At 40.9% G+C, this 72,089-nt stretch overlaps 1 protein-coding gene across 1 annotated transcript; it reads right to left on the bottom strand.

The window, feature by feature from the left end:
- Positions 1-13,845: 13,845 nt before the first annotated feature.
- On the bottom strand, positions 13,846-50,580 carry rnf144ab (ring finger protein 144ab). Its single transcript, XM_056240123.1, has 8 exons — positions 50,304-50,580; positions 19,381-19,534; positions 17,944-18,048; positions 17,751-17,811; positions 16,964-17,174; positions 16,008-16,155; positions 15,658-15,747; positions 13,846-14,230 (listed from the first exon to the last, which is right to left on the bottom strand). The coding sequence occupies exons 2-8, from the start codon at positions 19,513-19,515 to the stop codon at positions 14,099-14,101; spliced, it is 882 nt and encodes a 293-aa protein (XP_056096098.1). The 5' UTR covers positions 19,516-19,534; positions 50,304-50,580; the 3' UTR covers positions 13,846-14,098.
- Positions 50,581-72,089: the final 21,509 nt, after the last annotated feature.

Here is a 72,089-nt window from a genome sequence, read left to right as displayed (position 1 = left end):
GTAACTAATAAAGTGGCCAGTGAGTGTACGTCACAACAAGGAAAAAATGACAATCTCAACTTCCGTTTCATGCCGACTTTAATCTATAACTCTCCTGACTAGCTTTGTCGGACACAAATGGCGGATTCGGCGGATTATGATTGGTCAGATCGCCTGTCAATCAAACTCCCTGCGAAGGGTCAATTATAATAAATAACTAACTACAAAGTTTTAATAATCATTCTGACTCTATAAGAAGAGTCGTCCACAACTATAGTAACAACACAGAGGAAAGATATCACTGGAATCACTTTCAGATTTTTTTCCAGCTGATTAATGTTTAAAAACATTGACAGCCAATCAGGATCCACATGACCCCGAAGAGCTCAGCAGAAGACATGACAGCAGCGCACTTATAATAAACATAACGGTACTGTTCGTTTGTGTGGATGCCAATATAGTTATTTTCCTTTTTGGTGTGAACAGGACTTTACATGCTAATGCTTGCATGCTAATGCAAAAACAATATGTGGTGTGGTATCAATACACAATTTTGTGACATGGTAGTGTACTTTTTGTATTTCTATACACTCAAAAATTACAGACTTTCCCATCAGCAATATAAGAGTTTTAGTGTCCAAGAATTGGGATGCAGCCCTGAATTTTGGATCCAGGGATTGAATGAACATGCAGACAGTGAGAAGTGAATAACTACCTGCTAGTCATAGGATGATAAATCCTCAATGCGTCAGATGGGATAAGGTTGCAGTAAAACTGGAAAAACCTTGTGCTGGATGAAGCAGCAGGACCGGGCAGTTGATGTAGTTTGGTCAGTGAAAGTCAGTTGGTCATTAAAGACAGATCTCATGCTTTCTAAATGCACCATGAGCTGATGACTGCATGACCTTCAACAGAAACTGGAAGTATGGAGTGGGGAGTGCTTAGCTTGGAGGAAAATAAGCTCAAACAAGACATTTTAGGATGCCTTAAAATGGTAACCTTTCTCTGGTGGAGACAAATGTCTAAAGCAGGGGTCTCAAACTCAACTTAACTGGGGTCAGCTGGAGGTAGAGTCTGAGTCAGGCTGGGCCGCATCAAGTATTCCACAAAAAAATAGTATTCAAGTATTCCAAAAAAGGAGCACAACTGATCCAATCTTCTCAATCTTTATTATTAACGTTTCTTCTGAACTGTTCCTCTGAATTAGAACATTCCTTTCTGTACATGATTGGTTCTTCATGAGCTGTCCCAGAGACTAAAAGGACTTTGGCTGTCCTTCTGACAGATTTTTTCCCCTAATTTTAAACATAAATTATAGCCAGCCATCCAACATTACAGTGTAATTGAAAGCCAAAAAATTTACATTTTGTTAGGCTTCAAAAAATATATAACAACTTTTAATTTACGTGAACTTAAAACAATCATCAGATAAACCCATAATAAAAATCATATTTACTTTTGCCCTTTCAGTCTAACAGGATGTATAGACGTATAAACTAGCGTCACTTCACATCTGCTGCTGTAGCGGCATGTGTCCCCAACAGTAACGTTAGGCGTAAAAAGGTTTGTCATTTTTGGCAGCGTTGCCAAATAAGCCTATATCGGCGTCTTTGGTCTTTTTTTCTTTTATTTGAGCCGCTTGGGTAACTTCGTTTCATTTTCGCGTTTAGACTCGTCTTGCTTCGTTGTGTACTTCCCACTCCCAGTCCTCCTGTCATGTTTATCTTTCGCGGTTTCGCGCCGTGCACAATTACGGACTAGTCCATTTTATTGCGAAAGTAGGGGGTGTTATGTGTAGGGACAGATAACCATGAACTGGACATTTTAACTACTACTTCAACATTTCAACGTATTTCTTAAGAATATTAATAACATTTACTATGCTTTTGAAGCATTCATGATGATAAGGGGCTTTTTCTTTTCTTTTATATATATATATTTTTTGAGGTTGGTTGGGGGGCCCCCCTACTACGACCGCTGGTAGGGGGCCCCAAGCAGCCATCAAGCGAATGGTGCGAATTGAGCGTCTGGCGCGTTAAGACCGCCAAAGCATGTATAGTGTCTCAGGCAAATTACTTGTTGTGTTTACTGAACTGACGCAAACATTACATTTGTTCACCCTTGCCGTAAATCACTGCCGTAAGCTTTAAAGGCACCGTAACCTGTCACTCGCAGTGCATAACAATACCGAGTCCAACCGGAAACAATACTGAACGTTTTCAGACATAACATTTTCTCCCCCCCCCTGGAAACTAAAACATAACCTTCAGCCCCCATTTCCCAGTGTCACAATCACCCTGTCACATAGTCCCCATGCCAGACGGGCGGGACCCTCATTCTCTGAGGGCGTGCTGGCCGTTAAGCTGCGTCGGGCGGTGCTGGTGGATTACCCCCCAATCGGTTAGCTCTTGGCCTGGGCTGCCAACCTAGAGCCACTGCTGGGGACGGAGGTGATACAGGTGCTGTGGGGGCTGCAACTCTGTGCAGGCGGTTTGAGTGCCAACGAGTCCCATTCTCCAGTCTGTAAGTGGCAGGACCCAACTGCTTAGTCACCCGCAGGGGCTCTGACCAGTATGACTGCAGCTTATTTTGGCGGTGGAGGTGTTTGATCCTGACCCAAACCCCTGCAGAAAGTGAGGGGTTTTGCACTCTGTGCGAGACATCAAACCTCGCTTTCATCCGAGCCTGCGAACCTTTCACCTGAGCTCTGGCTTTCTGGAGCCCTGGGCTTCCACGTGTAGGAGCTGGCTCAGCTCTCAAACAGTCCAGTGGTTGCTTTAGTTCGCGCCCAATCATGAGCAATGCAGGTGACACTCCAGTGGTGGAATGTTTGGATGCCCGGATGGTCAGGAGAGTTTGGTCGAGTGCGTTGCTGAAGGTTTTCCCTTCCTCCAGACAAGCTCGGATTCCATTTTTAAGAGTTTTATTCAATCTTTCCACCCCCCCATTACTCTCCGGGTGATACACTGCCGTCCTGATGTGCTTGATGGACCGTATCGTTAGAAACTCAGTGAACTCTGCTGACGCAAATTGGGGCCCGTTATCCGTTGTGACAACACTGGGGAGGCCCCAGCGCCCAAACAGGTTGTCCAGGCGGTCGATGATGGAGTGTGCAGTGATGGAGCTCAGCTGGAAAACCTCTGGCCATTTTGAATGAAGATCGTGCACAACCAGCAGGTAGCGAGCGTGAGCAGGTGCCCCGTGAAGTTCTCCACAGAGGTCGACCTGAATATGTTCCCAGGGCGAAGACGGCCAAGGGGTCGGGGTGAGAGGGGCTGTGGCAGGCTGACCAGTTTTCCCACTCAGGAGGCAGCAGGCGCAGTTACGTACCAGATCCTCAACATCAGAGTCTATGTGGGGCCACCACACTGTGTCACGGCAGCGCTGCTTCACCTTGACCACCCCCAGGTGCCCCTCATGCGCCATGTTTAGTACTCTGGACCTGAGAATCTCCGGAACGACCGCACGGTGGCCACGGGCCAGACACACTGCCCCCCAGCAGGAGAGCTCGTTACGGAAGCGGTAATAGGGAAGCAGCCTGTCATCCACTTTGGCCGGCCAGCCGTCCTGGACGTAGTTACGGAGAGTTGTGAGGGCCTCGTCTGTAGCTGAGGCCTGCTGCAGCTCCGCCAGAGTGACTACTGAACTGAGGGGGCCGTGCAGGATGTGGACCCAGTCTTCGTCGCTCTCTGCGTCTGGTGTCCCCTCGCCCGTCTCCTTCGTCACAGACACAGCTCTAGACAGGAGATCGGCAACCGTGTTGGCCCGCCCAGGCATAAACTCCAGACTGAAGTTATACTGGTTCAGCCTGTCAGCCCACCGCAGCAGTCTCATGGGCCTGTGCCCCGAGCCTTTAGTTGCCAGCAGTGCCGTCAGCGCTTGGTGGTCTGTGCGGATGGTGAAAGGCCTCCCGTATAGGTAAACATGCCAGCGTTCGCACGCCCACAGGCAGGCCAGGGCTTCCCTCTCCCCCACCGAATACTTCTGTTCTGCTGGAGTAAGTGCCCGTGAGGCGAAAGCCACTGGGCGTTCCACCCCCTCTTGAATCTGTGAAAGCACAGCGAGTGACATTATCTTCTGAAAACAGCTCGGGGCTGATGAAAGTCCAAATGCCATACGTTTAAACCGGAAAGCCCCCATGTGCGTGACAAACGCCGTAAGATCCATGCTGGCCGGTGCCAGAGGGACCTGGAGGTAGCCGTTTCGTAAGTCCATCTTACTGAAAACAGTGGAGCCGTGGAAATGGCTAGTGAGCTCCTCAGCCGTAGGTAGGGGATACTTATCAGGGATGATGGCTTTGTTGACATCTGTGAGGTCGACGGGTTTACAGTGGGCTGGTGTACAAAACCAGTCATGCGGCCCAGCCCGTTGAACAGTTGTGGGTAGCGGTCAGGCCAGGAGGTGGCAACTTGCAGGACATGCAGGCCCCTAGCATCACTCACACTAAAACCCAGGGCAAGGAACAAGTCTAGGCCCATAATGTTAGCTCCCTTCCGGGTGATGCAGAACTTGGTGGCAGGCGCACATTGTTGATCATACCTGACGGGCAGGCGGGCCACACCCAGAGTGGAGATGGGAGAATGGCCGTAGCCTAACAGGGGTTTAGCCGCTGCTTCCAGAGGCACGCGACTGAAAAAGCGATCATATGTGCATTTGTTTAGAATTGACACTTTCGCCCCTGTGTCCATGAGGAGTGGAATGAGAGCTGTGCCCACACGGCATGTGCAGAGCTTGAACGAAGGCTGTGAGGTCTGTACAGTGTTTATGGGGACAGCCGCAGTATCATGGCAAGCAGGGGAAGAGCGACAGCAGCGTGCAAAATGGTTCAACTTGTTGCAGTTACGACAACGTTTCCCCTGGGCAGGGCATGACTGATCTCTGGTTGCATGTTTAGGGGAGCCACAGTTGCTACAGCTCTTGTGCCCACTCTCCCTGGGCCCCCTGTCCACTCTCTGTACATCCAAACGGTCACTCACCCAGTCAGCCGCATCTGCAGTCTCTGTGTGCTGAACTGATGGTGGTGATGATGTCACAGGCTCGTGCGCAGCGCGGCCGAACTTGCGCGCCTCCATTAGGGCCGTTTCCAACTGTTTTCCGATTACTAAAGCATCCGCTAGTGTCGTGGAGTCTGGCTCTAGTAAAAGTCTCTCCCTCAGTTGGTTACATGACGTTTTCTCTATTAACTGGTCAACTATAAGTCCATCCTCCAAAGCCCCAAAATCACAAAGTCTAGCCAGCTCACGTAATGCTGATACATAGTGGACAACGGTCTCACCCGGCTTTTGCGTTCTCTGACGGAACTCACAACGGTGCATCCGCCGGCTTCTTCCGGAGCTGAAGTGGGCCTTCAAGGCGGTCGTCGCTGTGACGTACTTATCATCCGATAAGGTGAGCGTGGCGAAGATTCGCTGTCCCTCCTGCCCGAGACAATGGCGCAGGAGCGCGCACTTCCTCGCCTCCGCTAGGTCCGAGTGTCCCAAAGCTAGCAGATAATCCTCAAACGACGTCAGCCAGCGATCCCAAGGAACAGCTGGATCACCGGGAACAGGTAGGAAAGGTGGCGGTGGTGGTAAGACGAGTTCAGACATCCTCGTTCGCCAAATGTTGTGTTTACTGAACTGACGCAAACATTACATTTGTTCACCCTTGCCGTAAATCACTGCCGTAAGCCTTAAAGGCACCGTAACCTGTCACTCGCAGTGCATAACAATACCGAGTCCAACCGGAAACAATACTGAACGTTTTCAGACATAACATTACTGACTTTGCACAAATCAAAGCAAAACTTCTTATCAACCTGTTGGACACATTACAAGCTCAAAATGATTATTCTCACATTGTTTAGAGCAGGGGTCTCCAACACGTCGCTCGCGAGCTATCAGTAGCTCGTGGCCTGATTGGTGGTAGCTTGATCGGTTGGATATCGTGCTCACATATTTTGCGCTCAAGTTCGTTATTTCAAATGTAGGCGCGCGGCAAGCGCGCTCATAATTAAACATTAAACTTTAATGTCAAGTAGGGGGCCACAAAATATCACCCCGCGGGCCGCGAGTTTAAAACCACTGGTCTAAAGAGAAGAGAAGAAGAAACCCCAAAGTACCGATGACAGTGTTACATTAGTGTTATTTTTTTATAGTAGCCTATGTATTAATATTTTGAATTACCTTTTAGTTTTATATTTTCAGTTTTCATTTTAGTTTGACTTTTTTAAAGTTTATTTCTATTTACCTTTATTTTTTATTTCAGCATTAGTTTGAGTAAATTTAGTAGTTACAACTTACACTTAAAAAACATTGAAATTCGAAATGTTGCCTATACTGAACTACAGTAGAGTCAACATTTGAAGTGGATTAAAACCATTCATCAAAGTTATACATGAATTTTGAACAATACCCGTTCTTGTCTTAGGGCAACTTTGATTAACTTTTTTGATCCACTTCAAATGTTGACTACCTGAAACAAATTTCATTTAATATCAACATTTTATTTTATTACAACTTTATTTCAATTAACGAATACAATGTTTAATATTTTTTTTTTGTTTTACTGAATGAAGAGGATGTAACTTCTTGTAGATTAATACAAAAGCAAAACAAATTTGTCTACCACAATGTCATCCTATTTCAAATAGATCAGTTAAGAAAATAGCAACACTATAGATTTATGTCAGTTAATACTTCAAGATAAACTTTTTAACTTGAGTTTTGCATTTTAGACATGTGACAACAAATCAGGTAAAACAAAAAAAAGTGCACAAATGAAATGCAAACCAAGCTGACTGAAAGTGGATTGAATGTCTGATTGAAAAACTTGATTTATATCTATCTGTCAATTTATCAGCAAATAGTGAATATCTGCAGGGCTGCCAACTTTTGAGTTTAGTTTGTAGTGTGAATGATGGCGGGGATGGGGTGCGGGCGGGATTGGTGGGATGTAAAAAAACAACAACCTTGCATCACAATAAGTGTAGGCTAGGCCATTGTGATTGTCAAAACAATTGGTAGCCTAACTAAACAATTTTATTAAGTTTAGTGACAGCATGGTGCAATAGCCTATAGGCTACTGCTTGTATTATTGTTTGATACAAATTTTACAATTTCAATTTAATTCTTGTGGTTTTATTCCGATCTTGATTCAATTTGGATACATATTAGGTACAGTAGATGCTAATTTTACTCAAGTAAGAAAATCTCACCTAATGCTGTAAACAGGCTACAGAGAGCCCTGTCAGCTGATATTATTAAAGTTTCTACTATTAAATCTACACAGTATTTAATCTGCAGGAAGCTCACAGACACTTTAGCAGTTGGTGAAGTGTGTGGTGGTTTGTCCTAGCAGCAGGCCTGTTTAGGCTTTTCAGGGCAGACTGCGGAGGTTGGTGAAGGCCACAGAGGATACAGGGACCATCGCGCCTGCTTGTCTCCATCTGTAGCTGAAGCTGGTAATTATAGTTGGGAGAGGCGCCCGCAGCTTGATGCCATCTGCCAGCGGGACGGCAGAGCCAGGCTGAAGCGGGCACAAAGGCCCAGTGAAGTTCCCTTAGCTGCGGCCGACAGGAGGACCAACACCTGCCAGCGGGCCACTGGGCCTCATCTGCTCGGATGGGGCACGCGACGGAAGAAAAGCGAGCTCTGGTCAGATATTGTAAAAGCAGTGGGTCACATGCAGAAAACCAAGACCAGCACGCTGTTTTGCATTATTATAAGTGTGTGCCGTGGCTCTAGACTGATAACTTCACAGGAAGAACCTGGTGAAAAAAAAGTGAGTCAATCACACCATCTTGTGGCTAAATACATGTAGTGCAACTGAAAAAAGCACAAGAAGCGTGAATAACTTGAAACTTATAAACTATAGCGTACCGAACACATGCTCACAACTCCAATTTAACATCCAAGCGAATGTAGTGACAGGAAGACAGCTGTGCTCATGTCTCTCTCTTTCATTCGTGTTGGCACAGCGTTGCGCACCGCAGTCTGCTCTAGCGTGGCCATGCCCTTCCCCTGCTCTGCCCGTCCTGCGTGTCACCAGAGCTCGCGTGGACACAGATGGTGCGGGGGGAGCAGCGCATGAATATATGATGCTGGAGGGTGAAGTGTAGCGGGTCGAGGCAGATGCCCACTGGCCCCGCGAGAGCCCCTCTGCCCGGTCAGCCACGGCCCTTCGGCTTCCCACCAGATGCTGCAAAAGAACCCCAGCTAAACCTCTCACGCTTTTCAAAAGATTGACGTCCACATGTTTAATAGATTATTTAAGATATTTGGAAAACTATGGATTTATCTTAAAATTTGCAATCATTTGAGAAGTGGCAACACATAAGGGCTTTTCACACTGCGCTCTTAACCCGGATAAAGGAATGTTTCTCTCTTGTTATTTAGAAGCGGGGTTAGCACCACTTTTAATATCAATATCCGGGAGCAGCACTTGCCACCGCGTTTGCCGTGTTTCCCTCTGCATTGGTGCCAAACTTGTTCAGTGTGAAACGATGCAGTGTTAGAATGTTATGGCTGGAAGCTTAGCAAAGGACAGCCGTGTGCCTCATATTCACATGCAAAGTGCCTTGAAACACACAGCATTATTCAATGTGCCGACTGCTGACTGAAACGGGAAGACAGGGCGGGACATATCGAACAGCTCCTCCCCTTTTTTAAAATAGCCAATAGAGTTTAGTTAAAGGGCATATTGCAGGTTATGCCGAGTTGGCACGACGAATCGAGAAAATGCACGACTTTAGCCCCGATTTTGGCTCGCCGACAGGTTTTGAGAAATCGCCGACAAATGCCCGAAATCACAGGCAAATCGGTGCTCGTTCACGCGAGTGACAATCACGCAGTGTGAATGAGCAAAGACGCGATCTGAGAGAATCGCCGACGAGTCGCCGACGCCCGTGAGATATTTGGCATGCTAAATATCTGGACCTGTCGGCGATTCACAATCCTGCTGTGTGAATGTGTTCTGACTAAAAACTACATCGGCGATGACCGACAGCCAATGAGAGAGCAAGATACAGGGAGGAGGAGGAGTTATAGACCAGAATATCAGTATTTTAATAGATAGGCTTATATTTACAATTATATCAAACATAAACAAAGCACAAACATTTGCATGACCAGCAGCAACAGCAGGACATTTGCAAAATTATTTATTTACCCCCAACTCTATTTGCAAAACACAGTCCTTGCTCCGCTCGTCTTCCCAACCATTTCCTGCATAAACTGTTTATATATATTTTTTTCATTTTCGCTACAAATCAGTGCACAGACAATTTGTAGGCTATCATTTTTAATAACAAATTCAGTGTCGCGCGAGAACTCTGGTCTCACGCACGCGTGATCTTCCGTTATTTCCTATCACTTCTCGCGTTTGTTTGCTTGTGAAACGTAGTTTGCGGACCAGGCAGAAGTTGTCGGCGATTCTTTCTTTTGTAAAGTCATGCAGTGTGAAACCTCCTGTCGCCGATCCATCGTGCAGTGTGAACACAGCAGCAACTGAATGTTACCCCAGATAGTCATGCAGTGTGAAAACAACAGTGACCCGATTATTTTGAAAATCGTGCAGTCTGACCTCGGCATTAGAGGACCCAACGAGTCAATGTATAGAAAAACAATGTAGTAATTAGATTTTCGTTAAAATATACTTAGGCCCTGTCCCAAATGGAACCCTAAGCACTCGCGGTCTTCCTCTGAGTCCGCACTTTCGCGACGTAACGCCGCTTTGAATGTCGGGAAGAAGTCTGCTGTGGAGTCCGCATCAGCGCGGGCTCGGCAAAAGTGCGCATCAAGGGCGCAAATCGACCGCAGAGGGGGCGCTCGCGAGCACCCTTCTGAGATCTAAAAATGACAAATGGGACACACTGCGGTCTCACGGACTTAACGGACACGCGCACGCGGCAGCCATTGTAAGTCCACAAGACCGAAAGTGCACATGAAGTGTGCCATTTGGGATTGGGCCATATAAATACGTTACATTGGCTTCTGGAGTCGTTTTTGTGAGAGATTTTTACTTTCGCATCTGAAAATGGGCGTGACGGGCGTGACATAACTGGCGGGAGAGCGGTCGATTCAAACCATTCAAACAACAGGAAAACAATGGATCGCAATGACATTTCGGACTTACTCGTATGACAGACCACGGACGACAGCCTTACAATTATGAGCCTGCTATGCTGCCGAGAGAGCATGGACAGGCCAGGATTAATGTTAGACAGAACAACGGTCAGAGGAGACACATTATTGCAAAAGTATTATATAAAAACTTGTGTGGAGTGAGTTTGCGCAGCCGCAGTTTATTGCATCACTTAATCGCGCATATTTTTGATTAGCCTAGCTGTCAGATACTGAGTAAACATTAAAAGAACAGGCCTATTTAATCTTCCCTGGATGTTTTTTTTAACGAAGAAATGAAATAATAGCAATCAGGAGAATGGAAGCAGCAATAAAAAAATGAGGACTGTAGTGTTGTCGGCAAAACATTATACCACTGCATTAAAAACTGCACTGCAACAAAAAGGTAAGGCATATGTGTTTTTATATTTAATGCTGTTCACTGTGAGTTTTAATTAATAGTGTAATAGTTAATAGTGCATCGATCATTCTGTTTGGTGAAATGTGAGGTGTATATCGATTATTACCATCGTATATCAGTTAATAGCAAAGCTATTATTGGTCATCTAGTATTGGAATTTACCAATAACAGAATAAACTATTGATCAGACGCGTATGTCATGTTCATTAATATCCGTCCAGACTAACGTTACGTGATATAACTTAGCGGTTTCTCATCGAGAGACAGATAGATATTTTTATTCCTGATATACACGTTTTTGTTCCTCAGATCTGGTTTACGCTACACACGATCGCGTTTTTCGAAGCCGATGCGGAAGAGAAATCCTGTCTTTACAGCTGCACAAACCGCACACAGGCACAAAAGATATACAGCACCGTCCCTTTTCTTGTTATGAAACCTGACTCGATGTCCTGACAGGCCGGAGTTTTTGCAACCTCCACAAACACAATAATTTACCATGATGACGATGATAAATTAAAATACAAAAACTACCGAAAACACTGATTCACGACCGCTCTTACTGACTTTTTTTTTTAATTCGATGCCACAAGAACAAGAGGTTTTACATATTCACAATATCACATTAACATTAGCTGCCAGGAAATAAAAAATACAAAAAAAGTTTTGAATAAAATCCAGTGCTTTCAAAGCATTACATGTTTTCATTGCTTTTTTATTTTTGTTTGTTCCAAAAGATGTACATATAATGTGAAGTCATTTATAAAACGTGAAAAAAAGCCCAATTCTTTTTATGTATATGGTATTTTCCTAATAAAACAAATAACTGTATAATATGTTGTTCTTTACATTCCAAATTGTCATTCTGAGTATAAAAAAGCAAATTTACCCGTTTGTACTGAATACAAACCTATCTGCGCTGCTGATGCTCCCTCCCTCTGGTGACGTAAAATGACGCGATGTTGAAAAAAAAAACGTTTTTTACGAGCAGTCACTTTATCTACTAAATTTGTGCCCTTATGTCGTTTTAAAACATTTTAAATCCTGCATTACCTTTTCATATGGTATTTTCATACAAGGTTATATTAATTTAGAATTTTTTTTTTAACCTGCAATATGCTCTTTAAATCACAGCTCGGCCAGAACCGTTGAGCACGATAAAGCCGCAGTTTCCTCCTAATCTCCTCCATATCGCTTTAAAATATAGCATTTTGTGTAGAATTCAAATGGGTCAGATATGTTTTCTGGTCTGCGCTGACTTGCGCATATTATCCGCTCTGTCTATCGTGTCTCTGGACCGGAGCATTGTCTGAATCGTTCTCCATCCCCTATATTGTGCACTATGTGCCATTCACCATGTAAAAAAAATAGTAAATGTGTGAACAAGTGACTGATTGTAGCTACAGCTTCAGTGTCCATTTATAGTGTAGGGGGCGGGGCGCTTTAGATTCTAGAGCATTTGACTGACAGAAGCTGAGGTGCAGCGAGACATCAAACTCATTTTTTGATTTCATGGGGACTTTAAGGGGAAATTTTGCAAATGGTGACAGAAAACTCGCTTATGAGTTAACTCTTTTTTCTTACCTTTATAGTCTTAAAAAGGGGCAATATAATATAAATCGAGCATGAGCAATGCTAGAGACTCTAGTCCACTTTTTGCATTTGTCCAATCAATGACAATGCAAATATGCAAATTAATTGTTAACCCCATGTAAAGTATGAGCAGTGAGAAATGTGAAACAAGATAACAGGATTCCATTTTAGCCGTGGTTTAGAATATTATAATAGTGTTAACTAGGCTATTACAAATTTGAAAAGCTCTCAACATGAAAATTAAATTTTTTGAGAAGCCAATGCCTATGACATGCTCATTCCTCAAACTAAAAAAAACACACAAAAAAAAAACGTGTGCTACATATGGATTCCACCACCACAAATGTTCTTGATGAATCAGTTAACTATTGTTGTTCTCACTTAACTAACATTGCAGTATGGAGATGAGCCAAAATATTAAAATTATATTACAAAAATAAATGGAAGAAATTGGACTGTCTAACATGGCTTTAGTAGCAGATAATGTACAATTATGACAGAATATTTAACTATTCAGATTACAGCATCTTCATGTATTGAACTAAAAAAGCAGGAGGACTTTAACATAATTTGTAACAAATTAGTTATAAGTACTAGTTATAAGTTAGTTGGGTATTAAATGAGATTCAACATTCAAATTTTTTTTTTTTTTAAGTACAGCATTCAAAAGGTACAACTTTATGTTGTTCTGCCTAAAGGTAAGTTTAACTGTTCTATTGTGAAAGAAAAGCCAACCAAGTGCACTGCAGCATAATATATTTAAACATGAAAAACATATGAATACACAGTATATACAGTTAGCTACAAAAAGTGTTTTAACACTTTAAAAAAAAAAGTTTACAAAACATAGAAAAAAATTAAAGGCATATTTAACTGAACAAGAACAAAAACAACAGTAGGTGTTCCCTAGTAATCAACCAATCATTAATGTGCTAGACAGTGAACACATGGGCTTACACATCACATTTGGCAAATTGTTCCCAATAGTATTACTCCAAAAAAATTAATTAATTAAATCCGCAACTCTAGAGTGACCTGAAAAGTAAGAAGTTAAGCCTCACTGGCCTGATTACTTTGACCTAAATTGGCAGGCACATGGTAATGCAGGGTGTATTTGGATCTTCAACAGGTTGTGGATAAGACCCTTCTGGGTTAAGCCAAAATATGTCATAATCAACAAAATGCATGTAGATAACATAATAATATTAGCTTGCTTTAATGATACGTTTGTGATAGCTCGGTTATAAACAGTGATTGATATTTGCCCAACTCTCCGATACCAGGAGGATAAGAAATATTTCAGCAACACCCAAGCCTACAAGCTTTGAGAAGGCATCAGGTGGCACGTCTGCTACGTCTGGGGTGTGTGTGTGCAGTATCTGAGTAAACTCAAATGGAAGAACGAGGTTTTGCTGTCCTAAGAAAGAGTGTACAGGAAGCAGACAGAAGCAAGTGGCAGGCTGAGGCTCATTAGAGCTTCTGCAGGAAGTAGCATCCTCTGCCTCCAGCATGCTTTTGCAAATAGACTAGAAAAACTGGCAGAAATAGAGGTTATGTGACTATGCTATAAGAATGAAAGCAGTGCTAAGAAGTGTATTCCTGTCAAGTCTGTAATCAACAGAATTTGTCTTTTGTTATATCCCGGGTTAAACAACATCATAAAAAAGCTTAGTTAACCATAATACCACATAAAGTGAAGAAACGATAGAGTACACGACCGTGTGAAACAAAAGAACAGCTGTATGTCATACAGGAAACAAAAGTGCTTGCTTCCAAACATTACAGATGTGTTTAACTCCGATGGCTTATCCAATCACCTTCTCTGCTCCTCCATTACACCTTTCAATGCAAGTCAACATTTGAATGCAACTGAGATGTGCAGTCTCACGGACAGACAAGTCTTTCACCAATGCCCCTGCAAAGTGTGCTCAGGAGAATCAGGTGAGACGGGATCACAGTTGATCCAAACGAGATGCAAGTCGCCTCCTGAAGCCGAAACTGAGCTCTAGGTAGGAAGAGGGTCGTCGTCGCCACGTTTACACTTGCATTTGCAGCAGAGGACGAATGGAGTAGCCAGCAAAAGGAAAGGGGAGGCCACTAGCAAGAGCAGACCGAAGCCAGCAAAGATCCCAACAACCTGATCACAGAAGTGAAAAGATCACAATGAAAAAAAAAAGGAGGAAAAAAATAAATAAAATAATGTGTGCACATTCCTGTTGATTATAAACTGAAACAGATATTGGACCGTGATGCTCTTACATGTCAAACCAGAAGGCAATCTGCCACGGGAGGGCAGTAATGGCTCTTGGTAATCATATCTTGGTGTTTATTCTATGTTACTGGCACTGATCTAGTTTTTTTCCTGAAAAAAGCTTCTATTTAATTTTGGGAGCATCAAGAAAGTAAAAACGTTCCAGTTCTGAAAACGTTAAAGAACTGTCTAAATAAAATGGAATATCAACAAGCAAACATGCAAAAAACTTGGCTTTTTAAAAAAAAAACGTATTGATATTGTGTCCTCAAACAAAACAAAAGTATATAATTTATTGATATATTAATACTTTAAGCAAGGATGCTTTAAAATTGATTGGAAGTGACCATGGGGCATTAATAATGTTACAGAGGATATCTTTTTTAAATTACTGCTATAAATTCTATTAATCAAAGAAGAATCCTGAAAAGTGAAAAAAAGAAAAAAAAAAAAAAACGGTTTGCACAAAAATATTTAGCAGCACAACTGTTTTTAATATTGATAATAATAATAAATGTTTCTTGAGCACCAAATCAATATATTAGAATGATTTCTGACGGATCATGTGACACTAAAGACTGAAGTAATGAGGCTGAAAATTCAGTTTTGCCATCACAGGAATAAATTACATTTAAAATATATACTGTATAAAATTGAAAACTTATTTTAAATAATAATAATACTACACAATATTATTTTGTACAGTATTTTAATACTTAAAACAGCATAAAATACTTCTTTCAGAAAAAAACTAACTAACTGATCCCAAACATTTAATCAGTATACATTGTATATATAAAACAATGACCTAAGTCTAAAATGTACCTATTTTTAATTGATGGAATAGCCCATTAGTTTTGAGATAAGTGCTGAATTATCAAACTGATGATTTGAGTTGACAAAGTATTAAGAGACAATGTGGTTCCCTCTACATCAAATGTCTGAAATATTAACTTACAGCATTAGATGAGGGGGAGTCCCTTTTAAACATCTACTGCTAGATAAAGAGACGCATCATATGCATACACACATTTAGGCAGGTTTAAATAGGCATTACTGACTCCTGTTGTGCATTTGAGAATCACCCACCTCTCACTTTCTCCATTTCAAATACAAGAAAGTATCTCTAATCTCTCCTTGCACAGTAAAGACATAAGCCACTCTTAAAAAAAAATGAACACATCCTACTACAGACTGATAGATCATGCTCTGTTACTTTTACAAAATTGGAGGGTTATTTAAGGTGAACTGTGTAGGCCAGCTTGTCTTTAGCATTTCAGATCTGGAGGGATATGCGCTCATGTGGTACATACCTGCGTCCGATGCCAGATGACGGAGGCTCTGGAATGTCCCAGTTTGTTCCGGCACGGACCTTTATCATAGTGGATCAGTAAGAAGTCATCCTGAGGAAGTGAAGGAAAGATGTTAGTGTCAATAAAGTTAAAAAAGAGTTACATGGAGAAGCAGCACTTTAAAACTCCCACAATATATTGGTCTAACCAAGCATGACTGTAGTGGAGCAAGAACACATTTAATAAGACATTCCTATGGGAGTTCTACCTTTATGGTACATTATTATTTCAAAGAGGCCAAAAAATGTCTATACTAATTATGTCTAATAATAAAATAATAATAAGTTAAACATGTCATATGCACAACTTACATCCAATGACTCCAGGCAGTACCAGCAGAAGGCATGCTTGCAGTTCTTACACATCATCTGGGCACAGCCTTCATCTCTCTCAATGTACACTTTACATTTAGGACAGCGTTTGATCGGAGCCTCGTCCTCCAGGCTCTTGATGTTGAAACTGAAGCGGGGAGATGAACATGGAACAGAACAGAACAGATGTTGAGCGTCATGTTCTGTTTAGGGTCTGAGAGACACATATTGCTAATGTTATGAAGTCTGATTATAAATCAAACCTAAACTTGCTAACATGTTTCAAGGTTATATATAAACACTACAGTTTTCGGAGTTGGATTTTAGTCTCTTATGCTCGCCAAGGCTGCATATATTTGATCAAAATAAAGTCAAAACTGTAATAGTGAAATATTATTACAGTTAAAAGGGACTGTTTAAAAAAAATATATTTTAATACATTTTAAAATTTAACTTATTCCTGTGATGGCAAAGCTGAATTTTCAGGATCAGTACAGTCTTCAGTGTCTCATGATCCTTCAGAAATCATTTTAATATGCTGATTTGCTGTTCAAATAACATTTCTTCTTATCAATTGTGAAAACAGTTGTGCTGCATTATATTTTTTAGGATTCATTTTTTTGGGGATTCTTTGAGTAGAAAGTTCAAAAGAACAGCATTATTTGAAAAATAAATATTTTGTAACAATATAAATGTATTTACTGTCAATTTTGATGCATCTTTTTTATTATTGTTTCTACAGTGTTTTTTTTTTAAATCAAACGGACTCTAAACAGAATTGTTACTAAAATTAATACCAGATGCAGTGATGTAAAACAAAAGGAACTTTAAATAGGTCAAGAAACTTAAATAAGGGGGAATATAGGATAATTATTATTATCTGTACATAATGGGGTACACCCACAGAAGCAAAATCTCTGCTGTGAATGCTACATGATTTGATGCTGAGGTTTTACCCGTTTTCCCCAGGCAGGAAGGTGGTAATTGGCAGGCTCTCCTGACATGCCTGGCCAGTGTGGCAGTCCGCCCTGCAGGCAGAGCAGAAACGCAGACTGCACTGAGGGCATTGCACCGGCTGCGGCAACTGCACCTCTGCTTCATTCAGCTGGCACACCGTTTGGCATGAGGACGACGGGCACCAGGTCCGACAAGGATCCAGAAGCACCTCTGTAAGGAAAAACAAACAGCATGCTTGAAATGATGACTGGTCATGGAAATTTTAGACTGTATATTAAACTAACCATGTTTCTAACATCTAACCTTATTTTACATGCTTATTTAACACTTTGAAACACCATGTACTGTTCTGTGTTTTTGAATGTTGTAGGCCTATGTTGCCATACCCCTGTTGTGTGTATAAATAACATAGTTTGGGAAATGAAACTAGACAGTATAGGTTTGAAACCTTATGATTATGAAGTAATAAAGAACCAATCAAATTGTAGGGAAATTATGTAATGCATCATGTCATTTTGGCCCATTCTCCTTTTCTATAAAAACTGTTGTATTTGTGTTTGCTGGCAGGATTCTCAATGGGATTTGTCTGAGATCCACCGGCCATGCTTATTGCTTCTTTTTGGGAGATTCTCTCGAGAACTCCCGGCCGCAATAAAAGAGCATTTAAAGGACAATTACTCAAGTCTGTCTGACATTTAAGCTGCGCAGCGAAGAAAACAAGTTAGAATTATCGACTCGACATCAATAATTTATTTATTTCATTATGCATCTCTCAGGGAAACTCACCTCGCTCAAACTGGAGTCTCTTATAACGTTGCATGATCTCTGCAGCCACCATACACTCAATCTACAGCAGAGAAACAGAGTATATGAGCAAGACAGGATCAAATGACAGAGGAAGAGTGACTGTCTTAATACTTTAAAACTTCTAAAGTCTTTATAGTCTCTGACAAAAATGACAAATTTTAAGAGAGCTTACCTCATTTTCTAGCAAATGTCCCCGTTTCGGGCAGGCAGAGTCTGGACAGCTAATAGCCGGTTCGAGGCCCTCTTTAATGAGCAGTTCAACATATTGCTTCAAACACTGTAAGAGACAGATTTCTTATTTTTCATCTTTGAAAAAATGATGAGACAACTGCCTGTGGTTATGTTTCCACCCACAAACACTCTGTTCATTGTAGTCAAGCCAACATCAGACCAGTGGCGGAGCCAGGATTTTTTCATAGGGGTGGCCAGGCAAGGGCCAGCAAACAGTCTGGGGTGGCATTTAAATCTTAATTATTTTAAGATAAAAATTAGTTTAAATAATGTATTGGACTGTTTTAGTGGCTTCCAACACAACTGAATACAGTTCATTTGTACTTAATTGTAATTGAGATAGTAGCCTATTAGGAATCATAGAATACTGAGTGAATTTGATCTTTTTTATTATTATTACCACCTCCAGGCATATTAATAAAGAGTACACACACTATAGCTAAAGTTCAACTTGCTCAGTTAGCTTGGTTCTGGTTCTCAAAACCCCCAACATTGTTGCACCTTCATGGATGAGACATGCAGATAACTACTGTGGTTCGAAGATTATTTAACCTTCATTGAATTTGATATAATCAATTAACTCTTCAACTTTCTATATTAGTTGTCAAAATAAAGAATCTAAACCGTTCTATCATACCTAAATTAAAAAGGGGGGGAAACATCTCTTTTGAATCCCTATGTGCAAGAATGTGAACAAGGCGGAAGTAAACAGCACATAAATAGAATTACGAAATAGAAAGAGAATTACGTTGTTGTTTCTTTGACTGGACATATGCGACTCACTCAAAACGGTCTCGCAACCCCCCAGTTGAGGAACATCGAATAGGCTACTATGCTCCGATCACTGCTCAAGCTCATTCGGTATTTCCGCACTCGTTTGACTTGCGCCTGGCGCTGAGGTGAAGTTGGAGTGCGCGTCTGAAAAGTCTCACGTTTTTTGTGGTCTTAAAGCGACGGTTCTGTGTTTTAAAAACAAAATTCTTGTAAAAAATAAGAGCGAGACAGAAACAGCAGTTGTGAGAGGGGTGGCCAAAGGGGTGGCCAAGCTTAAGCCAAGGGTGGCCATGGCCACCCCTGGCCACCCCCTGGCTCCGCCACTGCATCAGACCATCACAGCATTCTGCTGAGACAACATTCAAGAGCTGCGTGTAGAGAACATATCAAGCTTCAAAAATCTTTATTAGCATGGCAAATACAACTTCTTTCCATCCATCCGACACGTCACAAGAATTAGGGGCATATGAGCACCAGCTTAATGCAGTTACATTACTGCTGTATTCTCACATGTAAAGAGACTGCATTACAATTTGTTTTGGAACACTAGTTGGCACATTGCTGAAAAACACACAGGAGTGGCCACTGAAGACACAGTCCTTACCAGACTGCAAAATATGCACTGGCACTGGGAGATGGTGGTCATCTGTTCCAAGGGAAACTCTCCCAGGCACAGTTTACAGGACAGAAGCGGCGCCAGGTCCACATCCCAGCTGGGTTCGTAGCGAGAGCTGCTCATGGTGCGCCAACCTGGGACACTAAAAGACAGAGAGAAAGCATGTCTTAAAAACAGTTAATAAATGCCATATTGTATCTATATAAAGATTAAAAACAAAACACTACAAATTATAATTGATTTTAAATGCAACAAGTGAATTTAGGCACTGCCATTGTTTTTTTTTTTGTATAACTAGCATAATATGATTTTAGTATAATTTATATACTATTACAGTATTCATATTTAGAATTAGCTTTTTTTATATTTTCAGTTTTAATTTGAGTGTTACTAATGTTGTGCTTTTTTCAGATTTTTTTAGTTTTTGTTTATATTACTTTTATTATTTCTATTTAATTTATTTAGTTTTAGTTTCACCTAAACTTACGTCAGCTAGTTGCCAAAGCAAGATAATTCAGTTAATTTTAATATTTTTCCATCTAACAATTAAATTTTATTTTAGCTTTATTTCACTTACCAAAAGCAATTAAAATTGTTTTAGTTTCAGTTAACAATAACCATGATCAAAACATTATAATGTACAGTAAGAAAAAAAATGTATAAGCTAAAGATTACTTTTAGCAGTGCTTTCAAAGATTAACTTTAAGTGAGCATTAGATGACAACAATGGTAATCTAAATGTAAAAATAAATAATGGAAATTAGCAGGCACAATTAAATACACAATATTGATTAATAAAAAATTCCAATATAGGTCTCTAATATAGGCCAAAAGGTACTGATAATGGTACTGATAATGTGTTTCCATATAAAAGACAATATTTTAAACTTAATGGGTAAAAAGGTACCTTGGACCATAGATACAAAGATTTAGGGGATCTCATTATTATCCATTAAAATGCTTGGTCTGTCTGCCACATAGTTTTCCTCCCGAGAGCTTCTGCTGTTTGCTGAGAGCTTGTCCAATCAGTCAATGGCAAGTATGTCAATATCCCTCAGTACTGCTGCCAGGCAACCCAAAGAAAACTAATGACTGTCTCCACTGGAGAACCCTACAGAACAGACTCCCTCAGAGAGTATGCAACACGGCGCAGCCTGCTAAAAACAAACAGACCTCCGCATAACACACACATATCATTTATAAGGCTACTGTATGTGTAAACTTTCAAACGCTCCTTCCCAATATGGCACAGCAAAACTTTTTGCACCTGAAGTTACTAAAAGTAATGTGGTTCACTGTACCTCACTGAGCGGTACACGCCATCATGAGCTGAAATAATTAACTGAGGAACATTGAGATGGACTAGTGCGCTTCCCCACAGCAGATATCTGTGTAGGTGGAGACAGATGGAGACTCATGTGCTTGCGCCTGCAGGATCTCATTGTGTTCGTGGTGGCGGGAATAGTCGACAGCCCAAACAACAAACGGCTCTCAGCAGGCTGTGCGTCTCTCCGTTTGGGCCTCTCACCTCCGTCAGCACACCCACACAGCCTTAACCAGACACTAACTCTCAGTCATTTCATATGTAAAGCCACGTGTACACGGTGAGATTATTCTGTCCTTTATGATCATTGCTTTTCAGGTCGCCTGCCTTGAGATCTTGGGTAGAAGTCAAGGCAGTGACTGTATGATGCACATCTTATGAGAACAATGACAATGACACCATAAATCACTGCACTTTATGAAATCCTCAAATTGAAATGGTTCTGTACAAATGAAGAAAATAAAATGTTGTGCAGTGTCTGAAATCTATCATGGACTGCTTTTTCTTTAGTTCGAAGGAGCCAAGGTTGATAATGTGAAGGGAATGCAAGATTTCTCGGTAACGCTTCCTTTTACAGTACAGTACTTGTGTGTACTTACCTAGAAAGTACTGGCTAATAAGCACATGGGTTAGGGGTAGGTTCAGGGTTAGTAGGCTACCTAGTTATTACCCAGTGATTGTAATTACTATAATAAGTACATAGTATGTACATGGGTAACAGGACTGTAAAAGGAAGCGTTACCGATTTCTCTCGGCCTCGTTTACACTGTCAGTGAAATGTGACCCAATTCCGATTTTTTACTCGTATGCGACACAGATCGGATGTGTTCTATGACAGTGTAAACAGGAAAAAAACGCATGCATTCGGATATTTCGAGATCGGTTTCAGGCCTCGTTCATATGTGGAAATAAATCAGATGTAAATCAGATGTAAATCAGATATGTGCCAATGCGACTGTGATGTAAACAGGCAGATCGGATTTTCCGAGGCATTAGGCTGCGTCTCCGCGGTTTAATGACGAGAGAAACCCCGACGCGCATCTGCGGATGGACGGATGGCCCGACGAAACATTGTGTCGTCGTAGGAGAGGAATGTGGACACACGTTGACACAAGATATCAAAGGTTGGCTTGCTCATCCTAAAATTTCGGACACACTGCTCCTCGTTAAAGCCCGCCACGATCTCAGTGCGTTTATTGCACGATATTTTTTCACTTGCCATTTACGCCAAAAATATTTTTTTGGCGTAAAACTATTTTTGGCGTATAAATGGCATGAGAAATAAAATTTGTGCTATAGATACTCACTTTTATGAGATCGTGTTGTATGTTCCCACCAGTCCTAAGATCTCGCTGCGCGTTCGTCCATCTGAGCAAGAAGACCCCTTTAAACATGCGCGATGTTTCAGTCAAGTGTAAACACATGACTCGGATATGGGTCACAATTTAAAGAACGTGTAAACGGACGGTAAAAAAAAAATCGGATATAGGCAACAAATCAGAATTGGGCATCAAGACCTACAGTGTAAACGAGGCCTAAACACACTGCATCAAACATCACCAGTTAAGTTGTTCTTCATCACACTGTAGGACTGCAACCCAACCTTTCTGATTCATCATCACAGATGCAGTAAAACCCCGTTGGTGTGAAGGAAAGTGATAAAAGACTGCAGAGTATGCAACAAAATAAAATTGTCAAGATTACAAAAATGTCTCAAACATTAAAATCGTGGCCATAGTCAAACAGTATAGGCATAATACATCAAATGTCATCAGGAACACTATTATATAATAAGTGTCCAATGGCCAGACAAGTTTCAATCCCTCTTCTCCAGCAACCTGTCACTCGGATAAAACAGTTTTAGTTTGCATTTGCATGAGTCAGTCAAAATTTCCTGTTCCCACGAATCCCACACAATATCAAGTGCCAAAATGAGTCAGTATTGTACACCTATTTTTTTCATTTAGTTTTACGACCCATGGTAGACAAGTTGTTCATGCAAGTTTAAAAAGGTAATTTTTGCAAATAATGCAGAAATATATAATAAAATACTATAATATAATACAATATAAACAATAGGCCTCTGAAAAAGCACTCTAGTTCAAAAATAGACTCAAATACAAACAACTAGAACAAGGTAATTTTGAAAAGGAATAAATTACTAAAAAACAAAGATGTCCACCGCACCCAGAGTTTTTCCAAAATCGAAGGGGAAATCACAGGCATGAAAGAAGGCCTATAAACCTCCATTGTTCATTCATCTAGACAACAACTAACCACATCTTGAGCTTTTCCTCCATGGAAATGGGCCAGGAATGGAAATATCCTATAAAGTTGGGTCACACACATCAGTCTGGCACATTGAATCCCTCAAATGGTCCAAGACGAAGATGGAGAGTGTCCAACAGCCTGGCACTGTAATTGAACTTCTCTATCTGCTGAAGGAGGTAAATAGCTCTAAAGCACATTTTCTTGTTGTGTATGCACATTTCAAAGTGCCCACAGATCACTTTAATAAAGAAACTGAGCATTGCTCAGTTTTGCAAAAAGCATTGGAGACAAGATAACTTTCAACTTGAGCTTGTAGCACAAGTATAAGTAAAATTATATAACTGATAAAGGTCTTACATAATATCTATTTTTAATTTATCTAGGTTGAAGCCAAATTAAGCTGTTCTCTCCATTGTCGCTCTGTCTCTTATGACCGGTCTAGAAACAGTTTGGCTATAGTCAAGACCTTTGGTGGAAACATCAAAATAAATTTTCTTCCATAAATGAAGACAATGTAAAGACAAATTCAAAGTATCAGTATTCAAAAGCACATCTTTACACTAACTCACTGTTCCTCTACATATCTGCTTCTGCATCAAACTTTTAAAAAGTGTTAAAACCATTTACAGCAGCACTTTAAATTAGTCTAAATGGGCTCAGAACAAACATACAGAGACGCCTTTGGTAGGTCTTCGGATTTGTGTCAGCAACACTGAAATCCCTGAACAACCTAATTGCTTAATTGGATTACATAAAGGAGGAGTATGTGAATACATAAGCATATAACTGTGCTAGTCAGACCTTAATGTTGCTAAGAGAAAGACAGACAGAGAGAGAGAGATATAAAGTCGCAATTGCAGGATATAAAGTCACAATTGCGTGTTGTAAAGTCAGAATTATGAGATATAAACTCGCAATTGTGAAAATATACTTGAAATCCTGACTTTCTCTCAGAATTGCATGTATATATATCACAATTATGACTTCATAATACGCAATTGCGTGTTATAAAGTCAGAATTGTGAAATATAAACTATTGTTTATTGATATAAACTAAGAATTGTTTGTTTTTTCTCTCGCAATTCTGACTTTATACAGTATCTCGCAATTCAATTCTGACTTTATATCTCGCAATTCTGACTTTATATCTCGCAATTCTGACTTTATATCTCGCAATAGGCTTTATGCACAGCTTCACTACTTCCTGAACTTCAGCCAGCCCTTTGTTTCCTGTCTGTCATTATTGGACAAACTGATTAATTCAGGTGTGCCTGGCCTCAGTAACAATAATCAGGCACACCTGGATTAATCAGTTTGTCCAATAATGACAGACAGGAAACAAAGGGCTGGCTGAAGTTCAGGAAGTAGTGAAGCTGTGCATAAAGCCTATTCTGACTTTATATCTCGCCGCCCTGCCAACAACGCTGTAGAAAGATTCGTGGACTCTCTGGCGTAGATCGAATGTTCGGTCTTGTAATCTTTATTTAAAGGGGTCGCAAAGCAAACAAGCATACAAAGTTACATGTTTGCTAATGAAATAAACAAATTAAAAGCCATTTGTGTGGTGTGGCTTTTGTGTTCATGGTTAAGTGCTAGTCTAATTTCAACATGCAGTTTATAGGATACGTTGCACGTTTACTAGCCTTGGTCTATAATTAACATTAACATAATTTGAGTGCAGCCTACATTTCAATAACTGTCCTGGTTGAAGTGTAGCCTTAATGCAATTGGTCAAACCGGTGTTGTTTTGAGCAAATTAATTGCATTCCTGCTGAAAAACAAGTGTTCTAGCACAAAAATGTTGTCAAAAGTAGGGCCGCGAATTGCAAGGTAGGACACCAACAATAGGCACGCTATTAATGCGGCTGAGCACCTCGCAATTTGTCTACGGTGAGTTCAGGATTTTTTATTTCTTTATGTTTTAATTTAAGTTGTAATTTCGTTTTGTATTTTCAATGGGTTGGAAATTGGTTGTTAAATTACCATTTACCAATTGGTAATATAGTCCAATGTTGTATATTTTGTTGCAGTTGTGGACGAAGTATTAAAGGAGAACTCCGGCGCAAAATGAACCTTTGGTCTAATTACACATTGTTACCTAGTCAACCGTTATCTGAGATTTGTTTTCATGATTATCGAATGTAAATAGTTTTATCTCTAAAAACAGTTTAGCCTATAAAGCTAGTATAACGCTAGTATATTGGGCATAGATCAATGACAAATAAAAATCGCTTGTTAATACCACTAACAAGGCTCAAAATAGCCCCACACTAACACGGTAGCATAATGAGGGTCCCTACCTTCAAACCGAAGCATTGAGAACTTTGTCAGTGTCCAGACAGTTTAATAAGAAGATATTTAATACATGCAGTCAACTTCGCGTATACAGGCAGGAGCCATCTTTGAAATACAGCCTTTACCAGCCTTTACCATCTTGAAATACAGCCTTTACCAGTCGATCTACGATCTATAACGGTTGACTAGGTAACAATGTGTAATTAGACCAAAGGTTCATTTTGCGCCGGAGTTCTCCTTTAAAATCCTTTACTTAAAGGGGCTCTACGTAACTTTTAGCGGCCTCTAGTGGTGATGTTTCAGATTGCAACCAAATTTTACAAGAGCGCTCGTGCTCGAACTCATAGACAATACCGTCTATTACGCAAATATCTCGGCGAATACTTGACGGATTCGGCGAGCACTGAGCTCGTTGGGACCATCTAGTCGAGCTGAAAAGAACCATATAAGTTCCATAGTTTTTGGTGGTGTTTTCGTGGAGATATTAGCAGAAAACCATCGGGCGCGCTGCAAAATTGCGGACGCCGGTGACGTCACGATCTCAGAAGAAAATCGCTCGTATCTCTGAAACGCAAAGACCCAGAGAGCTCAAATTCGGGGGAGGAGGTCCCAGGGGAACCCTTGCCCGAACGCTAGAGTGGCGGGCCTCGGGGATGCCCCCTACCGGATCGCCGTTCGCTGGGACCCCCGATTTCGAACGGCTATAACTCGGGGAGCCGGGCGAGTTGGACCTCGGGGGTAGGCTCGTTCGAAAGGCCCCGTCCAGCACTACGAACGATTAGAGTCTTGGGAATATTGATCAAAGATTGACTGAGATATAAGCCGAAAAACGTGCGCCTTTAACCGGACGTAACTCCCTGACCGTCTACAATAGACTGTATATAAGGAGAGAGGCTCGGGAGCGCGCATGCACGTCACATCCGTTGGATTTCGCGGTAAATCCGACCCGCAGACTTCACATAGAAATAGGAATACTGGCCTTCAGAGGTAATAGCAAAACTCGACAAGTGGATGATTTTAATGTGTGATTACAACCCCTTCACACACAGGCAATAAAAAAAGGATTCATTTTAGTCGAAAAGTTACATATAGAGCACCTTTAATAAAGTAAAAAGTACTAATACCACACTGTAAAAATACTCTGATAAATATAAAGTCCTATATTAAAAATGTTACTTAAAGGTGCAATAGGTCATCTGGGAAATGCTAACTTTAGCCTGCTATCATTGAAAGCATACGATCCCACCCTCCCATCATATCGCCGTCCAAAGCCACGCCTCTTCCAAAACACATGAACGTGCACAGCCCAGAAGCAAGTCGACTAGAGACAACGTTATTGGATTATATCATGTGTCATTCACTGGTGAGAAAACTTTACAGTACAGCGAGTAACAGTACTACAATAACTAAGGCAAACAACTTGTAAAAAAAGTAATTAGATGCAGCAAGTTTTTCGGTTGTGTAGCTACCAAAATGTGTCAGTGTGTAAGATTACTTGCATGACAGGGTTTCCACGATGAGAGCATGCTTGAATCCGATGAAGATAGATAGATCGTAGATCCTTTGCCAGTGCCACTTGTTGGTTCAGAAGGAAAGTTAGGTTGTAGCTGTTTGTATGTGAAACACGCTTATGACGAATGATATCTGCGTGAACAGCCTGCGCAGTGGTGTGCAAACACACATTGACTGACAGGGAACACATGCTGTCATGTCATTCGGACCGGATTTAATGTACATTTTATGGTCCTATGCCTTCCACAGACGATATACATTTATAAAAAAAATACATTTAGACCGCTTAACATGATTGCTATCAGGATATGAAGAGACTTTCAACCAGCATAACAACAAATGTTTTTGTAGACAATCACCTATTGCACCTTTAAGTATAATCAGGTATAAACATTACTTAAAGGGATACTTCAGGATTTAGCATTAAGCTTTGTATCAGTAGAAAACCTGTAGTATTTTCGAATTACCATGCTTTCCAACCTCATATCCCCCGAGACGAGAGATTCATGTATTTTTTGTCTGGAAAAAATCCTCCAATGACGCAAAAATCGTCATTTTGCGCCATCAGAGGATTTTTTGGCCAGAGGCTAAAGACTACAGCCAGTAGAAGGAGCTGTTCCGCATGTTCTCAACCCGCCCATAGAGGCTGGGATCTACCTCACACAATGTACACAGTGTCAGCCATCTTTTTTTGGAAGCTAAGCTAGCAGGCTCTTGTTCTGTGAAGAAAGCTGAGTAATAGGGGTTACCATCCTCTTTTTCCCGGACATGTCCGGCCGTCGATGTCCGGGATTCAGCTTTTGCTTTCTGCAGTCGTCATTCATTGTTTACATGCACACCTTTTGTTTCAATCTAACTGAATTCATTCCGATTGGTGAATCTGAATGTAGTGTTTACATGAACGCTAAACAAGTTGGTTGATGTGCAATCGGTTGATGTGCGTTTTAACATTGCTAAGAAAATTCCCGCTCCTCCGTGAGAGATACGAGACCGGTGCGTCTCACAGGTGTCGCTCATCAGTAATCACGCCACCGGCCTCGCGCTGTTCTCCCGCGGCCCTAGCCTCGTCCTGCTCGCCACAGTAAACATAATGAATGGCGACTGTAGAATGGCGACATTTTCGGGCAGACTCATCACGGACACTCACTAGTAGCCTAGACTTGTTGTTTAACTACTGCGCTCTGTTACCGGTAGGCGTGACCTCCTAGGTCAGCGAAGCAAGTGCATTCTGGGAGTTGTTGTCTTTCATCCACATAAGCCAATTACATTTTCTGGCTTTTCTCAGTCTAGAAAAGCTCCAAATTCAAAAATAATTTCACATTTCTTCTACATAAATGACCCATTTTAAATACACATTCATCTTTCCAGAGGTGAAGTATCCCTTAAATTGAAGTATAATTGGGAAAATTGACTTGAAGGATTAAAAGTGAACTGTGACTATTATACTATTATATCATTAGATTATTATTACTCATGCATTAATTTAAAAGAAGGATTTTACTGTTGGAGCTGGAGGAAGTTTGTTGAGGAGGAAAAAATTAAGTAAAAAGTACTATATTTCCCTCTGAAAATGCAGTTGCGTAGAAGTAGAATAGAGAAGTAGCATTAAAAAAAAGAAAAACTCAAGTACCTCAAATTTGTATGCAAGTACGCTACAGTAAATGTACTTAGCTTCTGTTCACCACAGATTCTTTGTTTGTTCATTTTGCCCAAGTAATTCTTATTCAGCTATCGTGTGGGAGTGAGCACCGTGGCAGGGATTGTTGGAGAGGGCCAGGGCAATATGGGAGACCTTGGTGCAGGAGGTCATGCCAGTCCCCCCCATTGAGGACTGGCGAAGCATCACCAATTACTTCCTCCATCAGGGAAACTTCCCCAACTGCCTTGGGTCCATCGATTGCAAACATGTTGTGATCAGGGCCCCTGACAACTCGGGGTCCCTGTTTTTCAACTACAAGGGGACTTACTCGGTTATGCTCCTGGCAGTGGTAGATGCCAAGTACTGCTTCTGGGTAGTGGATATCGGCAGCTACGGGAGGACGAGCGATGGTGGTGCGCTGGCTAACTCCACCTTCGGCCAGGCACTCTGAGATGGGACCCTTGGCCTGCCACAGGATGCTCTGCTGCCAGGTGCAGTGCATTTGGGACCACAGCCACACGTGTTTGTGTCAGATGAGGCCTTTCTACTCCGAGACCTCATGCGGCCTTTCCCAGGACACAATCTCTCCGGCAGGCACAGAGTTTTCAACTACAGGCCATCACGGGCAAGGCTGATTGTTGAGAATACCTTTGGTATTCTCGTATTCTCACAGCTCAGTGGAGTATGTACAGAGGAGTCATTGAGATCTGCCCTACCAACGTGGACACCTGTGTGAAGGCTACCTGTGTCCTGCACAACTTCCTGAGGAGGTCCACGAGCATTATTCATTGTGTTCAGCCTCCAGACATTTTGCTTCATACACTCGTGTGTGAATTTGGAATTTCAAGTCCTGCCTGGTCCTCAATGACAGCGTCATAAAGTCCTCCAGGAGGCTTTTAAAAAATAAACTGTCACTTTCCACTAGCTCTCCTACTAACAGCCTCAAAAGCTGTTAGCATCCTCTCATCAAACTCTGTGCTGCTGTGCGCTCTCCTTCTCCTGAATAAGTGCCCTGTCTGTCCCTGATAGCTGGACTGGCTCGGGCTTACTCCTGTCTGTCCCTGAACGCTGGACAGGCTTCGGGCTTACTTCTATCTGTTCCTGAACGGTGGACTGGCTTCGGGCTTACTCCTGTCTGTCCCTGAACGCTGAACTGGCTTCGGGCTTACTTCTGTCTGTCCCTGAACGCTGGACTGGCTCTGGCTTACTCCCGTCTGTCCCTGAACGCTGGACTGGCTCGGGCTTACTCCTGTCTGTCCCTGAGCGCTGGACGGACTTGGGCTTACTCCTGTCTGTCCCTGAACGCTGGACTGACTCTAGGTCTCACTCAGCTGGTTCGCCTCACACTGCTGACTGTGTGTGTGTGCTGTGTCCTCTGCCTGACTGTGCTTGGCCATGGCATCTTCTCTTTCCTCTAGGGTCAGGGTTTCGGAGGACTTCTACATTCCTATTGGTTGCCGCCGAACCGCGTCATAGCTCATTACTATAAAGTTGACCTGACTTCAACTCTCCTCAATAGAGCATCACAGTCCCGCCCACAGCCGGTGCCGGAAGTAAAAATCAATACAATTTCTCCATTAACAGTTGGGGTATAAGCCAGAGTCATTTGATTGAGTATTTACCGATACCGAGTCCCGATCCGATACTTATATAGCCTAATACATAAAAAAAGAATAAAGAAGAGAGAAAAAACAGATCTAGGATGTTCCTTATTTTTTATTTAATTCACCTTATTTTAACATTCAACAACTCTGTTAACAAACAGAGCACTTCTGTGAGGTAGCTTGAACAATCAAGTAATAAATAACATAAAATCTTCACTTTTGGACTTTAGTGCAACAGTAAATATAGAAAAAGTCTAATATAAAAACAAATAGCAACTCAACTTAAAATACCCGGCAGGCATGTAAACAAAAAATAAAAATGTTTTAAAAGTGTATAAAAAAATAATGAGAATATACACTCACCGGCCACTTTATTAGGTACCCCATGCTAGTAACGGGTTGGACCCCCTTTTGCCTTCAGAACTGCCTCAATTCTTCGTGGCATAGATTCAACAAGGTGCTGGAAGCATTCCTCAGGGAGTTTGGTCCATATTGACATGATGGCATCACACAGTTGCCGCAGATTTGTCGGCTGCACATCCATGATGCGAATCTCCCGTTCCACCACATCCCAAAGATGCTCTATTGGATTGAGATCTGGTGACTGTGGAGGCCATTTTAGTACAGTGAACTCATTGTCATGTTCAAGAAAACCAATTTGAAATGATTCGAGCTTTGTGCCATGGTGCATTATCCTGCTGGAAGTAGCCATCAGAGGATGGGTACATGGTGGCCATAAAGGGATGGACATGGTCAGAAACAATGCTCAGGTAGGCCGTGGCATTTAAACGATGCCCAATTGGCACTAAGGGGCCTAAAGTGTGCCAAGAAAACATCCCCCACACCATTACACCACCACCACCAGCCTGCTCAGTGGTAACAAGGCATGATGGATCCATGTTCTCATTCTGTTTACGCCAAATTCTGACTCTACCATCTGAATGTCTCAACAGAAATCGAGACTCATCAGACCAGGCAACATTTTTCCAGTCTTCAACTGTCCAATTTTGGTGAGCTCTTGCAAATTGTAGCCTCTTTTTCCTATTTGTAGTGGAGATGAGTGGTACCCGGTGGGGTCTTCTGCTGTTGTAGCCCATCTGCCTCAAAGTTCGACGTACTGTGCGTTCAGGGATGCTCTTCTGCCCACCTTGGTTGTAACGGGTGGTTATTTGAGTCACTGTTGCCCTTCTATCAGCTCGAACCAGTCTGGCCATTCTCCTCTGACCTCTGGCATCAACAAGGCATTTCCGCCCACAGAACTGCCGCTCACTGGATGTTTTTTCTTTTTCGGACCATTCTCTGTAAACCCTAGAGATGGTTGTGCGTGAAAATCCCAGTAGATTAGCAGTTTCTGAAATACTCAGACCAGCCCTTCTGGCACCAACAATCATGCCACGTTCAAAGTCACTCAAATCACCTTTCTTCCCCATACTGATGCTCGGTTTGAACTGCAGGAGATTGTCTTGACCATGTCTACATGCCTAAATGCACTGAGTTGCCGCCATGTGATTGGCTGCTTAGAAATTAAGTGTTAACGAGCAGTTGGACAGGTGTACCTAATAAAGTGGCCGGTGAGTGTATATAGGCTATACATTAGGGGTGTAACAGTTCACAAAACGTGCGGTTCGGTTCGATACGATACAGCAAAAAGAAAGAAATGCCAGAGAAATTTCCCATTTATTAAAAGAAAAACTATTTTTAAATAAGTTTTGAGTTTGAGTTACTACATCTTGAAAGTTTCAGGTTTATAAATGGGGGTAATCTTTGAAGGATGAACAAATAATGTTTTGGTAATCACATTAAAAATAACATTTAAATATATATTTATATAATATTTGAGTTTTGAAGTGCAACATTAAATCCATGTTCATTCACGGCACAATGTTTCTCCTGGTTCCCACGTCAGCGCTGTTTGATCTAATAGAGATTCTATTAATAACGGAGAAATTTGAATGCTTCTCACTAGATCTCGCAGCGATGTTATTACTTCAGTGGCGAATTCAAATGTTTTCTTCACTGGATCTCTTAGCACAGTGTCGCTTGATCTCGCGCTGGACAGATGTTGCTGGTCCGAACTGATAATGGTCCGTTAAGCACAATAGGCCTATAATGAGAAGCGCAGTTTCGTTCCGCTTTCATTACGTTTGCCATTTGATGTTGCGCAACGTTGTGGTGATCGCGCCAGCGCAGATTTTGTCTGCAGGAAAAATGGTCCAAGGAATCGTTCGGTTTGTATGCGTACCGAACCGGAAGCCTCGTACCGAAACGGTTCAATAATTACGAATACATGTACCGTTACACCCCTAATTTACATATATCCGAGTCCTGATCGGGAGGTAACGTCCGATTCCGATCGAGTCTGAAACCAAGTGATCGGGCCCGATTTCCGATCGCGTGATCGGAACATCCCTACTTAAAACCAGCTACGGCTGTACTAAGTGATTGTTATGCTCATATAAACGCCAAAAGTTCATGGGGCACTAACCTTGTTTTAAGATAATTGCCTTTTATTCGCGATGTATTGGATAAGTACTTCATTACCCACAATCCTGAACAATCCCAGTCGTGTAACGTGTCTGGTTAAACCCCGCGAAGGTCCGTGAAGACTGAAGATCGTGTAATGATGTAGGTCTAGTTCATTGGTCGCACGTCAGAGGCGCCTGCGCCATTGGATGTTAGCGGTTAGCGTCAAGACGTACGGACAACCTTAAGACGCACTATGCGTCATTTCCGATTCTTCTTCCTGTATCCAAAGACAACAACAATAGCAGCAGCACGCAGATAATGAATAGTTCAGGGCAGATAACGATCGCCTTTGTTTGCGCTTTGGTGCTGGTACTGACCTCGCTCCAAAAGTATGCTGTGCTGCGTCTCGCCATGTTTACTTCCGGTGTACTGCACGCGGGTTTTTGTATGCGCCGAGAAGTTCCTCTACTCAAAAGACCAAGATTCCTTGCGAATAGAACATGCGCAGAACACAAATCACTATGGGGATATGCCGATGCGCGTTTACATGACCAAAAATTCGGGTTAGAAAAGGGGTACCCCAGGAATCATATCCCGGTTTTTAAAATCCGGGATATGAGCATATTCGGGTTTTTGCCGGTGTTTACATGGCTGTGCGCGACCGGGTTATTGCTAATATCCCGGTTTTGAACGGGTTATTGGCTGCATGTAAACGTAGTCAGTGAGGGGCGGTGGTTTATGGGATGAGTAGTTCCTTCGCTCGGAAATGAAAATATGTACACAGTCTTGTACCTTTGACTTTTTTTGGATTTTCTCTTCGTTTTTTCACTCGAAATGATATGTTGTATGCTTATGAGTTCAGCCGTAGCTGGTTATCCTCAGACATGCTCTAAAACTCTTTAGATACGGATTTTCCAAAACGTCAATGGGAGAAATGAATGGGAAATTTACTTCCGGCACCAAAGCTCTCTCGGGCTGTGGGCGGGACTGTGAAGCTCTATGCCCTGACCGTCAAAGACGAGCCCCTTCTCGCCGCCGGCTCACATTGAAAATGAATGAATTCCGGCCACTTTGACGCTCTCACCGACGGCACAGTAACGGTACTGATCAACTTTTGCGACACGACTGAAGCGTGGTGTCGCACCCTCTCCACATTTGTAAGTTGATCCGCGTTCCTCAAGTTTACCGCTATGGGCGTGGTTTTGACCCAGCGGCCAGTCTAGAACAAAGGCCCTTCGAGAGACTACTTCTATTGGATAGACGCGTCGCGTTTGACGGATTCATTTGCATAAAGCTGGGCGTCGGCCAGCTTTTTGACGCGCAGCATTTTTCCAAATGAAGCGCCGCCTTCCCGGGATGCTTTGCGGGCGCGTTAAAGTCGCGTGACGTCACCCATAGGAATAAAGTGGAGTGCGGCGCGACTGAAGTGTCGCACGGACAAGTGGATCAGTACCGTGAGACTCTTGTTTAACCTGACATTTCTAAAGGGGTCCCATTATGCTTTTCCACTTTTTCCAACTTTAGCTATTGTGTAATGTTGCTGTTAGAGCATAAAAAAGATCTGCAATGTTACAAAGCTCAAAGTTCACTCAAAAGGGAGATATTTTATTTTACAGAATCCCCTTTTCAAGAACTACAACAAACGGCTCGTTTGGACTACAACGCGATTTTTCCGGATCTTATGAAATCACAATGTTACTCATTTAAATAATCCCGATCAACGGAATACACAAAAAAGGGGGCAGAGACCTGGTTGAGCTGTGCTTGAGAAGATGAAGTGTGTTGCTGCTATGTCAAAAATAAGCTTTTTTCCCCCCAACCAGGGTGGGAATTATGTAATTTTAGGGGCAAGGCCATTTGGCCTCCACCTTTTCTTTTTTTTAGGGGCACCACGGCCATATGACAGGGCACAAAGGCCATTGAGTACAATTCGATGGTTTTCCCATTCAGATTGATACCATAACATCCTAATTTGGAATAAGACACGGATTATGACTTTTTTAAATCAAAAATAATTGTTTTACCTTCTGTGATCTGATTTGGCTTCAGATAAAAAAAAATCAGACAGAAAATATAATATTTTATGTATAATCAGGCATGAAAACAGTTTAGGGGTGAAAAAGGTGAGAAGGATATTACCCCTCTAGGGGGGTCCGGGGGGCATGCTCCCCATAAGAAAATTTTATATATTCCATATTTTAAAGCATCAATCTGATGAATTTTTAGATGCATTTTTTTGCATACCAGCACAGTTAAAAAAAAAATCAAATAGAATTTCTATAACTGTGTTGAACTGATAATCACTCTTTTGTGTGTTAAACACAATCTACTTAATACAGACAACTTCATTATAAAGAAATACAGACAACTTCATTATAAAGAAAAACAACAAATAAAAAAAATATGATCATAACCAATCATGACAAAAATTCTATTATAAGTGGATAGTGGATAACTCAGCAGTAAAATTTAGTCTAGAAAAATCACAAGTGTACAATAATTTTATCAAATCTGAACATTTAGTGAAAAAAAAAAAACATTATTTACTGGGGGAAAAAATAAGAGACAATAAGTGTAGCACTAAATCTGGTAAAACGTTACACATTGCTCTTTGTATTGTTGTAAAATACATGAATGAAAACAAGATAAAAATCAGAAAGATCAATTATTTTATATATAGTCTAGGCTACTATAAAATTAAGACATTTTTTTAAATGTATATCACAGCTGTTTAATGAGGCAGCAACATATGATAGATAGGACAGAACAAAAAAGGCTATTAAGAATCTTTCATTGCGCAAAAGTATTATATGATTATGAAAGGATCCAACACAGTGCGACACAAAGCGCTTATGCGCATCCCGAGCGCAGAATGATGCGCTTGAAACAACACAGTCACAGCGCGCAGCGCGTCGAGTCCGCATTGAAAAGTTCAAAGCACAAAGACATATCGATATCGATGCGTAGTGTATTATACAGTATCTATCTATGCAATAGTTTATTGAGCCTTTTCTTTTAAGAGTTTTAAATTTCAGTTACTGTGCGCGTGAAGAACAATTATAGTGCTCCAGTGTTGTGATCTAACAGACACACTATAGAAAGTAACATGATTAAGTTACAGCAATACAGTCCAGCAAGATAGTCATTTTATGCAAAACCATAGAGCTTTATCTACAGATCAAGTATAATAATATTAACATTGAATCATCTTGGAGAGGGTTATCTGTAACCGAACGCGACGCGCTGTTTGATGCTGAATGGAGAATGACTGACAGTCGCAGCGGAGGGAAAAGTTTTCGTGAACTTGAATTTAATGACTTAAATTTCTGTCTCACATCATAGGCTACTATAGTATGGCTTCATATAGTATACCATTCTATTCAATTCAATAAAATATTATTCCTGTTAATAGAAATCTGATGTAAACTGAGAATATATAAATATTTCTCCAAATCTGCACACTTTTGAGCTAAAAGCCGTGAGTGACGTTGTTTTGTGAATCGCTGTCATGACGACAGCACAGGAGTTCCCTTATCGAGTCGGTCTCTCGACATTACGTATGGGGAAATCCATTTTCCTCGAATCATGAAGTCTGATAGAATAACTCTTTTGCTTGCAAATAGCCAATGGCGGTCCCGCCATCACCTGATTGGCTGACACTGCTCAATATAGGTGACGGCGGGCGCCAAAAACCTCAGAATCTTTTTTCTTCACTCGAGTCTGTTTTCACCGTTGATGTACGCATTCAGAGCGGAGTATATTAAGGAGTTTTAATTCCCCTCTCGCGTTCCGGTGGATTATATTATGTCTCTTTGTCGCCCGTGTGGTGGACCCATTGAATCCCCGGACGCACACAACTTGTGTGCTGTGCCTGGGTCGGGACCACGCAGAGGCGGCACTCGAGGGATCGGGATCGGGATGTCCCGCCTGTGAGGAGCTTCCCATCAGATCCTTCGTGCAAGGCTGGCCGTTACACGTAGCGACGACCTTGTGTCTCCTGCCTCTCCCCAGTCTGCCGCCTTCGAGCCGCGGACCGGGAGACGGCAGAGATCTCCATTCGCGGGTTCTGTTGAGGCGCTGACGCAGTAGGGGTTCAATCTTCAACTGGCTGGCAGGAGCCGCCACTGGCAGGTCACGTGACCTGTCAGTGGCTGGCTGGCAGCTGCCAGTCTGCCACTGGCAGCTGCCAGTTTCACTGTGGCAGCTGCCAGTCTGCCACTGACAGTTGCCAGTCTGACACTGACAGGTGCAGTGGCTGACAGTGGCTGGCTATAGTAGTCTATTTGGCAAGTTTCAGAAACCATCGATTTTGGACAGTTTTTGTGTTTTGTGTTCCTCCCTTTCTAGCTCATTTATTATGAATCTGTTGATATGAATAATGTTCTTTAGTATGATTGCTGTTTTGTGAACTGTTATCCCAATATAACCAGTCAAATGGCGAGTGGGGGTTCAATCTTCAGCTGGCTGGCAGGAGCCGCCACTGGCAGGTCACGTGACCTGTCAGTGGCTGGCTGGCAGCTGCCAGTCTGAGACTGGCATGTCACGTGACCTGCCAGTGGCTGGCTAGTTGTCTGGCAGTCTGCCTTTGGCAAGTTTCAGAAACCATTGATTTTTTAGGTTTTGTGTTCCTCTCTTTCTAGCTCATTTATTAGGAATCTGTTGATATGATTATATTCTTTAGTATGATTGCTGTTTTGAGGACTGTTATCCCAATATAACCAGTCAAATGGCCGTGATCCGACTGGCAGCTTACAGACGCTTGCTCGACGCTCATCCAGTCAGTCGCGGCTGATAGTGCGAGTATAACGCGTTGCCTGACACTCTCGCTGCATGGAAATAAATTGTTTTCTTATTATGAATATAATGTCATGCCTTTATTCTTGTGTATGATTGATGTTTTGGGGACTGTTATCCCAATATAACCAGTCAAATGGCCGTGATCCGACTGGCAGCTTACAGACGCTTGCTCGACGCTCATCCAGTCAGTCGCGGCTCATAGTGCGAGTATAACGCGTTGCCTGACACTCTCGCTACAAGGAAATAAATTGTTTTCTTATTATGAATATAATGTCATGCCTTTATTCTTTTGTATGATTGATGTTTTGGGGACTGTTATCCCAATATAACCAGTCAAATGGCCGTGATCCGACTGGCAGCTTACAGACGCTTGGTCGACGCTCATCCAGTCAGTCGCGGCTCATAGTGCGAGTATAACGCGTTGCCTGATACTCTTGCTGCAAGGAAATAAATTGTTTTCTTATTATGAATATAATCTCACGCATCTATTCTTCTTTGCAACTGCACACTGTTTGTGTGTTGAATAATAGTTTAAGTGCGACAAGCAATGGCCTATATAGATTCTTGTTTTTTATTTGTAAATATATTTTTTTCTTTGTTTTTATTTGTAAATAGTTTTTTTCTTGGGTTTTATTTGTAAATAGTCTTTGTAAATTTGAAAATAGTGATACAGTCTGTGCTAAGTGATTTTACCGTTAAAGTTGGCATTCTTTTATTGAATTATTAAAAAGCTTTCTTTTATCAAATTATTTAAAAGCATCTCTATTTTGTTCTGGTGTCAGAAAATGGTCAAGGCAATGACAATGTTATTGGGATTAATTCACGTTTTTATAGGCTACTTTTTCACAAGGATTAAAATCGTCCCGAACTTGAATTAATCCCAATAACATGAATCTTTGTCATTGCCTTGACCATTTTCTGACACCAGAACAAAATAGAGATGCTTTTAAATAATTTGATAAAAGAAAGCTTTTTAATAATTCAATAAAAGAATGCCAACTTAAACGGTAAAATCACTTAGCACAGACTGTATCACTATTTTCAAATTTACAAAGACTATTTACAAATAAAACCCAAGAAAAAAACTATTTACAAATAAAAACAAATAAAAAAATATATTTACAAATAAAAATCAAGAATCTATATGCCATTGCTTGTCGCACTTAAACTATTATTCAACACACACACAGTGTGCAGTTGCAAAGAAGAATAGATGCGTGACATTATATTCATAATAAGAAAACAATTTATTTCCTTGCAGCGAGAGTGTCAGGCAACGCGTTATACTCGCACTATCAGCCGCGACTGACTGGATGAGCGTCGACCAAGATCTGTAAGCTGCCAGTCGGATCACGGCCATTTGACTGGTTATATTGGGATAACAGTCCCCAAAACATCAATCATACACAAGAATAAAGGCATGACATTATATTCATAATAAGAAAACAATTAATTTCCATGCAGCGAGAGTGTCAGGCAACGCTTTATACTCGCACTATGAGCGTCGAGCAAGCGTCTGTAAGCTGCCAGTCGGATCACGGCCATTTGACTGGTTATATTGGGATAACAGTCCCCAAAACATCAATCATACACAAGAATAAAGGCATGACATTATATTCATAATAAGAAAATAATTTATTTCCTTGCAGCGAGAGTGTCAGGCAACGCGTTATACTCGCACTATGAGCCGCGACTGACTGGATGAGCGTCGAGCAAGCGTCTGTAAGCTGCCAGTCGGATCACGGCCATTTGACTGGTAATATTGGGATAACAGTCCCCAAAACATCAATCATACACAAGAATAGATGTGTGACATTATATTCATAATAAGAAAACAATTAATTTCCATGCAGCGAGAGTGTCAGGCAACGCGTTATACTCGCACTATGAGCTGCGACTGACTGGATGAGCGTCGAGCAAGCGTCTATAAGCTGCCAGTCGGATCACGGCCATTTGACTGGTTATATTGGGATAACAGTCCCCAAAACATCAATCATACACAAGAATAAAGGCATGACATTATATTCATAATAAGAAAACAATTAATTTCCATGCAGCGAGAGTGTCAGGCAACGCTTTATACTCGCACTATGAGCGTCGAGCAAGCGTCTGTAAGCTGCCAGTCGGATCACGGCCATTTGACTGGTTATATTGGGATAACAGTCCCCAAAACATCAATCATACACAAGAATAGATGTGTGACATTATATTCATAATAAGAAAACAATTAATTTCCATGCAGCGAGAGTGTCAGGCAACGCGTTAAACTCGCACTATCAGCCGCGACTGACTGGATGAGCGTCGAGCAAGCGTCTGTAAGCTGCCAGTCGGATCACGGCCATTTGACTGGTTATATTGGGATAACAGTCCCCCAAAACATCGATCATACACAAGAATAAAGGCATGACATTATATTCATAATAAGAAAACAATTTATTTCCATGCAGCGAGAGTGTCAGGCAACGCGTTATACTCGCACTATCAGCCGCGACTGACTGGATGAGCGTCGAGCAAGCGTCTGTAAGCTCAGCTGCCAGTCGGATCACGGCCATTTGACTGGTTATATTGGGATAACAGTCCCCAAAACATCAATCATACACAAGAATAGATGTGTGACATTATATTCATAATAAGAAAACAATTAATTTCCATGCAGCGAGAGTGTCAGGCAACGCGTTATAGTCGCACTATGAGCTGCGACTGACTGGATGAGCGTCGAGCAAGCGTCTATAAGCTGCCAGTCGGATCACGGCCATTTGACTGGTTATATTGGGATAACAGTCCCCAAAACATCAATCATACACAAGAATAAAGGCATGACATTATATTCATAATAAGAAAACAATTTATTTCCATGCAGCGAGAGTGTCAGGCAACGCGTTATACTCGCACTATCAGCGGCGACTGACTGGATGAGCGTCGAGCAAGCGTCTGTAAGCTCAGCTGCCAGTCGGATCACGGCCATTTGACTGGTTATATTGGGATAACAGTCCCCAAAACATCAATCATACACAAGAATAAAGGCATGACATTATATTCATAATAAGAAAACAATTTATTTCCATGCAGCGAGAGTGTCAGGCAACGCGTTATACTCGCACTATCAGCCGCGACTGACTGGATGAGCGTCGAGCAAGCGTCTGTAAGCTCAGCTGCCAGTCGGATCACGGCCATTTGACTGGTTATATTGGGATAACAGTCCCCAAAACATCAATCATACACAAGAATAGATGTGTGACATTATATTCATAATAAGAAAACAATTAATTTCCATGCAGCGAGAGTGTCAGGCAACGCGTTATACTCGCACTATGAGCTGCGACTGACTGGATGAGCGTCGAGCAAGCGTCTATAAGCTGCCAGTCGGATCACGGCCATTTGACTGGTTATATTGGGATAACAGTCCCCAAAACATCAATCATACACAAGAATAAAGGCATGACATTATATTCATAATAAGAAAACAATTTATTTCCATGCAGCGAGAGTGTCAGGCAACGCGTTATACTCGCACTATCAGCCGCGACTGACTGGATGAGCGTCGAGCAAGCGTCTGTAAGCTCAGCTGCCAGTCGGATCACGGCCATTTGACTGGTTATATTGGGATAACAGTCCCCAAAACATCAATCATACACAAGAATAAAGGCATGACATTATATTCATAATAAGAAAACAATTTATTTCCATGCAGCGAGAGTGTCAGGCAACGCGTTATACTCGCACTATCAGCCGCGACTGACTGGATGAGCGTCGAGCAAGCGTCTGTAAGCTGCCAGTCGGATCACGGCCATTTGACTGGTTATATTGGGATAACAGTCCCCAAAACATCAATCATACACAAGAATAAAGGCATGACATTATATTCATAATAACAAAACAATTTATTTCCATGCAGCGAGAGTGTCAGGCAACGCGTTATACTCGCACTATCAGCCGCGACTGACTGGATGAGCGTCGAGCAAGCGTCTGTAAGCTCAGCTGCCAGTCGGATCACGGCCATTTGACTGGTTATATTGGGATAACAGTCCCCAAAACATCAATCATACACAAGAATAAAGGCATGACATTATATTCATAATAAGAAAACAATTTATTTCCATGCAGCGAGAGTGTCAGGCAACGCGTTATACTCGCACTATCAGCCGCGACTGACTGGATGAGCGTCGAGCAAGCGTCTGTAAGCTGCCAGTCGGATCACGGCCATTTGACTGGTTATATTGGGATAACAGTCCCCAAAACATCAATCATACACAAGAATAAAGGCATGACATTATATTCATAATAAGAAAACAATTTATTTCCATGCAGCGAGAGTGTCAGGCGACGCGTTATACTCGCACTATCAGCCGCGACTGACTGGATGAGCGTCGAGCAAGCGTCTGTAGCTGCCAGTCTGATCACAGCCATTTGACTGGTTATATTGGGATAACAGTCCCTAAAACATCATTCCTCCACAAGAATAAAGGCATGTCATTATATTTATAAAAAGAAAACAATTTATTTCCATGCAGCGAGAGTGTCAGGCAACGCGTTATACTCGCACTATCAGCCGCGACTGACTGGATGAGCGTCGAGCAAGCGTCTGTAAGCTGCCAGTCGGATCACGGCCATTTGACTGGTTATATTGGGATAACAGTCCCCAAAACATCAATCATACACAAGAATAAAGGCATGACATTATATTCATAATAAGAAAACAATTTATTTCCATGCAGCGAGAGTGTCAGGCAACGCGTTATACTCGCACTATCAGCCGCGACTGACTGGATGAGCGTCGAGCAAGCGTCTGTAGCTGCCAGTCTGATCACGGCCATTTGACTGGTTATATTGGGATAACAGTTCACAAAACAGCAATCATACTAAAGAACATTATTCATATCAACAGATTCATAATAAATGAGCTAGAAAGGGAGGAACACAAAACACAAAAACTGTCCAAAATCGATGGTTTCTGAAACTTGCCAAATAGACTACTATAGCCAGCCACTGTCAGCCACTGCACCTGTCAGTGGCTGACTGGCAGCTGCCACTGGCAAACTGGCAGCTGCCAGCCAGCCACTGACAGGTCACATGACCTGCCAGTGGCGGCTCCTGCCAGCCAGTTGAAGATTGAACCCCCACTCCGCTGACGTCGGCCCAAGGTCCACGCCATCCTCACGTGGCAGAGCCCGTGAGTTACTCTTGAGGCCATTTACCGCCCTCTTGAGGAAGCACGGGAATTATCTCGTTCGGTTACGACGATGACGACGCCAATGGTCCGAGTCTCCGTCTGAAGGCGCCCTCGCCTCTTTGGATGCGGAGCTTATGGCCATTCTCACTGAGGCGGTGGCAGATATGGTGCTGGAGTGGACAGCGCCCAAGGAGCTGCCGTCGGAAAGGTGGCCTCGGCGCGGGCCGTAACGCTGAAGCGAGAGGCAGTTCAGGAAGTCGCTAAAAAAAAAAAAAAAAAAAAAAAAAAAAAAAAACAGCGCTCCTGATGTGCGTGTCAGGGAGGAAAGAGCGCGGGACGTGTTCGTCGGACCGGTGCGAAGAGGGCGTGTTCCCGCCCAGAGTTCGACGAGAATGTGTTGTTTCTGAAACCGCTGTGTTCTGTTTCAATAACAAGGTACATTACATGTCTCAGCAAAAGAGCATCTCTCCCCAACATTATTACCCGCCTCATAGACGGGAGACGCATCGCAGAGCGGAAGGAGATGGCTATCTATGTCCCCGTGCATGATGCCGCGGACGAGCTATAGCCTACCATTTCATATAGCAGTCAATGCTTTCCCGGTGGCTGGCGCCCAGCCCCCGCCGCAGCATTCATTGCCCTGTATGGCGATTCTGATTACTACACAAGTGTGTATTCACAGTTGTTGCGCGATGCAACTGACGCTGTGTTACGTACACACCACACTGTTATGTGTAAGGATTTATGCCATTATATATTGCCCTGTGTCCTTCAGTGCAATGGCTATTCTGATTACTGCAAGTACGTGTTCACAGTTGTTGTGCGATGCAACTGACGCTGTGTTACGTACTCACTACACACTGTTATGTGTAAGGATTTATGCCATTATATATTGCCCTGTGTCCTTCAGTGCAATGGCTATTCTGATTACTACAAGTACGTGTTCACAGTTGTTGTGCGATGCAACTGACGCTGTGTTACGTACTCACTACACACTGTTATGTGTAAGGATTTATGCCATTATATATTGCCCTGTGTCCTTCAGTGCAATGGCTATTCTGATTACTGCAAGTACGTGTTCACAGTTGTTGTGCGATGCAACTGACGCTGTGTTACGTACTCACTACACACTGTTATGTGTAAGGATTTATGCCATTATATATTGCCCTGTGTCCTTCAGTGCAATGGCTATTCTGATTACTACACCGTAAGTATTCACAGTTGTTGCGCGATGTAACTGACGCTGCGTTACGTACACACTGCACACTGTTGTGTGTAATGATTTATGCCATATATTGCCCTGTGTCCTTCAGTGCAATGGCTATTCTGGTTACTACGCAGTACGTATTCACAGTTGTTGCGCGATGCAACTGACACTGTGTTTATGCACACACTGCACACTATATGAATTTGCCGTTGTATATTGCCCTGTATCCTTCAGTGCAATGGCTATTCTAGTTACTACGCAGTACGTATTCACAGTTGTTGCGCAATGCAACTGACACTGTGTTTATGTACACACTGCACACTATGAATTTGCCGTTGTATATTGCCCTGTATCCTTCAGTGGAATGGCTATTCTGATTACTACGCAGTACGTATTCACAGTCGTCGTGCGATGCAACTGACGCTGTACGCACTGCACACTGATATGTGTAATGATTTATGCCTTATATATTGCCCTGTGTCATTCAGTGCAAATGGCTATTCTGATTACTACGTATTCACAGTTCGTGCGCGATGCATCTGACGCTGTGTTACGTACACACACCGCACTCTGTTATGTGTAATGTTTTATGCCATTATATATTGCCCTGTGTCATTCAGTGCAAATGGCTATCCTGATTACTACGCAGTGCGTATTCATAGTTGTCGTGCGATGCAACTAACGCTGTGTTTGTGCACACTACACACTGATATGTGTTATGATTTATGCCTTATATTGCCCTGTGTCATTCAGTGCAAATGGCTATTCTGATTACTACGTATTCATAGTTGTCGTGCGATGCAACTGACGCTGTGTTTGTGCACACCGCACTCTGTTATGTGTAATGATTTATGCCATTATTGCCCTGTGTCATTCAGTGCAAATGGCTATCCTGATTACTACGCAGTGCGTATTCATAGTTGTCGTGCGATGCAACTAACGCTGTGTTTGTGCACACTACACACTGATATGTGTTATGATCTATGCCATCATATTTTGCCCTATCCTTCAGTGCAAATGGCTATTCTGATCACTACGTATTCACAATTGTTGTACGATGCAACTGACGCTGTGTACACACAACGCACTGATATGTGTAACTATTACGCCGCTATATATTGCCCTGTATCCTTCAGTGCAACTGGCTACTCTTTTACTGTGTAGTCACAGTTGTTGCGCGATGCCACAGACGCTGTGTTATGTACATTGATATGTGTCTATGATTTATGCCGTTATATGTTGCCCTGTATCCTCAGTGCAGCCGGCTATTCCGATTAACTACGTATTTACAGTCGATGTCGCTATGCCTCTGACGCTGTGTTTTTTGTACACAAAAATGTAACTATGCTTGTGCATAGTCTCAGTCGTCGCTACGGCGACTTGCATTGCATCTGTGTAGATATTGAAGCGTTATGCTGCCCTTCAATGTAATGGACCATTGTGTACGCATATTCATGCAGTTTCGGTCGCTTCAGCAACTTGAGCTGCATTATACACAGATGTTTAAAATGTGCACACTGATGTGTTATGCTGTTATGTTGCCCTCTATCATTCAGTGCAACAACCAGCTATCCTATCTAACTGCATATTCAGTTTGTCGCTACAGCGACTACACTGCACTTATGTACGTATAAGGACGCGTGTTGCTATTTTGTTGCTCTGTTTCTTTCAGTGCAAAACTAGCTATCTTAATCTACTGTGCATACTCACAGTTTCTGAATGTATGTACGTACACGGATGTGCAATTTACCATGTGTTATGCTGTAATGCTGCCCCGTTTCCGTGCAGCTAGCCATCCTGATCGAACTGTACATCTCAGTTTCTGTCTCTACACAGTTCTGTCGCTACGGCGACTTATGCTGCGTTATGTACATGCATGGATGCGCTACGGCGACCGATGCTGTTACGTACATGTGCTATGCTGTTATGTTGCCCCGTTTCCTTCAGTACAACTGGCTATTCTGTGCTAACTCGTCTACTCACAGTTGTAGCTACAGCTATGTGTTTGTTGTTTACTGGGGTGCTATGCTATTATGGGGCTATTATCTACTGCGTATATTCATCAGAGCCCAGGTGGTTGCAATTCCAGCATTTTGCCCGGATGAGGTCAGTGTTTCAGAGTCTCAGAAGTACGCTTGTGCCCCATGCGTGCCCTGCGTGCTTATGTGAACAGAACTAGCCAGTTTCGAACTTCGGAGCAGCTCTTCGTCTGCTACACGGGTGCTAAGAGGCGGCGCGCTGTCGAAACGGAGGCTATCTCACTGGATAGTGGAGGCTGTGCACTGGCTGGCTTATGCTTCACGGGAAGCCGTTTCCCTATAGGGGTGCACGCCCACTCCACTAGGAGTTTGGCGTCATCATGGGCGTGGGCAAAAGGCATGTCTATTCAAGACATTTGTTTCGCGGCAGGTTGTCGTCTCGTAATACCTTCGCGAGATTCTATAACTTGAATATCCCTTCATTCGCACCACATGTCTGTCAGTGCAGGGAGAGAAAGCTGAGCTGTCGTTGGACTAGGCTAGACTGCCCCGATGGCGCACGCTCTAGCCAAGGTTCGACTAGTCGTCAGACAGTGCGAGTTATTATTAGCATAGCTATCATGTTCACTATATTGTGCCCTTTGTTATGTCCGCATTCATAGCCGGCAGTATTTTCCTAAGCACCAATCACTTGCTGCAATCTCCCTCCATTCAGTTCAGCGTGCTTAGCTTGATGGGAGGGGCCTTCGTTGGTGCAGATGCCGAGTTGGCTCTGTGCCAATAGATGTTTCAACCAGGTCCGGTGTCTGTTTCTGAGAGCTGGGCGGGGTTTCTCCCACGCGGCGGGGGTTTTATTGTTCCCCATACGTAATGTCGAGAGACCGACTCGATAAGGGAACGTCTCTGGTTACTCACGTAACCGTAGTTCCCTGAGAGGAGGGAACGAGACATTACGTAACCTGCCGTGTGGGAGGGACTCTCAGTCTCCTTACTCTCGTTCAGCTAAGATTCTGAGGTTTTTGGCGCCCGCCGTCACCTATATTGAGCAGTGTCAGCCAATCAGGTGATGGCGGGACCGCCATTGGCTATTTGCAAGCAAAAGAGTTATTCTATCAGACTTCATGATTCGAGGAAAATGGATTTCCCCATACGTAATGTCTCGTTCCCTCCTCTCAGGGAACTACGGTTACGTGAGTAACCAGAGACGTTTTTTTTATGAATGGGAACGCGATGGGGAAAAGAAACGCTTCAGTGCGCCGACGCACTGGTTATGACACTGCACCTGCGCGAATCCACGAACTAATTGAAGTTCAGAGACTACTTGGGTGGCCCACTATGCCGCACTGGCGCTTTATACATGGAACTTGGACAGGGCCCGGGCACACAGGCCACTGTGGCCGTACGATGATTTTTTTTTTTCACGGGGCATGAAGGCCAAAGTGTAGGGCAACGGCGGCCATGGCCGCGGTATAATTCCCACCCTGCCCCCAACCCCATTCCAAAACCCCTTTGTTTGGTCTTCTTAAGTCAGACAAATTTAGAGTGGTTAAAATTTATTTTAAACACTGTTGCTGAACCTTATAACCCCAACGTTTATCTGTGTGCTGCACATTTTATGGAGAACAGCTTGTTTTCTGTTGCTTTTGTAAGCTCTCGCTTATGTAAGATGGTTTACCGCTCCTTAGCTGCCAATCACAACACACTGGGCCAGCTAACCAATCACAGCACATTTTGGATTTTGGATGGGGGGGGGCTTCATCGAAACAGTAACTAACGACGTGTTTTTTTTTTTTAACAATCAAGCATGAAAACATATTCTAGTACACTCCAAAAACAAAATCAAGACTTCATAAAAGGGTATAATAGAACCCCTTTAATACGTTTTCATTTTTGGTAAACTACACATTTAATTTGTTAATATATGCGCAAAACACTGTGGCCATGTGGAAAAAACCAACGCCAATGACTCCTTCAGAACAAATAGGAATGGACAACAATGAAGGCAAATTCTGCAAATATAACAAAACTAGCATGTATTCTCATTTAGAACAGAGTGGTTTTAAATAATCTCTGCAAGGCAGTGTGCAGGTCTGAGGGAGCTGAGAGTGTTCCAGCCAAGCACAGGATGTGAGCTCTGCCCAAGGAAACAGCAACTCTTCCTGTTTTTGCCATATGCATGACTATGGAGCACAGACCTTTGCTCTGCAAGACCTACTGTACTGGTGTAACATAATACACACAAAAAAGTTAGGATTTTATACACCATACATATGCAAAATTACCTCTTTTTAAATTATTATTTAATTTTCTTTTTTGTTCACGGTTGTTTTAATACACAAAATATGTCGGACACCAACAGCTATGCCTAATTTAATTAATAATATTTTGGCTTATACCACAATATTATTTAATCACTTAAGAAGATTTAAGTAACAACTAATAAGATCATGTGAGATATCGTCTCACAAACAAGGATTTGAGATCATTACTAAGTGTTTAATTGAGTGACACATCGCAGTGTGCACCAGAAAGCATTGGGAAAGCTCAGGAGGAGATGAATGTCTAGAGAGCTTGTTCCATTTCAGTGTAGACAACATGATCTAAAGAGGATTTAACAGATTACTTGAATAGCTGGGATCAAAGGATTTGTAGCAGTTCAAAATGCACACCCATCATCTCTCATTCAACAAATACTGAGGAATACAGAGAAATATTTACATTACATTTTTGTAGGAGAAATATGTAGGAGAGTTGTCTGTGTACTCTGTTCTCAAAAGCATTTATGAGGTTTGAGAAATCAATACTTGATATGTATCCAAAGGTTCTGAAAGTAGGCTGCTTTTTTACTTTTTGGTGAATTTAATCTCTGTTTTGAAGTCAATGGCCTGTGGCCTCATTAGTACGGAGATTAACCTACTTCGTTTGGGATTCCTTCTACTGATCTCTTCAGTTCAGTTCAGTTCAGTTCAGTTCAGTTCAGTTCAGATCCACTGACATTCATTGTTCTTTTGATGTCGGGAGTTATTACAGTTTAGCTTTAGCTGTTGGAAAAAAAGCCATAATTCTGACAATGCAACATGACCTCACAGTGAACTCATGATACCAAATACATAGGAACAGTAACAACATTCACATGTTTGTGGTTCTCTGATATAAATGACTGAAATATTGTCTTAATCTAAGGGGGTACATCAGTTAAAACTTTTATGCCTAAAGAGTTTGGCTGACAAAAAGATTTGGGAAACCCTGATTTAGGCCATGAGTATCAAACAATATAGGCCCCATCAAGGAGTCCAATCTGGATGATTTGCAGAAAAATATTGAAATTAAATGACTTTAAATAAACCACAAGTACATTTTGCATATCTGTATTATATATTTATAATATTCTACTTTTAGCTAAAGCTCACATCTAAAAACAGCAGAACCTCCTTAAATAAAACAAACACATGTGAAAAATACAAGGTTTTCATCTAAATCGGAGTGAAAAGTGTCCCAGTTCATATTTACCTGCAGTTTGTGTGAGTCACTCATTAAACATGGAGAGGTACAAAATTTTTTTATATTTCTCAACCACCGAATAAGGCTGAATAAGATACATTTCATGGTAATTTGATCATGTTGATCAGAGTTTGTCTAAGGAAGTATGTGATTTAAATTAGTCATACATTTTTAAAACATTCCTAAGGTATAAGACAACATAATATATGAGGGGACACTTAGTCCAGTCCATAAAATGCCATAAAATTTGTCTAACACCCCTGTAGGCTGATATTATGCTCCACCAGACATAAATACACCTTCTGTAAAGCTGGTGATCAGCATACAGTTAGTCACCGCAGCCTCTTGTCCTCACTACAGGTAGCCTACACAGATTACTTTAGACTTTTTAGTTTAGTTGACATTTTCTTAATTATTAACAGAAAACTAAGAAATAACAATATAATTATTAAATTAGTGTCTCTGTCTCTCTTTCTCTATAAACACACATTTTACTGACAGCTGGTTTGTTAAAAAATGGTTATTTCACATTGATCAAACCGATTTTCATTAAACACCCTGCATAAACAACAAATGTGGGAAGCATATTCACCCAATGAATCAACAGTAGACTGTCAGCATTATATAACAAACTATTAAGAACAACTCCCACAAACATAGTAAAAGGTCATGTTTTGACTGAGCTATGTCCTGGGAAAGGGAACACATGATCTCATCTGTTTTCGGAGTAGTCTAGCCGTTAGTAAACAACACTTGGTTTCCTAAAAGTAACCTACATTTCTGAAGTGATTTAAACCCATACATTTAGATGTGACCATTAGCCTACCATTAATGCTAGGCTACTGGTCATAGTTAAAGGGAAAGCCCTATTGGGAAGCCTGTTGTTGTATGACCAGCTCGTATAAGATATAATGGAGTTTCCCTTGATTATGTGAATCGGATCAGCCTGGTCGCATGCTGAGATTTCCCAAACGCTTGTGCCTAACTTACTCATAAAATATCTGCAGCATGTTACGTGTTACAAACGTCAACAACAGCTACATTTTTAAATAAAACATACAATGCATGCAAGCAAAACAAATCACTGCTGTAAAACAGAATGATTTAAAGTACCACTAACGTTACATGTCTACATGCATTGCTTACCTTAGGATGAATCTATCAGTTGTCAGTCCGTTATAGGAATAACAGCTTCACGCACAACTAAGCGCAATATCTTCATATACGTCCGCATTTGTCGCATATAAAATAAAAAATAATAGCTTACAGAATCATAAGAAAGAAAGACAGTAATATATCGGGGAAAGCGCTTTATACCTTAATTACCATCAGCTGGTCGGACTGGTTGCCGTGGCTCTCTGGAGAAGCGCCATTTGACTGCGCCTAGAGGCGCGCGGTTGAGACGCGACCGATGTGTTGTTGAAAGATTCGCGCTCACGGGCGCCCTCTGCTGACTCGACGCGAATAATGATGTAGGTGTAGTACGGCAGACACGCGTAAAGTGCCATCTGCTGGTTTTCATCGTGAGCATCATCGTGCATAGAGCTATCCTAATTTGACCTGTGCATGATACATTAACAGCACCAAAATGCAAAATTTGTGCAGTTAATGTAAATTAAAGTTGTATTTTGATCCGGGTCACATTGAAATCGCTTTGACAGAATATATCAAAGGTATGGGACAAAATCATTTTGTGTTAGAATAAAACAACAACAACATACTTTTTCTTTTCGTTCTTTTGTTCACACTTATTATACCAACCCCCAAATTTAAAGTGAACTGAAATAAATAAAGTTTCATGTGTAAATAGGCCTAAAGCATATAGTTTTATCTGTAAATTTGTCTTATATAGACTCTAAGTTCTGGAATGTCGATTTTTGCTATGAAAGTAAATTTAAAACTGTATTTAAGAAATGTCTTCATCATTTAATTCATACATGATTAAAGCTATAATGATGATCAAAGCAAAACAAACCATTTAAATATTTACAGTGTTGATATGTACGTAATAAGACAGACTATGCAATCTGAGAGATTGACATATTTTTTAGAGTCATTATTACCATTGAGTCCCACTAGATGTCAGTGTGAGACTTACAAGCTTCCACAGTGTTAACGTCACAAAAGATTTAATTCATTCTGCTATGAAAACAGTGCACTTGTCTACACCGCAGAACATGCCAGGACATGTTACAACGTATTATATTTCAGCATGTTGGTTGTTTTGGAAGTCTGCATAATAATCTACATGCTAATCTTATGTTTGGAAAAGATGTCCTGCAAAGCATGTAACCTGCAGCATTGTGCGGAAGACTTCACTGTGCACTTATTAATTCCTTACATTTTGATGCAAACTAATTGATAATGCCATGTTAGAATGTTCAACTGGATATATCTAAAAATATTTATGGCATAATGGCTCTGTTTCTATCACACAGACAAGATCTACAGATTCACTTCACGTAAAACATTTAAAGCAGTAGAAAAACATATTTGTTACACATACACAGCCTAACATATCATTCATTCAGTATTTAGTAGAAAAACAGTCACCATGTCTAAGGCAATTTGACCCTTACAGTGCTAGGTACAGTATAAGTTCAATTATATTGAGCAGTGGAAGATATGAGCTGTTAGGAGAGACTGAAAATATCAAGCATGCAGCTTTCTTGGTGAAAAATGTTGAGGAGCACAGCAGGTCAGATATTGCCTTTTGGTTTTGGTGTTTACCTTTGCACTCCATGTAGCCCAGGGCAAGTCACTATGGCAACTTCCTTGCACCAGGAAGGGGATAATTGCAGTTCGGAATTCCAAATGGATGGTGTGCCTTGTTGAAGGTGATAGTTTTGTGCTACTCATTCAGATACTGCAATCTGTCTGACTAAAGAAAACAGTCACATATCGACCTGGTTCCTGCAGTGGGTTTCTGTGGTCATATGTTGCAAATCAGTGGATTTGCTTTAGTATTGGCTTTAGCACAACAAAAGCTGCCATGTTTTATGTCATGAGAAGACGATCGGATTTTATTTGTTTGTCCAAGTCATATATATCATTTAGAACTATTTGCATTTTCCCTCTTTGGCTCCAGTAAGACTTTGAGATAAATTCTCTACTTTGATCTGTCAGCTTTTATCCTGCCTGGGTGGTTTCTTTTGAGAGAAATGTTATAGTGTGTGATAAAGCTATGAAAAGTACAACAGAAATCACCTTACAAAAACAGCAAGTGAGAAAGATTACAGTGATCTGAAGTGGTTCTAGAATTTCAGTCATTGCAATAGGAATCCATGTGTTCAGGAATTCTGTCAGGACCACTATCGTCAAATACGATTGACAATTAGCATACAGTTTGGATTGGCGGTATATGGTTCCGTTCTGGGCGAGAACTCCCTGCGCATCCATGCAGCCTAGCATGGATAAGAGCAGGGAGAGCAGCAATAACAACCCCTTAGGGTAAACAGAACAGAATCAACTTGAATGTATTGCAGATATTATTAATTCATTTTAATGAAAACATAATTAGAGAATTTTAGTCTGATTCAGGGGTAATCAGAATAGCAAATCCTGACTGACGAGAGGAGGAGCTGGGGATGGAGGAGGGTAATTAGCTCCTGAGAAACGCGATAGCTGCTGAAAATACTGCAGGAGCTTAGCTATATATGTACACAGTGATAGGCGTCATATTCCTATAGGTAGATGTGGATCAGCTGAGAGTCAGCTGATGCAAGCTTGACTAACGGGACCTGCCAGAACTAACGCTACGCTTGATTTCTGAGTAAAGGTACAGTCACATTAGAGAAATTTCACGTGCAAGAAAGGTCCATTGTCTTTTGTTAATAGTGTAGCAATGTACGGAGGTGGTGGTAAGTAACAAAGTAAAAATACTTCGTTACTTTACTTAAGTATTTTTTCCGGGGATCTGTACTTTACTTGAGCATGTTTATTTGCATCTACTTTCACTCTTACCCCACTACAATATTAAAGACAAAGTTTACTTTTTACTCCGATCCCCATGCCTGCTCCAAGTATTTATTTCACTGGCTTTCCAAACCAATGAAAAAACTTGGTTTTCTTTTGAAAAAAAGAACGCATGAGCTCTTTGCCAGCATACGCTCACATAGCAGTCAGTTTGCCATTGCGAATTGCGAAGTTGAAGATGACCTCAGAAACAGGTGAAGGTGCAGCTCTCGCTGCCAGCAATGATCTCGAGATTTCCGACAGGGATCACCCATGGCCATATCTCAATGATATGTTCGAATTCACTGAAGTCAAGGGAGATTCTTATCGGCTGAATGTCTTCTTTGCCTGCCAAGGGTAAATGAAATTTCAGCATTCAAAACTTCACCCTCAAATGAAATCTGAGAAAACATATTGAGGTGAGTTGACGTTAAAGCAACACTAAAGAAGATTTTTTACCTTAAAATAATGTTTCCAAAATCGTTTCAGTGGTTCATCAAGTCGTAACAGGGTGAAAGGCACTTCTGCCTTCGCTTTGTGGTCCTATATCTGCTATAAAAGTAAAAAAAATACAAAAATGGTGTGCACATCCCAAACACCCAGATTGGGCTAAGGTGCAGGACAACTAAGTGATATAAACAAATAAAGAAGTGTGAAGTCCGCACACTGAAAATGACTGCTCCAAAGGATTTATTAAAAGGCAACATTTCGACCCTCAGGTCTTCATCAGGCACAATACCAATGTAGAGTGAAGTAAACTTTAAATAGACACAGGTGATCACCTTACTTGGGCACAAAAAATAAAATAAAATAAAAATTCATATGACAAATACAAGTAACGTGACAAATACAAGTAACGTGACAAGTCACCAAAACCCCCCCCAAAAAACATGACAAATACAAGTAACGTGACAAATACAAGTCACGTGACAAGTCACAAAAAAAAAAACATCACTATAAAAATGGCTTAATATCAAAATCCTCATTCAACCCTAAAGGTGACAAAGTGTAAAGTGTAAAGGTGACAAAGTATAAATCCAAAAACATTCCCTCTGTAATAATTTCTTCTCATAATCTCCTCCTCTTGAGGATTTTGTAACCTTTTCTATACCGATATACTGCAAAGCGCTGACCTTATGGCCTACTTGTCTAAAATGAGACGCTATAGGACTGCGCATATCTCCAGTTCTAATATTACTGCGATGTTCACTAATACGAGTGCGTAATTGTCTGAATGTTTTACCCACGTATGCAAGACCACAAGGACAACGAATTAGATAAATCACATGAGTGGAAGCACAGGTAATCGGAATATCACGACCAGTAGGTGGATGACTAAACGCTTTACATTTGTGTGTAAAAGCACACTGGGCGCAATTACCACACATGTAGTTACCTGGAGGAAGAGTTGGAATACCTTGTTTTGTACGTGAAGGATATTCAGATTTTACAAGCAAGTCACGAAGATTGTTTTGACGTTTAAAGACTAATTTCGGACCATTTTTAAAGACACCTGATAATTTAGGATCACTTGAAATAATATGCCAGTGTTTATTTAAGACTCTACGAAACTCCGCACCCAATGCTGAATACTTCGTCGTGCAAATGGGAGCATTAAGAACTTGCGTTTTATCACTGTTTTGTTCGCAAACACTGCATTTGAGATGTCTCATTGAATTTCTTTTTGGCATTTTCGATCCATTCTATACGGTAACCACGATTCAAGAATCTTTTAGTTAAATCATTGATGAGTATAAGATTCATCCGTGCTACAAACTCTACGCACATGCTTAAATTGACTGATAGGTAAGCTCTTAATTAAAGGAAGGATGGAAAGTATCGCCTCTTAAAATAGTATTATGTTATGGCAGAATTATTCCCATCTCTTCCAAACCAATGAATGCTGCTACTGCTGATTGAGGCGAGCAGGTGAGATGAGCGGACGGGGAGAGACGGGTGGACTTTTGACCCCAAAGGTCAGAGTACAGGCCGGTTTTAGAGTAAGAGAAAGCATGACCAAACCCTAAAGTTCAGGTCATTATTACTATTTCCTGACTAGAGAGAAATGAACTTTAGCCCATCTATGGTAGACGAACAGACCTTGAGATAAGCTGTATAAAACTACTCTCCCCCTCTGATGCTTCGTCTCATTTGCCTCGCAGACTGTACATTGACTACCTCTGTGGGACAATTGAACCTTTCTTGCAAGAAATAAATCATTTTTAATTCTCAGACTGTCTCTTACGCTTTGATGATTGTTTAATAGAAAATTTGCTATTACATATTACGATCCGTTGATTTTCGGTACAGATCGGTATGGAGTTTCCCATCACATTTGTATACTCGAACATCAAGAAAACTAATGCTTACTGGATCGCATTCCATAGTAAAATTAATATGCTCAGTCCTTGAGTTAAGATAATTCAAAGAGATCAACATCTCTGCAGGTGTGGCCTTAGTAATCATAAAAATGTCATCAATATACCGTTTGTAAAGTAAAATCTTAGGAAAAAAGGAATTTGACTCATTTAGAATAAAGTCATTTTCAAAAACTCCCAAATACAAGCAAGCACAATTAGGTGCCATTTTACTACCCATTGCAGTACCTTTCACTTGTAAATAAAAATCGTCCTGAAAACGAAAAAAGTTGTTAGTTAAGACAATACTTGCTAAATCCAATAAACATGCTAGGTTTTACATCCACAGATCTTTGTGTTAGTTAAAAATTGTTCTAAAGCAAGTAAACCTTCAGTATGAGGGATGTTGGTATATAAACCCTGAACATCAAAAGTAGCAAGAAGCACATCATCAACAGCAAAGTCAACACCATATAATGATTCAATAAAATCCATAGAATCTCTTACATAAGATGACAACATGGGTACAAATGGTTTTATATAAAAATCCACATAAGAAGAAATGTTCTCAGTGAGACTACCAATACCGCTCACAAGACGACCTTTCAAAGGGGTATCTAGTCCTTTGTGAACCTTAGGCAAAGTATGTATAATGGGTGTAATTGGAAAATCTACTTTAAGAAATTCATATTCATTTTTACTGAACTCACCGTTTTCAAAATGTGACAGTAGCTTACAGTAGAATCAATACACGCTTTTAATTTGTTAGTAGGATCAGGAGGTAAGGATTCATAAAAAGCGTGATCATTCAACTGTCTGTGAATTTATTTTTCATAATCTGAAGCTCGTTGAAGTACAATCGCTCCACCCTTATCTGCAGGACGTACTATCACCGTATTGTCTTTGCTAAGATCAAGTAAAGCCTCCCTCTCCATTTTTGACAAGTTATTGTAGACTTTACTTTGCGTTTTATTCTATTATTATTACTGGATTCTGATGGGTGAATCACGGCAATTGTCCATGAAACAGAATGCAGAGAGTTTCATCCGAGTAGCTGAAACCGGCGCTACTTGTGTCACATCGTGGACTCGCCCTCTCTCATTTCATACGAACCCAACTGGCGCCATCTTGCGTCTCCATTATCAATTGTGTTAAAAATAACCTCAGAGGACTTATATTACTGTAATATTGTTGCAATGGTAAACAATTTGTTTCCCTTGAAGTGTCCGCTAAGAAAAAATAGACAATCAGAATTAAATGATAGGTCTAGCAACGAGACGAGCATTGAAACAATATGCCTACAAGTAAAATTATAGTTCAATCATTATTGGATATGACAATGTTGATATTGGCGGAATAGATCTGCTACACTGCTGGTACTGCAGAGCAAGTACTGCACTTGCAACAGCCAATACATGACTGCTGTGAGCTAGTGAGACTGCTTCTGCTGTACAATATAGCATACAAGAATTACCCGTAGAAGATCTGTACAGGTGGAACTGGGGGAGGTAGAGGGTTTCTGAAACTGTGATACAGCAAATGCTGACCAAGTATTTTAAGGTTGATCAGCGAGCTCATTGGCTAGTGATACAGCAGGAACCAATCAGCTGTGCCCAACACAGAAAGATGCAATTGCAAGCAGATTGAGTTAAGAACCTGTCAGCCTGCGCCATCTAGAGTTTCACGACAGAACTTTGTATTTCATGCCATATTTGATATTTTCTTGTTTGATGTGTAGCCGTGTAATAAGGTGGGTCCTGATCCCCCTGTCTTGGTTTATTTTGCAATAATTACTGTCAGACTAAACATATCCCTCATATCTGCCTTTCTAAATATGATTTAAAATATCTCACACATTCATACCTCTATTCATCGCTGGCTGGATTCCTCAGTCCTCCTGGCTCTGCTATCATTCTCTCAAAGAAGATGGAAGAGGGTTAGATAAGGGCTAGAGATGCAGAACATCCATGTCATTTACCTGCTGACCCCTTTGTTTTGTTAGCCCCACCATGCCCATTACAATTTCATTACATGCAGCCAATACATCTTTTTAAAATCTTGATTAAATCTTCATGCTTGAGCTAACCGGAGGCACTGATCCATCTAGCTGTCTTCTCTGCTCCTACTTTAACCTCTGGGGTTGTGTGCACAGGGCCATTCTCGGCGCAGTCCAATGAACCCTTTTGACACTAATTGAATTACTGGAAAGAGCGCAAAGCCATGTGACCTCTTTATGTTACGGTCATTAGAGAAGATAAGAACTGATTTTTGATCACACATACAGTATTTGTGAAACTTTTCAACTGATCCAAATAGGCAGAGGACCTGAGGGTGAACCGCTCTGCCAAATTCAACAGGAGAAGCATCTTTTCATCTGAAAAGTTGTGATTACAGGACTGCAGTAGGGCAGAGACCAGCAGCTTGGATCTGTTATCCATCACCCAGCCTGACATCGGACCACTGCAGGCCATTCAATCCCTGTGTCCCTTTCCTCTTTCCTGCACTATAACCATACATCTCCCCCTCCCTTCTTTCTCCACCTGGTCTGAACTAATGAACCCCTGAGGTCAAGAGTGACAGTAGGGGCACTGTTGTCAGTCCGACAACCTCCAGATGATTCCTCTATAGTTCCCCTCCTATCATCCTACTTATTTCTGTCCTAGTAGACCTTGATTAAACTAGGTGACATTACCTCACCATTGTTGTTGTTTTATTCGAACTCAAGCAGTTGTATGACTTCACTCAGCTGGCTGTGGTTTTCATTGCCATTGTATTCCCAGAGCCCCAGACCTCTATTTCCTGGAATAATTAATGACATAACCAGGAGCAACCTTGTTATTTACTAGATGAACAGGGCCGGTGACAGACATCAGGGGAGAGAATTAGAAGGCCTGTACATGTGTGTGTGGATTTGTTACAAGCCGTAATGCTTCTTTCCACGGCCCAGCTGCAGTTCTTCTCCCAGCGGAAACCAACCGGACTGTGTCCATCACTTCAGGTGGAAGTGATTCCATTAGCAGCTGTAAGGCTAATGCCTTGTTCCCCCTGCAGACTGGAGGGGTTGTGTAAGAGGCCTACATTAGCTCCTGAGGGCCCAGGAGGTCCTTTTAAACATCAGAATCTGGACCTATCAGAAAACGTCCAAGACTTGAAGATGAGTGGTTTACACAATACACACAAAGACTATTAAATCAATTGAAGAAATAAAGGGCAAATGTATTTTATTTGGTAACACTTTACAATAAGGTTTCATTTGTTAACAGTAGTGAACTACATTAGTTAACATTAAATAATAATAAAAAAAAATTCTACAGTATTTTTCAATCTTATGTTCATCTCAACATTTACTAATACATTTTTAAGATCTAACGTTGTATCTGTTGTTAATGCACTGTGAAGCATGAACATTTTTAACATTAACAAAGTTAAATGCTGTACAAATGCATTGCTCATTTTTAGTTTGTGTTAGTTAATGCATTAAATGTTAATGAATTAGGCCTTATTGTAAAGTGTTACAGAGTTTTTAAAAGTTTCAATTTATTTATTTGAATATAAATGTATACTGGCCCAATTTATCAGGTTTGTTTCAGGTATTAAACGATGTAAAGTATTTGACTTAATGTAATTAGTTGCTGTACTTAAGTATCTTGTGTAGTTTTACTGAGAAATTTCATAGAAATTAGCAACTTTTACAGTCTACTTGACAATTTTTTTTACTTACTCCAGTACATTTGTGATGAGTAATGCAATTACTAGTTACATTCATAGACAGTATAAGAAGTGGACAGAGCCATCTCATTGGAACTCAGTTGAGACAGTTGAAGCCCATTTTTAGCGATTTTTGAGCACTTCCGTTCCTGACGCGCAGACTCAAACCGACTCAAACTAAGCTTGATGATGACGTGAGCAACCTGTCTGACAGACGTAAATCTTCTAGTAGCTGTGCGTGAAAATTGCCAACGTTAATCTTGCAGAGACGGGGAACTTGAGCAAAGAGTCCTTTGGCGTGAGTGAGCAGGAGTAAGAATTCCGTTGCTTTTATGGACTCATTATCTATGGGCTTCTCCCTTGACGGGACGTCCCCCCGATTGCCTGCGAGCTTCTCCTCCTGTCTGTACGGTAATTTCTGTACAGCACGACAGAGAGTCGAGTGGTTATGACGCAATCGTTAGCCTATTTTTACAAAAACTGTTTCTACGGGGCCATAATGTAACATAGGAGGTAATGGAGCCCTTTATACATTGTCGTGTTTCTTTAGAAATAAATAATGGACAAATGGAGTCTTTAAATGCCTCAGATGTAAAGTTATTCGCTGTCAAAGTGATGCCAAAATGAATGGGAGTCAATGGAAATGCTAACGCAAGTGAAGTTCTGCTACAAGATGGCGGCACCCGACCGGCTTCAACTTCCGGTCGATGGATTACCCCTTGGTTACATTTTGCATGGCGCCTAACTTTTTCTGCAGCAGTTTATTTCTGCTACAAAATAAACAATATCGCCATCTACAGGAGATTGAAAGTATATCTAGTGCATTTTGCACTTACTAACCCAAACTTGTGAAGGCTATTTACAAAAATGTGAGGGCATTGGCAGGTGCTGAATTGCAGGTGTTTCATCATGACATGAGATACTCTTTTACTCAAATAGTATTGGAGTTAGTGACTTGTAAATTGTAATGGATTCATTTTCACTGTATCTGTACCCGTTTTCAAGTATGGTTTTCAGGTACTCTTTACAGCTTTGGTATTTAATCCTATTAGACTGGGAAAATGAATTCATTGTCCTTAGAGGAAGAAGAAATATTGTCTATGTGAAATAAATAAATAAATAATGCTCAGACTTCAGTTTAGGCGACTCATGGAGCTGAATCCAAAAACAGAACCTTGCCAAATCCCTGCATAGATCATTTCCTTTTACTGCCACATCTCTTTTACTGTATGTGTAATTTTCAGAGTAGGTGTCATTCTCTTGTTTTGTCATTACTGTGGATATTACTGTCATATATGTCGATTAGGTGCCCTAAATTCTTCATGGCACATTCATAATTTCTTTTTTATCTTGTTTAGTGTATAAAAGTCCCACAATTTCTATATGACAATATCAAATAATCAATATATTACTCAAATTCAACTATTGTTACCTCAACATGTGTGACAATTTACCGTAAACTGAATGGACAATCTGTGTGTTTGCCATGCATTGTCTGTAATGTTGTCATAGAGTGTATTTCACAGTGTGTATGTGTGTGTACACTTGAGGGAAAGCTGAAGCCGGGTTTATAAAGTGACAGGCTGGTTTGTTAATAAGCAAAAGACAGAGTCAGTGGAGTGACGCTGAGCACCGCAGACAGATCCTTCTGAAGCCAGATATTTTCTGAGCAGAAATATCTCTCTGGGCAAGCTTGTGTCATGCATTGTGTGCTCATAATGCAAATGCAGACTGATCCCATTGTCGCTTTGCTTCGCATCGCAGACTCTCGGACCACTTTGTGAATAGATGGGGATGTGGATGCTAACAGGTCATGTTGGGCCTCTCTATTATGTCTGTATGCTTTGAGTTGGAGAATGGATAGACAGATTAATTAAATATGTAGCAGGAACATGAATGCCTTTAATTCTTTATGAAAGATATCAAAACAGTACTAATCAATGTAGAAAAATATATTGGTCTCTTAAAGCGCTTTCCTTTAGCTTATGTAATTGCTGATTACTAATATCTGGGACTGCAGCTCCACCTCCCCACAACAACCTTCTGCTCAGTCCTTCATCTCTATAATTTTCTTATGTTGGCTATTTCATTTTTATTATTGAGATCGGCAGCCAAAAATAATACACAAAATAAAACAAACAGAATATACAACATTAAAACATTTACAATTCATTGGCTTATCCTCCAGTTTTTGCAATACCAGTGCAATGAAGGCCATGGCAACACTGATGAAACTCTGAACAAGACACGCAACGCATTCTCATCCCTAGGCGTCATAAAACTGACGCCTTGGGAATCATTTTGACCATGCTTCAATATTGGACGCTTTAGGCACCCTTTAGCGTCAGTTACATGACGCGATCCTAGGGCGTCATCTTCCTGACGCTTTACCTTTAACGTCAGTTAGATGACGCTATCTAATCCTAACCCTACCCCTAAACCTACCCGCGTCATCTAACTGACGCTAAAGGTAAAGCGTCAGTAAGATGACGCCCTAGGATCGCGTCATGTAACTGACGCTAAAGGGTGCCTAAAGCGTCGAATATTGAAGCATGGTCAAAATTGTCATTGACACATGATGTGCTGAGGATATACAGTCCGGTGTAAATCTTAAAGCACCGTGATACATCCAAGGAAGAAGACAAGCTTAACCAGTAGAGCACTGCGCAAACAACGCCAAGGCCATCAGTTCGATTCCCAGGGAATGCATGTACTGATAGAATGCATACCTTCAATGCAATGTACCGGAATGTTATTTTGGATAAAAGCGTCTTCTAAATGTAAATGTAACACAATCGAATTTCCCTGCAGAGCCAAAAGAGAAATAAGGCTACTTACTGATTTCTCATATCTTGAAAATAACATATAGCCTATTTAGTTTTAAACAAGTTTTAAAATTAATGGCAAGCTGATTGTTATTAGGATAATTTGCAGCTTTATGTCTGTTTTAGACAGACTTATTTGACAGCCTGATTCAGGATTTTTGCTATTGTCTTCTTACCCCATTAACTCTCTGCATATAGATCTTAATCCTTCTCTAGTGTCTGAGTTGATACAGCTGAGCTTTTGTCTCTGTTCTCCCACATTACATAAAGACCACAGGACCACTGAACTGTTTCTCCGTTACAAGGACTTTGAAAGATCTGCCAGTCCAAATGTTATAAGCTTCCTGCATATGACAAGTTCATTGCACGCATCCGTCACTTTCGTGGAGATTTCTGACAAACCTATAGCTTCTAAAACTCAAAAGACTATGCTACATGAAACTATAATACATGTCATACATTTCTTGTTTGCTCACCAAGGCTGAATTTATCTAATAAAAACTACATTTAAACACTGTAATATTGTAAAATATTATTACAATTTAAAATTTGTAATAAAATTCTATTTTAATATAGTTTAAAACAGTTCTGCTGCTGATTAATTTTGCAAAACGTTTTTTTTTCAGGATTTTTTGATAGGAAGTTCACAAGAAGTATTTGAAATAGATTTATTTGAAATAGAAATCTTCTGTTTATAAATGTCATTATAAATGTCTTTACTGACACTTTTGATCACTGCATCCTGCTGAAAAAAAAAAAAACTGGCCCCAAACTTTTGAACGGTAGTGTATATTAAAATTATTAAAATATTTATATTATCTTAACCAGCATAATTAACAAAATATTTCTTGGTATTTGGTTAGTCCCACTTTTGCTGACATTATCCCACAAGTTTGTACAAAACCTGATGATCCATGTTGTGGTTGAAAGTAAAAAAAAAAAATCATCATCATCATCATCATCATAGAAGAGAAAAACATTCATTTAGGCTATAATGTCACCATTGTGAGAAATAATTTGGCAATATAAGACAAAGTCATTATTATGAGAAATAATTTCACAATTACCTTTTTATTTTATATACTTGGAGGGGGAAACTGGCTTCCTGTTCATTTCAAGGTATAAATATTTCCAATCTCAGATTTGTATTGTGGTCTCAGGAGGTCCTATAATGAAAGAAAACCCTTCCTATGGGTCATTATCTCTTTACTCCTTATGCCTATATAGTGTCACAAATCTTGAAGGTCATCAAGACTAGCGACAGGCTGTGCGTGTGTGTGTGTGAGCACTCTGCAGTCTGGCTCATGGTCAGAGGCATCAGGAAGCGGATGAGTCAGGTAATGAGAAGGAGAGTGAGGAATGCTGAAACACCTCTCTGAGATCGATGTCATCAGTCTCACACAAAGGCTTGTGCACAGTCTAGCCCGAGGCTTAGGCTAAAAGCCTGGAAAAAAACACACATAATGGCTGGCCAAACTTTATCTCGAGGCTGCCTCCCTGTCTTTGTCACCTCACCCGTAGCCCTCAGCGCTGCAAAAAAAACCAAGGCATCGACTCCATTTTCTCTGCGCATAACCGGTAACTGAGACAGCCCCACTGAGCTCTTAAGAAACGGAAATGTGGCATTGTGGAGTTTCTTCTATTCAATTATTCACGCACAGCCCCTGGCCACTGCTGCCATTTACAACGGCAGTCATCTCTTCAAAGCTACGATGGGGCTGGGCGAGATCCTGTTTCTGAGATTGAGGAGTGTGTGAAGGGAGTGGAGCTAACCTTCAACTCCCTCCTCTGTCTTGCTCGATCTCTCTCTATACAAAGTAGTCACTCCAGGGCTTGGCCCATTCAACTCAGCAACATGATACAAATGTGGAACAGACAAAAAGGAGTGAAAAAGAAATGGCATACTGTACTCTATCAACAGCATTTGAGTCAGTGTATAGGGCTTTGGGCTCTGAATCATAAACGCAAGGTTAAACTGAAGGCTGAGTCAAATCCTGCCGAAGTCGAATCCTGCATAACCTAAATAATGTACAACACCAACACAAGTTTGCGGTCAATAAAGTTTGTAATGCTTTTGAAAGAAGTCTTTACGAAGACTGTATTTATTAGATCAAAAATGCAGTAAAAACATCATAAGTCTGCTCAGGTCATTGGTTCAGAATTACTTAATTTGTCTGTTACTTCTTTGTACAGTAGCTAGGTGTCACTAGTGAGCAATGCTGAATGAAGCTTCGAGTAATGAACCTTTGGGCTGCAGCAATGGGCTGCGAGGTCTCAGTGGTTCAGGAAGCCTCATTTTGCCATCACCACTGGTTCATTCTGTCACGTGATGGGTTGTAGAAATGGAGCGAGGACTCAAGTGCGAGGAAGTGAACATTTATTAATGATAGAAAATAAATAAAGACTACAAACAAAAACTCCCTGTATAGGGGAAAACAAGACAGGCATCTGGCAAACCGGGAACATAGACAATGAACCAGGACTGCAAACACAGGGAGACTAAATAGGGAGCAAACAAAAGAGGGTAACGAACAAAGCAGGTGGGGAAGATTAATCAATTATCAGGTAACGAGATGGGAGGGGCTAGACAATTGACAGGAGAGCATATAGCACAAGGAATACAAGACAAGGCATGTTCTCACAATGAACCAGACTAAACATAAACACAGGACAAACTGGGAATGTCAGAGCTCTGTCACCAACCAGAATATAACCCAGACAGAAGTGACAGAACCCTGACAATAATATATTAAAAGATGGTACCAAAAAAACCCTCACCTGCCACATTCCAAGGGCTCTGAAAGCACATGATAGTGCGAAAAAAGAACAAAAGTTGTTATTCTCTGAAAAATATTCCCCTCTTTCATGGCAATCTCATTCAGAAACATCCATCCAAACTTTGACCCGTCTAATCAAAACCAATATAATTTTACAATAACAATATCAAACTTGCTGTGATTTTTCTTAAGGAAGCAACCTTTGAATATTTAAGTCAATGTGAGTTTTGAGTGTTAATTATATTTGAATTTACATTAGGTATTTTAGCAGAGCCTTTTGTCAAAATCAACTTACAAATGAAAAACATCACAAGCAATTTATCAAACAAAAGCCAGCAATACATACAATACCACAACGCTAAATAGATGAAAGCTCATTTCTGTCACATAGGAAAAAAATAATGCTTTGGAAATCATAATTATAAAAACATCTAAATGAGATAGCAAGTCATAATTATGGCATAAATATTAGATAAAATGTCATTTAGGAAATAAACTGGCCATAATTACGGGATGAGATAAAGCAGAAACTGACAAACATAAGTAATAATTATGACATTAAAAAAATGAAATTATGTCAAAAAGTCAAAGTTGAAAACTATTACCATTTACCATAATTACGACTTTTTATGTCATATAATTATAACTTAGTATGTCAATTTAGACTTTATCTCGTAATAATGACTATGAAGTATGTCATAATTTAGACTGTCATGATTAGACTTGGCATATTATGACTTGGTATCTCATAAATTAGGCCTTGATGATTATGATTTTCCAAACCATGATTTTATTTTTATTTTGTGACATAAATGAGCTTCCTATGATGACAACATCTTCAATCATTTTAACATTTTAAAGTTTAGCCTTAGGAAAAGTAATATAATAGAAAATTAGTTATAAAAATACCAGACCAGAGTGCTGTTTTGGTGTGTTGGCCAGGGGGCAAGAAAGGAAACTGCAGGTTCTTCAGCAAGACTTCTTCCACTGATCGGAATGTTTCAGAGTGATTTAGCCCCAAACCGAGCCCATTCTAACATTAACCGCAACTGACCTCGCTGACATACACTCATACAAATCCCTGCACCTATAATGTCAGAAAGGAGAGAATCAAGCTTTACGTTACCATATGTGACAGTTACCCTACATTATCCACTGGAGGCTTGCGTGTAAGAGATGTGACCTGGGGCACGGTTGTTGCGTGACCCTGTCAGTGTGGTTCCCCGTGTCCATGCCCACGGTGGAGGTAAGCGCCATTAAGCACTGAACCACACAATCCTCCTGTATGCCCTCTGATAAACTAGTGCACACACACACACGGGAACCATCCATACTCTCTCGCTTCATGACAACAGTCATCCAGGCCAGTGGTTTCACGGCGTCGCACAAGATTACTACAGCAAGTGAGACAGACGCTGCGTGCCTGAAGAGGAGCTGTGGTCCCCGTTACCCCACGTGGCTCCTCCACACTTTAGAGTTCAGTAAAAAACGAACCCTATGGCCTGCGAATGAAATTCTATGGAGTTTGCCTCAGTGCTGAATCATTAATGCAGAACCCATCAGTTGGACACAGATGACATTAGGTGTGCATTAGCTTAATTGCTAGAACTCTATATAGAGCATGTCAAATGATATCTGTTATAAAAACAGTGAGTACAGTAATGCAAACTTATATGCCATTAGACACATTTCATGATTAAATATTCATGTTCTACATTTATATGTCTTCACCAAGATGCACTTTACGCTTCTGCTCTAGATACACTCGAGGAATTGATGTAAACAACATAAGGTAAGATGGATTTCTGGGAACATAACTATGGACCTGAGAATACATTAGAATATGTTTAAACATGTTTTTGGATGAGCCTGTCTCAATGTCTCATGTTCACAGCTGGCACACATCATATGGAGCTTCAAAAATCACTTACATTTTTCATGCTTTTATATATTATATTTGTGGTCAGTAAGATTTTTTTAAAGAAATTAATTTATCAAGGATGTACGGTGGCCGAGAGAGCTCAACACGCTGCAACTGAAGAAAACACATGCAAATAGAAGAAAACACATGCAAATAGAAAAAAAACACGTGCAAATAGAAAAAACACCCGCAAATTAAGAAAACATCTTCATCAGTTTCACAACACACGTGTGCTCCAAATACTCACAACCCCACCAAATACAGAAACGCGCTGCAAATAACACAGACCGCAACGGAAATGTTTCCAGGGGAACCAAATAAGTGACGAACCCGGCTGGGACGTGCTGGCATCACTGATCTATATAGAATTATATAGATCAGTGGCTGGCATAGATATCCATAAATCTATGCGTGCTGGTGCCAACAGCTTAAAATTCTACTTTATTTATTTGTCCAAAACATACAGAGATTAAATTTTTTTATGACATACAACTTCTATACAATGTACAAAATGTATTAACAATATGTTCAATGTCATCAGAATACAAATGAGAAAAGAACAATGAGCTGGAAACTAAAATAAATAAATAAAAAAGATAAAGAAGAAAAACTGAAGGAAAGATATTTATCTATACATCAGTTAAGTTACACTGTGCAAATTGTTTCATGTTATGTTTAAATTTTCATAAAGAAAGGTTTCGTAAGAAATGTTAGGTAAAAGGGTCCAAAATGTTAAAGTTGAGACACGCAGATATATATAACGCATATTTTAAAAGCTTTTTTGTAAAATAAAAATGTATTTGCAACCGTTATGTTAACAGCATTATATTTCTGTCGTAAGACCAGCTGATGGACACTGTGCTGCGTTGTCATGGGAACATCCCAGGTGAAAATAATGAGGAATTACGTTGTCTTTCGTTGCTCCCTTCATCAAGTGCGCTCCACACGGCTACATAATGGCACACTAGCGCCCTATTCCCTCCAAAGTCCTACTTTAAGGGCTCTGCCGTCTGCCATTCGAAGGGAGTAGGGCATAGGGAAGCTCACGAGCAATAAGCACGTCCCAGCCGGGTTCGTCACTTATTTGGTTCCCCTGGAAACATTTCCGTTGTGGTCTATGTTATTTGTAGCGCGTTTCTGTATTTGGAGCACACGTGTGTTGTGAAACTGATGAAGATGTTTTTTTAATTTGCAGGTGTTTTTTTCTATTTGCACGTGTTTTTTTCTATTTGCATGCGTTTTTTTCTATTTGTACGCGTTTTTTTTCTATTTGCATGTGTTTGCTTCAGTTGCAGCGCGTTGAGCTGTCTCGGCCACCGTAAGGATGCATGAAATTGATCAGAATCCTGAAAAAAAAGAGAGAAAAGTATGAGCACCAAATCAGCATATTAGAATGATTTCTGAAGGATATGTGACACTGCAGAGTAATGGCTGCTGAAAATTCAGTTTTGCCATCACAGGAAAGAAAATTACATATTAAAATAGGCCTATATTAAAATTAAAAAGTTATTTTAAAATTGTAGTATTATTTCACAATGTTACTATACATATACATAATTGAAATAAGTAACTAAGAAACTAAAACAACTACAATCTTCCTCCCACAATCAAAATCATGAAGCTGTTATTGAGTCATTTTGTATGTTGAGAGGAAAGTAGAGGCCTGGTTTCGGGGAATTGTGTGCTTATCTATTGATCAGAGAAACCAGAGAACACAGTTCACAATTTCACGGACAGAAAGACCAGCCATGGCTTTAAAGAAGCACAGTCTGAGCTCAGTTACAACTCAAAAGGCATGTTAAGCACATACACAACTATTTAATGATAATACGATAATATGTCACTGGCATGGCCATTAATATGGCGGCTGATTGATACGACGATACAGTGCTGTTTTCTATAAAAAAAACAGCAAGATGTGCAAAACTGAATTTTTAATACATTGTCATTGTTATTCTCTCACTGATTCTTTAACGGATGTGCTCTAGAGATTCATGGGACAGGCATCACAGTGACTGTGCTTGTTGACTGTAAAATGCATCGTGAGGAACTCATACATATCTACTGCCATAATGACCACATCTGATACCCACAAATAAATAATACTGAGGAGAATTCACATCAGCTGATACCTCATTCTACTTCCTCCTCCGCCTCTGACGGCATGAATTTAAATAGATGAACACATCGCATACATTCAACAAATTACTTCATGAGAAATATCAAGATTGTTATTTTGTATAATCTCACTGAAGACTGACCCAGTGCAAAGTCATTAGGGGCAATACGTGTGGCCAGTTGTCTGCTAGCATATTACAATAAGTCATCGGGCAACGATACACTCATTTGATGCCTGCAGGTCTCTATTGGGGGTGATGAATAGCTACAGACCGACTTTAATAATCTCGCAGTGGGAGGCCTGCAGCTCATGCGCATCTCACTACCAGACACTCCAAGTGCTTTTTTGAGCCACTCATTTAATACAGCACAGAGACAATTTGAAGCAATTTGTCACTGAAATCTAAGATATGCAAGGGGAGGGAGCCATGTGCTTAAAGGCAGTAATGAGAGCGGTCACATCCATCTTTAGGTTGCTTATTTCTGCACAGTTGTGTTAATGAGGAAAAGGCATCCAGCATGCTGACATATGTGATACATTGGAGTGGGAACATTTAATGTCGAGTAATTGGTTCAGCAGATGTCCTCAATGCAGACACAAGAACAAATTCTGTGTGTTGGTGTCCACATACACAGGCATACTACTAATGATTTTAAGAGATTATGGATTTTTATCTATATATAAAAACCAGCATTCACAGTAATCTAAACCTTTCTGATGAAATGATGACTATTTTTTTTTTTAAAGCTGCAGTCGGTATAAGTCTGGCAGATTGAGTGGACTTAGGCAAAATTTTGAATGTTTACAACTCTCATGCCCCTCCCCCACTATCAACGGATATCCTCCCACCGAGTTCGTGCTCGTCAGTGCTTGTGCACCAGGTTATCTGTGAACGCGCCCCCATCTCATCAGCATCCATCAACACCATGGAGCATTTGGAGGTATGCTGCCCTGGCTAATTTACCGATAGATTGCAATTGCTAACGTCATTTATACTCTAAATGAGCTTACTTGATTTGTTAGTGTTTTGAAAGCGAGATAGATCCGCCATGACTCTTCGTTACTGCGCGAACTTCAGGCATGTGCATGTGATTGTAACGTGCGCGAGGGGTGGCGTGTGCCCGATCTGTGAATGACAGTCAGATCTCACACCCCCCTGCGTTGATTGGACCCGATGATCCGGGAGCTGTGGATTTTTGCAAAACAAATAACACGCTACAGGTGGAGTTAGAAGCTCGGTTTTTTTTTTCTAAAACCACTTTATTTATGTTGTTCTGTCGGATTATAGTGTCGATTTCACTGAATATGATCAAAAAAATGCTGCCGACGGCAGCTTTAAATTATCTTCAGCAATGATCCCCAACCAGATTTAACCTTTAATTCTACATAAGCAGGTTCCACTGCAAATTTTGCCTTGACAAACCAATAAAATAAACTGTAACATAAAATAAAAATACTGACTATCAAAAGGTTAACACAATGAATCACACTTAAACTCATAAATGAATCCTGGGCATTCAAGGTTTTCAATGTTTCACATTCGTAAACTGTTTTTTGCATCTTTGGGATGTCAATATAATTTAATGAATGAACACAGTATGTGATCTGTTTAAATTATGGCTTGACTCCCTCTTGCGCATCAGTTTGGCTCATATATAATAGAATTGACTTTCCAATTAACGTGATTCTCCCGCTGAAACAAAATACAATGCATGAAAGTTTCTGTGACTGTCGAAAGCATGTGAATATGCTGTATGTTTCTGAGTGATACAGAAATAGGATTTACAATGAGAAAAAGAGACTCATTTTTCATGTATTTATTTATTTATTGCAAAGAAGTATACATACTGGCACACTGAGCATTAGTCATGAGGTAGCAGCATGGTTATGATAGATTACCTTAGGCCACATGGTGATGGGAGCTGTTTTTGTTATTGCCCAATTTATTTTATGATTCATAATGCAATAAAATTTTATAGCAGAATAATGAACATGACTTACATAGTGATGATAGACCATGAGGGACCATTTTCACACAGGCGACAGTAGGGCCTTGCACACAGCCAAATATTTAGCCAGTCTGAATTTCACCCCATGCCTCTTGTTTTCATTAAATAAACCTAACTAGCCGAGAACTTGGATGACAACTCCCATGAGTTTATTTAGCGCGCACGCACGTCACACACACACACACACACACACACACACATACACTTTGTCCTCATAATGGAGGGAATACCCGAACCACACATAGACACAAATTCAGACAAACCACAGAGTCAAGACAGAGGGGATGGAAGCACTGAGCAGACAGCTTATTTATTAATCCTATAAAGCCCATAAACCTAAAGGACAATGTCTGTTAATGTGGACCTTGTATTCATATTGCACACATGAAATCATTGGAAATAAGGGGCCAAGTCCCCCAAAGGGGAATTGCATTAGGTGAATTTTTCAGTCCAGCTCTCGGGCAGCATCTCCTTAATCACAGCACAGGTTACACAGTGGCATAGTGTGTTAAAAGGTTATGTCTCAGTCTTATGGAACAGCTGTCTAGTCATTTGTGAAACGCATAGGGCCCCTGGTCTCATTCAATCTGCATTAATGTATGTGTCTTAATGAGCGCTGGACATGCTAATGATAGCTTGGTTACAGACCCAGATCCATTATCTAAGTGCATTTTACAGGCATCTGCAGCTGGGACCAAACCATTAACACACTGCTAATTTGAAATTGTGTAATGCTGATGCACAGGTCGTGCCTATTACAAAGACATTGGTACTGTGCTTTTAATTATTTGTTGCGGAAAGGATCTCTGACAGTTTCAGAATGACTTTTTTTATGGTTAAATAATTATAAAATGATACATTTAGTATAGCTTTATTTAACCTCAGTAAGTGCGATACACTAAAGTGATGGGAAGACAATTTACATTAAATTAAAATATTTATTTGGTATTGCAACACCAAACTATAGCAAATTTCATACATATTAAGATTTTCTGATCATTAGGTGATGTTGCAGATTGTATTATATTTAATTGCAATCATGGCAAAAGAAACACACCTGGTTTGACTAGGACAGAGCGTTGCAGAGATACAGCCTGACTTCGTTTTTTTCCACCCACTTTGACTATTATTTCAGTAACGTGGTGAAACTTAAAAATCAATTCAATAACTTTTGTGAGACATGGTCTGAACATCATATAAGTCAAATTTGGACAAGGAGTAGGAGGATTGCAATTTCAAATGAAAACAACAACTCAGGATGA

Source organism: Rhinichthys klamathensis, unplaced genomic scaffold (assembly GCF_029890125.1).
Source record: "Rhinichthys klamathensis goyatoka isolate OS25496 unplaced genomic scaffold, OSU_Roscu_1.1 h1tg000579l_1, whole genome shotgun sequence".
NCBI classification, from domain to species: Eukaryota; Metazoa; Chordata; class Actinopteri; order Cypriniformes; family Leuciscidae; genus Rhinichthys; species Rhinichthys klamathensis.
The sequence above is the reverse complement of the archived record's forward strand: the minus strand, read 5'-3'. Positions and strand labels throughout refer to the sequence as shown.

Excerpts from the sequence above, each read along its gene's own strand:
- rnf144ab (XM_056240123.1), bottom strand. The coding sequence starts at position 19,515 with ATGAGCAGCTCTCGCTACGAACCCAGCTGGGATGTGGACCTGGCGCCG. Across the intron at positions 17,812-17,943 it reads GACATTTGCTAGAAAATGAG|ATTGAGTGTATGGTGGCTGC; the intron begins GTAAGCTCTCTT and ends TCTCTGCTGTAG. Across the intron at positions 16,156-16,963 it reads TTCCTGCCTGGGGAAAACGG|TTTCAACATCAAGAGCCTGG; the intron begins GTAAAACCTCAG and ends TCCCCGCTTCAG.